At 43.4% G+C, this 72089-nt stretch overlaps 1 protein-coding gene and 1 non-coding gene across 2 annotated transcripts; one reads left to right on the top strand and one right to left on the bottom strand.

The window, feature by feature from the left end:
• Nucleotides 1–17010: 17010 nt before the first annotated feature.
• On the bottom strand, nucleotides 17011–62010 carry FBXO16 (F-box protein 16). Its single transcript, XM_052645329.1, has 7 exons — nucleotides 61912–62010; nucleotides 54757–54792; nucleotides 43846–44052; nucleotides 38505–38669; nucleotides 31720–31952; nucleotides 29784–29886; nucleotides 17011–17190 (listed from the first exon to the last, which is right to left on the bottom strand). The coding sequence occupies exons 1-7, from the start codon at nucleotides 62008–62010 to the stop codon at nucleotides 17011–17013; spliced, it is 1023 nt and encodes a 340-aa protein (XP_052501289.1).
• Nucleotides 23357–23463, top strand: LOC128052938 (U6 spliceosomal RNA). Its single transcript, XR_008199889.1, has one exon. It is a non-coding gene; the product is annotated as a U6 spliceosomal RNA (small nuclear RNA).
• Nucleotides 62011–72089: the final 10079 nt, after the last annotated feature.

The following is a 72089-nucleotide window of genomic DNA, read 5'->3' as shown; positions in this document are numbered from 1 at the left end:
TCATTCAGTGCGACTGGAAATATAAATTAGTACAGTCTTTGTGGAGAACAATTTAATATTAAGAATCAGGAACTTCAAAAACATTTTCATCCTTTGAATCTTTAAAAAATACGGTTACATTTTGCTTCAGCTGGACGTTAGCACAGAACCATACAAACGACGTGTTCATGGATATGGGAAATATTTTCAAGCTATTAAACACAAAAATCAAGATACCCCAAACAATTTACACAGAATTATCAATTATGCAAAAAAGAAAAAAATACATAAGCTCATATGAAGAAATATCCCCAAATGTCAATTATTTTCTTGTGGTTAGTGGAATGATGGGTACTTTTTCTTTTTCCCTCTTTCTTTTTGGTCTGATTACTTACACTTCTGTGCTGGGCCCAGTTTATACAGTAAGAACATTTTACTTTGATTATGTGGTGGCAGGCGGAGGTTGAAGCCGACCTCAAATCTCCCTGGGTTCCTTCCCAATTCTTTGAATCAGGTTAATTTCCTCCTGGTTAATTTCCCCGTTAAAAGTGTGGAAGCCTCCGCAGGGCCCTTCAGACAAGCTCAGGGAGGCTGGAAAGAAGATTCGAAAGGCTGAGGCGCAGCGAGGAAGGCGTGCTTCCGCGCGTTCCTGCCCCGCGCGTCCCGACTCGTTTGCACCCCGGACGCCCCCTGACCGCGCAGGGCCACGGCTGCCAAGGCCCTGGGCGGCCCGACGGCCCCGCTCCGCCTCGCCCCAGGCCCGGCGCCCAAGCCCCGGCCACGGCCGGCGGAAGCGCCTGGGCCCAGAGGCAGCGCGAGGCCCCTCCCCGCCAGCTCAGCTTCCAGGCGCGCGGGGCGGCGAGGGCGGCGGCGCGGACGTGCCCGGCCCCACGGAAGCCTCCCTGCGCCGCCCCAGGCGCGCGGCCCGCGGGCGGGGAGAGCGGAGGAGACGCGGGGAGGGAACGCGAGGCCAGGCAGCCCCGCAGCCCGGACGCGCTGCCTTCCCCGCGGCCTGCGAGGCCTCTTTGTTCCCGAGTCGTGCTCGGCCGGCAGATGGGACTGGGCGTCTCCGGGCTGTGGGTGCGCTTCTGCGCCCGGGTGGCAGGCCTCTCCCGGTGTGCGCCCTCGCGTCCAGTCCTGCCGACTCTACCAACCAGATCGATCGTTAAGGTCCGCTAAGCTCTAGACTCCAGACAAGAATTTCAGTGGGCACTTGGCTTGTCCTCAGCCAGTCCCCTCACCTTCGTGGCCTTAGCTGTCTTTTCATCGACTGCTCCTGTCCCACTGTCTGTCCAAGGCTAATTCTACCTCCCCAAGGGCCTTGAGTTCACTTTGACCCTGTCTGTAAATCCATCCTCCCTCCCCAGCTTCGGTAATCTCCTTTCACCATACACCACCCTCTGCCAACACACGTGTCCAAGGCTAAGTGAAATTTCACCTGTGCTTTGCTCCTGGGACAAGGTACCGCTCTATGCCTGCTACTTACAAATATTCCCAAAGGAAAGAACAGTTTACACTTGGGGGTCACTCAGAAGCAGCTACATAAATTTGCAGGGTCCTATGAGGGACCTCATGCTTAGAAAGAATTTCAGATGGGAGGGAAGTTCAAGAGGGAGAAAACATAGGTATACCTGTGGCTGATTCATGTTGATGTTTGGCAGCCTTAGTTGGACTCTTATCCAACTCCTTGCGACCCCATGAACTGTAGCCCACCAGGCTCCTCTGTCCATTGGATTTTCCAGGCAAGAATACTGGAGTGGGTTGCCATGCCCTCCTACAAGTTTGGCAGAAACCAAACCAATATGGTAAAGGCAAGTATCCTTCAATTAAAAATAAATGAAATTAAAAAAAAAAAGAATTTCAACAGCATTAAACCAAGCCCTTGACTCTTCTAAAGGGCTTCCCAGGTGGCTCAGTGGCAAAGAATCTGCCTTTTAATTCAGGAGATGCAGAAAACATGGGTTTCATCCTTGGTTTGGGAAGATCCCCTGGAGTAGGAAATGGCACCCCACTCCAGTATTCTTGCCTGGGAAATCCCATGGACAGAGGAGCCTGCCTGCTACAGTCCATGGGGTCACAAGCAGTCGGGCATGACAGAGCTTGCACTCACGCACACAGGCTATATACCCAGGATGCTGGTCTTGGCAGTACCCTTTCCATCCTCAAGACTATGCCCTAACCACTCCCCACCCCCATCCTCACCATCCTAACTACCCCTCCCCTCCATGTTTGTCCAATGCATACAAGAAAGAACAGAGAATGTCTTCATTGTGGCTAGCTATCAGAACTAGGGTTCCTTCCTTGGTCAGACATCTCCTTCAACTTCTTTGCAGCACTCATGTGGCTGATGTCTCTTTTCCTTATGAAACCCCCTTTCCTTTGGTTGCTGTGATGCCGCACCGTTGGGTTTCCCTCCCTCTCTAATGCATTCCTTTAGGTGCTTTGCAGGCTCCCCTTCTCCTTCTATACTGCATCTGTGCATGTTCCTAAAGGTTCGTTCCTCAGTTCCTCTTTTCTGATTCCCTTGGAGAGATTACCATTTCAATCATCACCTTTGTGCATGCAACTCCCCAGCCTTGATCTCCAGCCCAGATTTCCCTCCCAAGCCCTAGTCTCGCTCTTCTAACTCTTAGGTGTCCTGGCAACGCAAATGTGACAAGTCAAAACTTGAATGTTGGGAATTCCCTATCTGTCAGGTGGTTAGAGGGCTTCCCAGGTGTCGCTAGTGGTAAAGAACCTGCCTGCCAATAGAGGAGGCCTAAGAGACTCAGGTTCAATCCCTGGGTTGAGAAGATCCCCTGGAGGAGGGCATGGCAACCCACTTCAGGATTCTTGCCTGGAGAATCTCATGGACAGAGGAGCCTGGCAGGCTCAGTCCATAGGCTCAAAAAGAACTGGACAAGACTGAAGGGACTTAGCATGCACACATGCCCTCACCCAACAGGACTCTGAGCTCTCACTGCCAAGGGCAGTGGGTTTAATTTCTGGCTGGGGAAATAAGATCTCCAAGCAGCGCAGCAGGGTCAATAAATAAATAATAAAATATTGGGAGGGACTTCCCTAGTAGTCCAGTGGCTAAGACGCCATGCTCCCCATGCAGGGGTCCGGGTCACCTGGTCAGGGAACTGGATCCCACATGCCACAGCTAAGAGTTCTAGTGCTGCCAGACTGAAGACCATGCATACTTCAATTAAGACCCAGTGAAGCCAAGTACATAGCTATTTTTTAAAATAATAATTTAAGAAAATTTTAAAGTTGAGTATATTCTTCTTTGTCCCTTCTTTCTCTCCCTCTTTCTTTGTAAGAAATGAACAAAAATAAACCAAACCTGGGACCTGTCTAAATGCAGGGCCCAATACAACCACACAAGTGGTACTTTCAAAGAATCTCTTCACAATGTATTTTAGCCATTAGATAGGAACCTGGCAGATACAGATTAAGATCAAACCAGGAAGTTAACATGACAAGTAATGAGATAAATCACTTTGTTGATGCAGTGAGAACACAGTCACTTCTGTCACAGTCCGATCAGAGATGTATCGCCGGGGTCTAATACGGAGGAAACCATGCACAAACCCAAACGGGGGACAAGCCTACAGAATGGCCTGTAATATTAAAAAATGTCACAGCCGTGAAAGTAAAGGAAAATCACAGAGCTTTTCTAGATGGAAGGAGATTTGAAAGATGTAATAGCTGAGTGCACTGCGTGGCCCTATGTTGTGGCCTTTTCTTAAGAAGGGCATTATTGAGACAAGGGTGAAAGTCTTATCTCAAGTATCTTATAGGATTCATTCCATGTAAATTTTTTTAATCTTTTTTTCGGCGGGGGAGGGCTGCATTGGATCTTCATTGCTGTGCTGTAGGTTCTCTAGTTGCAGTGCTCACACTCAGTAGTTGCAGTGCATGGGCTTAGTTGCTCCGCAGCACATGGGATCTTAGTTCCCAGACCAGGGGTCAGGATCGAACCCGTGTCCCCTGCATTGGAAGGTAGATTCTTAGCCACTGGACCAGCAGGGAAGTCCCTCTTTTGGTATAACTTTTCTCTAACTTTGAAATTATTGCAAAAGATAAAGAAAACTTGCCATTACACATCCCCCTCCAAATTAGCTTTTCCTCTAGGCATCTGTTAATAGTAGCAACTGTCTCCCAAGTGCCCAAGTTCAAAAACTTTGAGATCACCATGGATTCCTCTCCCCTGCTGCTCTTTACCCCACCAACCAAAGTGCTGTCAATTTAAAAAAAAATATTGCTCACAAGGACTTCCCTGGTTGTCTAGTGGCTAAGAATCCGTGCTCCCAATGTAGGGTGCCAGGGTTCCATCCTTGGTCAGGGGACTAGATCCCACATGTTGCAACTAAGAGTTTGCATGACACAACTTAAAAAAAAACAACCCGTTTGTAGCAACTAATAGACTGAAAATCGTGAGTAGTATAACTATGATTTGGTGCAGTCAAATAGATAAATAAAAATGAAAACAAAAAAATATTGCTCACATAGCCACCTTTTAAATTAAACTTCCATTTTTGTTTGTTTGTTTGAGTGACATTTCTTCCCTCACATAATTGTTTTAGGGAGTGCCTGTGAAAAGAATGCGTATAACGTAAAGCAGGGTAGATTAGATAGAAGGTCCTATTTCTCCATCTTCAGTCTGGATTACTGCTGTTTACTGCTGTAATCTCCTAACTGGTCTTCTTGTCTTTGGTTGCTCCCTTCAACAACCCTGCGTGTATATGGTTACCAAAGTAATCTGCCTAAAAGCACACCTTTATCCTTTCCGGGCCTTGCTTCCCACAGTTGACAGTGGGCCTTAATCCATTTTCTCTGCGAAGTCTGATGTTCCATGAGCTGAACCAAGGTGGTCTGCCCTTGTGACCCTTCCCCAATTCATAGAGAAAAGAACATTTAATGGGTAGAATTTCCTCAACTTGTAAGTCCCCCCTGCCCCATTTGTTTTTCTATAGTAAGGATCCAAACTTTTATCTCTAGCATTGAAGTGTTAGTCGCTCAGTCATGCCTGACTGTTCGCGGCCCCATGGACTGTAGCCCGCCTGGCCCCTCTGCAATTCTGCAGGCAAGAGTACTGGAGTGAGTAGCCATTCCCTTCTCGGGGGGGGGGGGGGGGGGGGGGGGGTCTTCCCCCTGAAGAAGACCCAGGGATCGAACTGGTGTCTCCTGCATTGGCAGGCGGATTCTTTACTGTCTGAGGCCCATCTGCTCGCATTTACTGATGACAAACTGGACGAACAAGCAGCAAGTAAATAATAAAAGATTTGGCAATTGCAGGCCGTATTTATTTCAACAGCTTGATTTTCTCCCAGGCACTCAGGCTGGTAGTTGCGATCATTACAATGTTAAAGATATGGTCTTTTTCTTTCTTAAAAATTGTTTCTCTTTGGGATGATGGAATGAAATATATCAAAATTTCATCATAGCACATTAGAGAAAACACCGCCCTCCAAGTAGATACTTTGGCCTCTTCTTCAGAGTTTATTCAACCTTATCACTACTACTCCCCTTCATGAATCCTTGACTTCAAAAAAAGTTTTCTAATCTCTGTTCACATTTGCTTTTTTTTTTTTCCCTTTTGCATAAACAATTTTATCTCCCTGGAACTCTGTCCTGGCCCACGCCTTGCATACAAATCCCATCCAGCCTTAAAGGAACAAATCAACTCTCTACTTGGTGAAAACCTCTAAAATCATAACAATCTCTTGTTCTAACTCACAATTGTATGTTGCTATGAAAAGTGCATGGGAAAAAACCAGAATGGTATACAACAGTGTTCTTCAAACATAAAAGAACATAAGAAATATCCGGGAATCTTTTTAATTAAAATTATTTATCTATTTGGCTACACTGGGTCTTAGTTGCTGCATGTGGGATTTTTTTTTTTTTTTTAAGATGCAGCATCTTAAAAAGGGATCCCTGTAAAGGGATCTTTAGTTGTGGCATGTGGGATCTACTTCCCTGACCTGGGATCTAACTCGGGCCCCCGGCATTGGGAGCAGGGAGTCTTAGCCACTGGACCACCAGGGAAATCCCTCCAATTGTTTCTTTTCTATAAGAAACCTTCCTGTTACATTATAGTTCCCTTAACTGCAAGGATCCTGTTCGCCTTTAGAATCCTTTATGGAGTCTCAAAGAGAAACAACTTTTTTAAGTACAAAAGGATGGTATCTTTGTTAAATACCCTGATGACAAGTGGATGTGGGCTCATGAAAAACTCAGTTATTAGTGTTTCAATGATTTAGCAAGGGAGTAAATAAATAAATAAATAAAGTTGGGCTTTTCCACAACACTGTCTTGTAATAGAGCTATCATTCTCAACTGGGGGTGTGCATGCCCTCCCAAATTCTAGATCACGTTATGCACCCCGATTTTTATGCACTCTCCCAGAATCACCAGCACAGAGTCATAGGAGCGTCATATTCCTCGAGTAGATTGGGGTTGAGAACCATCATAACAGGAATTGAAGGTGTTGGTGGTATTTGTTAAGATAAGGTTCTTTCAGTCCTACTGGGCTAGAACTATGCCTTTCTGAGAGTATATAACTTCTTAGTTTTCTGACAATTGATGAGTAAGGGAGTCTGCTAGACAAAGTGGGGTAGAATATGCCAGGTCTAGGACTTAACCTGTGTCTCCACACCAGCAGGGAGGGCAGACCACCCTGACAGCTCACCTGCTCTTGCCACAGGCATTTCTAGACCACCTGAGCTTCCACTTGTGTGCGATGGTACACTCAGGAGAAGGCAAAGCCTCTCATTCCCAGCTTCTGCCACTCATTGGCACCTGTGTATTTTTCCTTACAGTACACACACATACACATATATATATATATTTTTGGCCATACCACTCAGCATGTGGGATTTTATTTATTCATTTATTTGGCTGCACTGGGTCTCAGTTCCAGCACTCAGGATCCTAGTTCCCTCATCAGTGAACCCGCGCCCCCTTCATTAGAAGCGCAGAGTCTTAACCATGGGCTCCCAGGGCAGTCCCAGATTACTTTTTTTCTTATTCCTCACAAGTAGGATTTTTGGGGAAGTAAATCTCTTCCTCTGTAAGGACACTGAGAAATTAAATGATCCTCCCCCACCCAACCATGAAGCCGAGTGGAGCAACCCTTCAGAAGTGCCTAAGACCCCTCCCGCCCCATCTCGTGTTCAGGAAATAAACAAGACAGCCTCAGTGGCTGAGTGTGAGGTGCTGGCAGAACACCCAAAGCACAAACACCCTAGAAATCGGGGGAAAGAGGGGATGATGTGAGGGAGGGTGGCTGTCCTCGAGGACAGAGATTTGGGAGTCATCACAATCGGGTGAAGCTGACAGAGCTGAGCACCTCTCAGGCAAGACCGCGAGAATAAACAGGAGTAAACAGGAGGTCGCTGCAGAGTCAAGGAACAGACCACAGTTAAGGCACGGACCCCATGAACTGTAGCCTGCCAGGCTCCTCTGTCCACGGGATTCTCCAGGCAAGGATACTCGAGGGGGTTGCCAAGCCCTCCTACAAGGGATCTTCCCAACTCAGGGATCAGACCCAAGCCTCCTGCTTTTCCTGCACTGGCAGGCGAATACTTTACCGCTGAGCCACCCGGGAAGCCCCATGAGTGGAATGAGCACCCTTATAAAGGAGACCCCAGAGGTGAGGATGCAGGAAGGAGGTATGGGGTCTGACCAGACACGGAATCTGCGGCACCTTGATCTTGAACTCCAGCCACCAGAACTGTGAGGAATAAACGTCTGCGGTTTTTAAGCCCCTTGATCCACAGTATTTTGCTTTGGCAGCCCAGACTGGACTGACGCACCATGAGAGTAAATTCGCCACGAGGTGAGGGCTGAGACCCGGTTTCCTGGTTTAAGGAGTGGAGAGAGATATTAAAGAACAAAAGACAGACACACAGGGAACTTGAGGGACGTGTTTAGTGAGACGAAGGAGAGGAATAGGGCTGAGTCCAATGATAACGGTGTAAAGACGAGTGGTTACGTGTGGGGTGAAGCACGTAAGGCACCTGAAAGACGCTAAACTCAGATAGTGCGGTCCCAGCACCAAAGTGGACGGAACCAGGAGCCCAGATGGGTGGGACACTGGTCATCCCAGGGGCCACGCTCGGAGACTTTGGCTCTCTCCCTCACCAACATGCACGATGCAGGGTCACAAGGGTCTTCACTACTCCAAGGCACCTTGGCAAGAGATAAGGCTGTCCGTGAAAGTGGGCTTAAAGACACATCTTTCTCTGTCCTTTTTTTTTTTTAATTAATTCTTCCAATTTTAAATGTTATGTTTTAGTAGAATTAAGTAGATTCATATTGCTGTGCAACCTGCCAACATCACCCATCTCCAGAAGTTTTTCATCTTCCCAAAGCTAAATTCTGTATCTGTTAAGTGCTTGGTGGGACTTCCCTGGTGGCTCAGCCATAAAGAACCTGCCTTGCAATGCAAGGGATGCAGGTTCAATCCCTGGTTGGGGAACTAAGGTTCCACATGCTGCGGAGCAACTAAGCCCACACACTGCAGCTAGAGTCTGTGCACCAAATGGAAAGATGCTGCGTGGCACCACGCAGATCACACACGTCGCAGCTCAGACCCAACACAGCCAAATAAACAAATAGCTTAGAAGAGACAGTCTTGCTTTTGAAAGTAAAATAAATGCTTGGTACCCCTGGTAACCCCCATTCTACTTTCTGTCCTTATGAATCTGACTACTCTAGGGACCTCCAATAAGTGGAACCACACGCTGCCCTTCGCCATCCACACTACAGGATGTGTCAGAAGTGCTTTTGTTTCTAAGGCTTGATACTGTTCCCTCGTATGTTACGGGCTTCTCCGGCGGCTCAGTGGTAAAGAATCTGCTTGCCAATGCGGGAGACTCAGGTTCAATTGCTGGGTCCGGAAGATCCCCCAGGGAGGGAAATGGCAACCCAGTCCAGTATTCTTGGACGGAAGAGCCTGGCGGGCTAGTCCATGGGGCCGCAGAGTTGGACATGGCTGTGCGTTTGCTGCCCTGCCTTTTGTTTATCCATTCATCCGTCAGTGGATGCTTGGGTTGCTTCCACCCTTTGGTTATTGCAAATAATACTGCAATGAACATGGGTGTACAAACAGCTCTTTGAGTTGCCACTTTCAATTCTTTTGGGAATACACCCAGAAGTGAAATTGCTTGCATCGTATGGTAATTCTAGGTTTGATTTTTTTTGAGGAACCACCATACTGTTTTCCATAGCAGTGGTCATTTTACCTTCCCCCCAGCAACACAGAAAGCTTCCAATTTCTCCACATCCTTGCCAACACTTGCTATTTTGCGCTTTCAATAAGAACCATACTAATGGATATAAAGTGGTTGGTTGGTTTTTTAAATAGATGCTTCTCCTTAGATTATAAATTCTTCAAAAATTATATGAATATTAGTTTGATTCAAATGGAATCGAAGGCTTGAGCTGAAAAAGATTTTCCTAAGTGTGGCGGTGTAAATATTCAAAACTCCCCCAAATTAGTTTAAAAACATGTTTCTGTTAATGTCTGTCCTGTCTGTTTCCAAGGCCTGAACTCAGATCAGTGGGGAAGGAGCGCCCTCTTGTGTCCTTTCTCTGCCAGTGTCAGTGACTAAAGAAGCCGAAAAACAACCCTTTCACTCCAAGGACAACAAATGCCAGTCACGTGTCTACTGGGTAAAAAAACCTGTGAAAACTTGGACAGAGAGAAACTAGAGTCTTTTAAAGAAATCCCAATCTAGAAGGGGTAGAGGAACAAAATACATGCAGAAATAACAATAGAAGACTATGCTAAATGGATGAATTATCTATTAAGACTCTACAGGAATTAGCTCAAGAGTCACATCAAAATACAAGTGTGGCTGGTTACAAAGGAGCTCGGGTTGGCTCTCGGGTTTCTTTCAAGGCTCCAGTTCTAGAAGGTCCCTGACCTATGAGGGCAGCCTCCCTGTCGGGACTCCTTTCATGACAAGCTCGCTGTACACTCCCATCTTTGGGAGGGAGGCCCTGGAGACTCCTCCTGTGGTCCTTTCTTCCGTGTAGTATCCTGCTCATGCCTACCTGTCTCTTGAGTTTCATCTCCTTCCCCCAACCCTCTGGGCTTCCCTGGTGGTTCAGATGGTAAAGAATCTGCCTGCAATGCAAGAGACCCAGGTTCGATCCCTGGGTGGGGAAGATCCTCTGGAGAAGGAAATGGCAACCCGCTCCAGTATTCTTGCCTAGAGAATTCCATGGACAGAGGAGCCTGGTGGGCTCGAAAAGAGTCAGACACGACTTAGCGACTAACACACACCTCCCCACCTCCCTAAACAGGCTGTCGATGGGCACACAGTCTCCATAGCCTTGTTGCTCACCAAGATAATTATACAGAAAGTACGGCTTTCAGAGTTTTGCAGGTTTCATCAGCGTGGGGACCAGTTACAGAAGATGAAGATGCTCTCTTGCAAACCGTGCTCCATCAGGCAAGCAGCCTTCAGCTGGCCTCTTAGGGCCCTGAAGGAGACAGTCCTTACCTCGTCCGCATCCTGCTGGACTGCTGAATGAAGACAGAATCAAGGCATGGCGGTACACCGACCACATATCCAGCTGGGTAGAAACTAGGGAGCTCACTGGTGGAAAGAGCCATTCTTCAGAGTCAGACACAGGTGGGTTTTTTATTTTTTTTAATATATCTTTAAAACAATTTACTCATTTAATAATTTTGGGCCACACACTGTAGCATGTGTGATCTTAGTTTCCTGACCAGGGGTCGAGCCCGCACCTCCTACATTGGGAGGTGGAGCCTTTTTTATTTATGTGTTTTGGTTGCGCTGGGTTTTCACAACTGCGTACGCTCTTCTCTAGCTGTGGTGAGTGGGGGCTCCTCGCTAGTTGTGGCGCACATGCTTCTCACTGCGGTGGGTTTCCCAGTTGCGAAGCACAGGCTGTAGGGTGCACGGGCCTCGGTAGCTGTGTTCTGTGGACTCTTTCCCGACCAAGGATCGAACCCACGTCCCCTGCATTGGCAGGCGGACTCTTAGCCACTGGACCACCAGGGAAGTCCCCGCAGCTGGGCTTAAAGCTCAGCTCTGCTGCTCTGTGCCCGTGGCCCCCCAGAGCATGTTACTTTACCGCCATTCAGCAGCTCTGAGATGGGAAGAACAGTCCCCACCTCCCTCTCTGGTAAGATTCTCATGAAGCTTAAACAAGACAGAGTACACAGACCTTGAGGAAGTATCTAGCATCATACATGCCCCTCTGCTTCCCCCTCTCACTGCAAACCTCCTCTCCAATCTGAGCGTGCCGTAAGTCTCCTGGCTGCATGGGCCCGAGACCTCTGGGGCAGTTGCACAATAACTGAGATTTTAGGTCACCGAGAGCTGTCCGGGAAGCAGAAGAAAGGCTGCTTTGTTTCGTATTCTTATGCAGGGTGCAGTGGGGAAGGTATTTCCAAACCGTCTTAATTTCTTCCTAAGACTTTTTCCAGTTGCCCAAGCCAGCAACCTGGGAGTCATCCTTGACTGCTCCTTCTCTCTCACCTCCCATACGTGTATTTCTAAAGCCTGTTACTCCTCCTTGCTGCTGCTGCTGCTGCTAAGTCGCTTCAGTTGTGTTCGACTCTGTGCGACCCCATAGACGGCAGCCCACCAGGCTCCCCCGTCCCTGGGATTCTCCAGGCAAGAACACTGGAGTGGGTTGCCATTTCCTTCTCCAATGCAGGAAAGTGAAAAGTGAAAGTGAAGTCGCTCAGTCGTGTCCGACCCTTAGCAACCCCATGGACTGCAGCCCACCAGGCTCCCCTGTCCTCCTCCTTAAGACATTCCAAATCCTCTGGGCCTCTCCATCTCCCTCCATTGTTTTACTTTCACTCTCCATCGCTGTTCCCTGGAAAACCACCACAGCTTCCTGAATGGCCCTCAATATCATCCCTCTTCCTCATCACCCAGCAGATAGAGCTCTTTCTAAATGCAAGTCTCTGGGGATGATGGGAGGAGTTGGGAGCCTGGGACTGACACATATACACTACTGATTTGCACGCATGCCTGCTAAGCCCCTTCAGTTGTGTCCGGCTCTTTGCGACCCGATGAGCTGTAGCCCACCAGGCTCGTCTGTCCGTGGGATTCTCCAGGCAAGAATACGAGAGTGCATTGTCATGCCCTCCTTCAGGGGATCTTCCTGAACCAGGGATTGAACCTGTGTCTCTTAGTCACCTGCATGGGCAGGCAGGCTCTTTACCACCAGCACCACCTGGGAAGCCCCACACTATTGATACTATATATAAAATAGATAGCTAATGAGAATCTGCTACAGAGCACAGGGAACTCTGCTCGGTGCCCTGTGGTGACCTAGATGGGAAGGACATCCGGAAAAAGACAGCAAGGAGAGCCAAACCAGTTAATCCTAAAGGACATCAACCCTGCATATTCATTGGAAGGACTGATGCTGAAGCTCCAATCCTTTGGCTACCTGAAAAGCCAGACTCACTGAAAAAGACCCTGATCCTGGGAAAGATTAAAGGCAGGAGGCGAAGGGGACGACAGAGGATGAGATGGTTGGATGGCATCACCGACTCAATGGACATGAGTTTCAGCAAACTCCAGGAGGTGATGAAAGACTAGGAAGCCTGGTGTGCTTCAGTCCATGGGGTCGCAAGGAGTCAGACACGACTGAGCAATAATATGTACAGCGAAGTATATAGCAGAAACTAACACAACATTGTAAAGCAGCTATACTCTGAAAAAAATTCAAAGATAAATAAAGTCACACTGCAGATTATAGAAAATAAATAAATATTCAAATAATTTGCTGTAGAAAAAAAAAGAAATCTGGTCTCAGCAAGTTGCTCCCCCACTTAAGATCACTTACTGATTACTTGCTTCCCTGGCAGCTCACTTGGTAATGAATCCGCCTGCAATGCAGGAGACCCTGGTTGGATTCCTGGGAGGGGAAGATCCCCTGGAGAACGGTTAGGCCACCCACTCCAGTATTCTTGGGCTTCCCTGGTGGCTCGGGTGGTGAAGAATCCACCTGCAATGCAGGAGACCTGGGTTCAGTCCCTGGGTTGGGAAGATTCCCCTGGAGGAGGGCACGGCAACCCACTCAAGTATTCCTGCCTGGAGAATCCCCGTGGACTGTATAGTCCACGGGGTCCAAAGAGTCAGACACGACTAATTGAGGAAGCACAGCACAGTGGCACTGAGTACTCAGCTAGCTCCAAAAGAAAGCCTTACCTCCTGAGCATGGCTCAGTTCCTGTTTGGGCTCCTGCCTACCTTCCAGCTTTTTTCGCATCAACCCTGCTGCAACCCTCCTCCTCTGTGCACCAGCTCTGTGCATATAAGGCTCAGTGATGCTGAACTTTCCTGGATGTGGGATTTTTAGTGCTAAAACCAGGACAGCCCCGGGCAAACCAGGATCCCGGTCACCCTAGTTCTGTGTATCGTCTTCCTCAATCCTGAATGCTCCCCCTTGTCTGTCCCACCCCGTGTTTACTATCCAACTCCTCACCTCTGTTTCTGCTTGCACATCACTTCTGCAGCCCCCAGGGAGTGGTTTATTCGTTGTATCTAGGCACTCTGGGGCTTCCCAGGAGGCACTGAACAGAAAGTGAAAGTGTTAGTCGCTCAGTCGTGTCCTGACTGTTTTGCGACCTCATGGACTATAGCCCGCCAGCCTCTTCTGTGCATGGAATTCCCAGGCAAGAATACTGGAGTGGGTACCCATGCCCTCCTCCAGGAGATCTTCCTGACCTGGGGATAGAATCCAGGCCTCCTGCATTGTAGGTGAAATCTCTACCATCTGAACAACCAGGGGTGCTAGCAGTAAAGAACCGCTGCCAATTCAGGAGACCCAAGAGACGTGGGTTCGATCCCTGGGTCTGGAAGAGGAAATGGCAACCCACTCCAGCATTCTAGCCTGGAGAATCCCATGGATAGAGGAGCCTAGTGGGCTCCAGTCCATGTGGTCTCAAAGAGCTGAACATGCCGGAGTGACTTAGCACAAATGCTCAAGTTCTCTTGGCAGCGACCAATGTGTTCTAAGAGCCACTCTGTCTCTCTTCAAGTTATAAACTCATTAAACACTGAGGCTTTTTTTTTCCTTCTACCTATAATCTCAGAGCCTAGTGGAGATTCTGGCGCACAGTAGGTGTGCAATGAAGTTTTATTGATTTAATGACTATCAGTATCAAGGTATCAAATGTCATCTATTTCATATCACTATGCGGGATGTTATGGACTGAATGTCTGGGTCCCCTCCAAAACTCATATGTTGAAGTCTTAACCCCCAGAGGGGCTGTATTTGGACGTGGGGCTTTTAAGGAAATGCATGAGTGTGTGTTAAGTTGCTCATCATCTCCAACTCTCTGTGACCCCACGGACTGCAGCCTCCCAGGCTCCTCTGTCCATGGGATTTTCCAGGCAAGAATAATGGAGTGGGTTGCCATTTCCTCCTCCAGGGGATCTTCCTGACCCAGGGATCAAGCCTGTGTCCCAGTGCAGGGGGCCTGGGTTTGATCCGGGTTCAGCAAACTAGATCCTACATGCTGCAACTAAAGATCTCACATGCCGCAACTAAGCCCTGGTGTGGTCAAATAAGTTTTTTTAAAAAATCCAAGTAACACTAAATTCAACACTATACTTTAAAAACAGCATGTGCAGATTGAGCCTATTCCTGTTAGTCATTCTATCTATGTAGCCCTCTATCCATCCCTCTATCTGTATTTGTTATAATGGTGTTCACCAATTGTGGATATTTGTAGTATTTCTGTGATCATAAAATCAGGATGATTTGAACTTAGGAAAAAAAAGAAGAGACGCCAAGAGATCACTCTCTCTCCCCCTCCCTCCATCCCCTTGCTTTTTCACCCTGCAAAGTCACCTAGGAAAGACCATGTGAGCACACTCTGAAAAGGCAACCCAAAGGGAGCTCTCAGCAGACATCCACCCTGTCGACACTGGGTCTCAGGCTTCCAGCCTCCAGAGTGGTGAGAAAACAAATTTCTGTTGTCGAAGCCACCAGCCTATGGTATTTTGTTATGGCAGCCCCAGCGCGATAACACAGAGGACGTACCCAGTTCATATAACCATGCTGTGACCATTGATGGGTGCGGTCACACAGGCACCCTCGTGAGGCAGAGAGCTGCTTTCTATTCCAAAACAGTTCCAGTAATACTTCCCATCCCATTTTAAGAACATAAGTGTTCAACATGACAAGATTGACAAACTTATTTTTCTCTCATTCTGCTTTACTTCTGCAAACAAGTATCTTAGAATAGTAACTTCTGGGACTGGAAATGGCTGCATAAATACGTGATTCAGTTTCAAATGTATGACTAATATTTTTTGCAGCTAAGTAGCATTTTCTGTTTTCCGATGACATTTTAAAGCCGATTTATGTTACCTGAGTATGCATAATTAATTCCTCCTTTGGAAATGTCTTGTTTTCTCCACTGAGCTGGTGGTTCTTCATCATCCCACTCAAATTCCACTGCTCCCCTCCCACCCCTGGCCACACTTGGCAGCCCGTTCCCTGCCTCAAAGCCTGACACCTACAAGCTGCAGCCCCCAGGCTTCGCTGTTCTCAGCGCCTCTTTCTCGGCTCTTGACCAAAAGGAAGCACCATCAGAGTGTGAAGGGAGGAGTGTGAAGGATGAGGTCAGAAGGGTGGGTCTTCTCCCTCCCTCCCTGCCAGAGCCTGGTCTCCGCCATGGGTGGCTTCCTCTGTCACACAGCACCCACGCTGGGCGGCCCTTCTCCTATGACCACCGCTCTGGATGGGTTCTAGGAATAACACGCCCTTTCTCTTTTGTTTCTCCAGGCCCAAGGATGATAGAGGCTTCTGCCGTTAATAGTTCCCAGTGGCTTCTCCATGTCGTCCTGATTCTCTTTACCTTGCCCACAGTGTGAGTTAAGGGTTGAGTTGTAACTCCTGTCCCCCATTCCTATGTTGAGGTTCTAACCCCCAAGACCTCAGAATGTGACTGTCTTAGGAGAGTATCTTCAAAAAGGTAATTAAAGTTAAACAAAGTCATACAGGTGGATCTTAATCCAACCTGACTTGTGTCCTTGTAATAAGAGGCCCAGGTGGCACTAGGGGTAAAGAACCCGCCTACCAATGCAGGAGACGTAAGAGACGTGGGTTCGATCCCTGTGTCCGGAAGATCACCTTGGAGGAGGGCATGGCAACCCACTCCTGCATTCTTGTCTGGAGAATCCCATGGACAGAGGAGGCTGGCGGGCTACAGTCCATGGGGTGGCAAAGAGTCCGACACAGTAAGAGAAGCTTAGGACATCAACATGCAGAGAAATAAGACAGTCTGTGGGGAAGGCAGCCATCTGCAAGCCAAGGAGAGAGGCCTCAGAAGAAACCAACCCTGCCCACATCTTAATCTTGGACTTCTCAGCCTCCAGAAAATAAATGTCTGTTGGTTTTGAGCCACTCATCAATGGTGGTGGTGGTTTAGTCACTCAGTCGTGTCCAACTCTTTGTGACCCTGTGGGCTATAGCCCACCAGGCTCCTCTGTCCATGGGATTTCCCAGGCAAGAATACTGGAGTGGGTTGCCATTTCCTTCTCCAGGGCATCTTCCCCACCCAGGGATCAAACCCAAGTCTCCTGCATTGCATGCTGTTTCTTTACCTCTGAGCCATCAGGGAAGCCAGGAAGTATCAGTGGTACTTTTGTTAAAAAGCAGCCTAAATGGACTAAGACTTTGTTGCAGCAGCCCCAGCAAACTATGACACCATGGTCCATCATCCCATCTCTAAACCGCTTGTGGAGCCTCGGGGATGTGCTGGTTATATCCTTCTCGGACCTGGCCTCACACAGCCAACCTCACCAAGGACACTATCATATATCCCTTTATCCACTCCACGGTATCTATCATCACATTCCCAAGTTTATAAATCTGTCAACGTTTGTGCGGTGAATACCTGTTCCTGAAATACTGCAGGACTCGCTTTCCCAATAAGGTTCCTAAGCCATTTCTAAGCGAGGATCCAAGTGACAGCCAAGTCTCTGTGTAGAGCATCTTGTCGTTTTTGGAAAAGTCTTTTCACATTCTTTCACATCAGCTGCTGCTGGAAGGCCTGGGGTGATGACTGAAGTCCAGAGAGCCTCTGGAGATGCTGTGTGAGAGTTTTTGTTGCTGCTTCAGTGGCTGGGAGGCCCAGTGGCTGGTGAGGAAGCCAAGCAAGGTGAGCTGGAACGTGCAGGGAGGCACTGGGTTCTGCATTTAAGGAACTCTGGGGAGGAAAAAAGATACCGCTAGAGTGAGCATTGTTAGAACAGCAGAAAAAGCAATCTAATTCAACTTATTTAAGGAATATAAAAGGCTTCCCTAGCGGCTCAGTGGTAAAAGTATCCACCTGCCAAGGAGGAGATGTGGGTTTAATTCCTGGGTCGGGAAGATCCCCAGGAGAAAGGAATGGCAACCCACTCCCGTGTTCTTGCCTGGAGAATTCCATGGACAGAGAGAGCCTGGTGGGCTACAGTCCACAGTATTGCAAAAGGGTCGGACACAACCTAGTTCTAAACAATGACAAAGTAGTATAAAACAATTTTATAAAATCATAGGACGGGAAGGGATTTATTTAGACGTGCCAGTTTCACCAGCTTCCCCCTCATGCAACCCCTCAAGTACTGAGTTACTCCTAATAAATACATTTCTTTGTCTCCAAAGCACTTTCACAGCCACATTTCATTTGAGCCTCAAGGAAATTGTGTGAGGTAGATAGGGAGGTATTAATGTCTCCATTTTACAAATAAATGAAACCGAAGAGCAGGTAGTTGAAATGCCAGCGTTCGAGGAGCTAAAAGGTGTTGGAGCTGGGTCTGGAGACTCGTGATCCTGAGACCAGGCGGGTATTGATAGAGTTCCCATCGTTTACCCTCCCTGCTAATCTGGGCATGCGCACAAAAGACTGATGTCACAGGTGGACATTCCATCCAAAACTCACGGCGAGGAGGGACTTCTCAACATCTGGCCGCGAGCAGAAAAGGCAGAGGAAGGGAGAGAGCGAGAGAAAGACACAATATGAGCTGAGTCTACAGGGAGCAGGAGGGGGCACATGCACCCTTATCTCGGCCCCAACTGGGCAGAGCAACACCGGAGAGCAAGCAGATGTACAGAGGCTGAGCCTCTCCGAACACGGCCCCCTCCCGCCTCCATATTCAGCTGGCAGGTCCCAGGAGTCAGGTCATCCGTTACCTCCCTCTAATGCTCTGGTGGATATGTTTGCAACACACAGGGTTTCCATTAATCTGGGGGAAATCCTACTTCAGGCTTTCACTGAATCAGAAATTGCTCCAGCCTTGACTGCTCTCTCCAGTGAACTGGGTCCCTCTTCCTCCACAGAGATGCCCCACACAGGCTGATCTCGCCTGCACCCTCCACCTGCCGTCTCTCTCTATATATTTTTAAATTGGAGGATGATTGCCTTACAATGTTGTGGTGGTCTCTGCCATTCATCAGTGTTAACCAGTCATAATGAGATACACACACACACACACACACATATATATATATATATCTCCCTACCCTCTTGAGCCTCCCTGCCCCCTCATCCCACCCTTCTAGATCATCACAGAGCTCTAGGTTGGTTTCCTTGTGCTATATAGCAGCCTCCCACAAGTTATGAACATACATGGGGCTTCCTTGGTGGTTCAAATGGTAAAGAATCTGCCTGTATTGCAGGAGACTCAGGTTTGATCCCTGGGTTGGGAAGATCTCCTGGAGAAGGGAATGGCAACCCACTCCAGTATTTTTGCCTGGGAAATCCCATGGACAGAGGAGCCTGGCAGTCTGCAGTCCATGGGGTCTCAAAGAGTCGGACACGACTGAGTGACTTTGAGAGTGAGTGTATATACATCAGCGCTACTTTCTCAGTTTGTCCTAGCCGCTCCTTCCCCTGCCATGTCCACAAGTCCACTCCCTACATCTGCATCTCCATCGGTTCATCAGTACTGGTTTCCTAGATTCTGTATATATGTGTGGTGCGTGCATGCTGAGTCGCTTTGGTCGTGACTTTGGTCATACAGGCTCCACGGACTGTAGCCTGCCATAACGCATATCATACATGCGTTAATATATAATATTTGTTTTTCTCTTTCTGACTTACTCACCTGCTCTCTTTACTCCTTCTCTACATCTATCCTTGGAGGCCCACCTTCTCCAAGAAGCTTGAGTGTTTCAGGCCTCAGGGATTTATGTCTCAGCTGCATTCCTGAAGCCATTATCATCCAGACCCCCAAACTTAGCACTGAACACGTGCTCTTCAGGACTAGTTCTCTGATGAGACGTCAGCCCCTGGAGAATCAGGCTGGAATCCCACACCCTACTGAATCTACGCTCCTGCCTTTAGTAGATCCATGCATGTTAGCTGTGACTTTTCTGAGAAACAGTAGCCAAAATTGGGGTTAAACACAGCCAGTCGTTGGAATCCAAGAGGAAAGGGGGAAGGCGTGGGAATTAATTGTCTTCCCGTGTTAGAAGTTTTCGGTGTTGTTTCAAGATCTGCATACAGTCAGCATTTTCATGTTGCTCTAAGATTAGCACAAGGTAAGAGAACAAACAGAAGCCTTCCTTTGTGCTATTTTAGGAACAAGGAAAATAGAATAATACCTTCCAAATGGAGGAACAGCCTAGCTTTCTGTGACACAAGAATGGGCTCGTAACACCTCGGCTGTAACAGTTTCAAATGGAATCCTATTACAGTGCAAAGTATATTTATCACTGTATTTGAGGAACGCTTTCTCCTAAGTCCCCCCGGGGGAAATCCACAGGCCCAGGCAGGCTCCTCTCAAGCTCTCCTTTTCCACCCTGGCAGGTCCCAGGGACTCCCCCGCCCCACGACTTCTCCTCTTGGTAATTGTCATCACCTACCCAAACTGTTACTTCTCATCACTTCCTGAGGGGCTCTGGAAGCTGGTCTCTTTATGCCCACCTGTTGGACTGCACCTCAGAGGTTTACAAAGCCTGCATTTGCCCAGCTTCAAGACTGAAGAAAGCCTGGAATGGGCAACAGAGGGCTTCCCCGGCGGCTCAGGGGTGAAGAATCCACTAGCAATGCAGGAGACACAGGAGATGGGGGTTCGATCCCTGGGCCAGGAAGATCCCCTGGAGAAGGGAATGGCAACCCATCCCAGTGTTCTTGACCGGAGAATCCCATGCGCAGAGGAGCCTGCCGGGCTACAGCTCATAAGGCTGCAAAGAGTCAGACGTGACTGAAGTGACTTGGCACACACAGATGCATCAGGCAACAGAGACATCAGTGGTTTGACAGATGGGGAGCTTCTGTGTCTGAAGCAAAGTCCTAGAGCGACCCCCCACCCTGTGCAGCAGCACCTTCAGGACGTGGCAGCAGGCTCTGCTCCTGGTGGAGGGGGAGACTGCCAGTTACATAGAGCGACCCCCTACCCTGTGCAGCAGCACCTTCAGGACGTGGCAGCAGGCTCTGCTCCTGGTGGAGGGGAGACTGCCAGTTACAGGGGAGTCGATGTCAGATGGGCTCATCGATTACCAGGGAAACCAAAAGAAGGGCACACCCCTCACCACCCCTTTGATAAGATCACTAGCTGGGGCCCAGGGCAAGTATGTAGGAAGGCCAGAGTCAGTGTAAGTGAAGCAGGCACTGGTTGGGCAGGGGATGGACAGAGAGCAAGAGAACAGCCATCTTGAGTGGGCTGGTCATCCACCACCCTTCCTGGTTGTCCCTGAAAACAAGTTTGTAGACCCTCTTCATTTTAAGACTTTAATGCCCATCATGACAAGAGGAAAGAGAAACTATAAGGAGGAAAGACAAAATATGGGGAATTCTATGTGTGTGTGTGTCCAGTGGCTAAGTTGTGTCTGACTCTTTGCAACCCCGTGGGTTGTAGCCCACCAGGCTCCTCTGTCCACGGAACTTTCCAGATAAGAATACTGGAGTGGGTTGTCATTTCCTCCTCCAGGGGATTTTCCTGACCCAGGGATCAAATCTGTATCTCCTGCCTGCATCTCCTGCGTTGGTAGGTGGATTTTTACCACTTGAGCCACCTGGGAAGCCTGAGGAAATATACAAAAGGTACAAATCTGACAGTCTTGAGTTTGGTCCAGAGCATCTGATGATCTGGTCGAACTAACTTGAAATTTCTTTTATGTCAACATTGGGTGTTGTAAGCAGATAGGGGAGGGGGTCCCTGGAGAAAGAGAATCAGGCATGAGCTCTTTGACATAAAAGAACCCATTTTGGTCCAAGACATTTTGTGATCTAAGCCTGGCTCCAATGCTTGCCCTTAAACAGGTCTCAGTAATTAATGATCTTAAGGGAAGAAAGGACTGCAGGAATGAAAGGAAAGCAGTCAAGATTGGGTCTGTGATTCCCCTGGTGGTCCAGTGGCTAAGAGTCCGAGCTCCCAATGCAAAGGGGCTGGGGTTCCATCCCTGGTCAGGGAACTAGATCCCGCATGCCACAACTAAGAGTTTGCATGCCCCAACTAAAGATCCTGCATGCTGTATGATGTGGCCATTAAAAAAAAAATTGGTCCACATTAAAAAATATATACCTTAAAATTTTTTTTTAAAATAGAGAAATAGAGGTGAGCGAGAAATAATCAACACAGCAACAGGTCTGTTTTTGTTCTTCATTTGTCTTTAGCTCTGGGGTAAAACCGTCAGTTGTGGGGGGAAAGGCTAAGCAGAAAATTCTAGCCAGGGTTTTGAAATTCAAGTCCAAGATTATATGATGCCACCATTCAGCCTCCCAAGTAGGTGACATAAAGTCAGGATGTGCCGCCAAATGTGTACAGGACATAAAATTCCTATGGTTGTTTGTTAGTACGGACTACGAATTTACATTTCAAAATATCCATGTCTGAAAAAATTGGCTTCTAATGTAGTTTTCTGTAAAAACCCAAACTATTTAATACAAAGGGTTATACACGCGCACATACATATAGACTGCATACACACACATATATATTTTAAAGATTTTTTTTGATGTGGACCATTTTTAAAGTTGTTTATTGAATTTGTTACAATATTGCTTCTGTTTTTTTGTTTTGATTTTTGATCAGTGAGGCATGTGGGATCTTGGTCCCCCCATCAGGGATTGAACCTGCAGCCCCTGCATTGGAAGGCATAGTCTTAATCACAGCACCACCAGGGAAGTCCCTTTTGTTTAACTCATAAGTAAAAACAAGAAGGCATTTGGCCCCAGTCTAAATATTCAGGGAAAGAAGCGAGTAGAATTACTCCTGTTGGAAATGCCACGTTAATTTATTATGCATAGCATGATCAAACAAGAGGCCACAAGACAGAACAAGCAGACTACACTCTTTCAGAGGCAAAGGAGAAATGCAAAGATGCTAAGTCGTGGTCCTCCCTGAGAATTAATTTTGCCCCCAGGATTCTTAGCAATTAGGTCTTTTCATCTTGGAGGTATCAGAGGCAGAGGAAGGCGCACAGCACCCAGCACCAAGTCCATGGCACAGAGTTCAACACACAGTATTCTGCCTGGGGGTGTGGAATCAAAAACCCAGCACTGAGGAGTCATGCACAGACACAAGATGTATGGAGGACATGCAGGGAAAGAAAATATATGGGTTACACGTCATACCGCTCTGGATGCAACCATTTTTCACACAGCAGAAACTGTGAGAGAGAAGACGAAGGAGAAAGACAAAGAAAAGTGGGGAAGGGCTGTCCCTGGTGGTCCAGTGGTTAAGAATCTGCCTTCCAATGCAGAGGACCAGGGTTTGATCCCTGGTGGGGGAACTAAGATCCCACAAGCCACAGGGCAATTAAGTTTGCAAGTCATGACTACTGAGCCCGGGAGCCACATTTAGAGAGAAGCCCGCGCCCCACAATGAAAGATCCCACATGCTGCAATTAAGACCCACCAATAACAGCCCAAAAATAATCAATTAAAAATATTTTAAAAAAGAAAAATGGGGAAAGTAAAGGTAAAATCGAGAAAGAGAAGGTTGGAGCCTCATACTGGCCACCTGGCTGACCCCTTGTCAGCAACTCAGCAGCCACTCAGCATCAGCACTCTCTCAGCATCCCTGCTGTCTCCATGGTGATCTGATGTGATTCTGATGGATGTGACTAGTTCATGAATGCTTCCTGGAGCTGGGCCCTGTTGTTGCTAACTCCGTTTTCCAGATGAGAAAACAGTGCTTCCGAGATTGTCAACAATTTGTGCCAAATCACTGAGTTGCTGGAATTGTGGGATCAGGCGTTGAACCTAGGCTGTTTCAGGCCCAAGTGTGTGCTCTTGGTCAGCAAAGTGAAAAATAAGATGGTGTTTAATGGAGGAGAACGTGAACATGTATTGAGTACTTAATATATACCTTGCATGTGATCCTCACAACAGTCCTGCAAGGGAGGTATCATTATTCCCATTTTATAGATGAAGAAATTGAGGCTCAGTGCTCACTTCGACAGCACATATACCTCAATTGGAGTGATACAAAGAAGATTAGCATGGCCCATGCTCAAGGATGACATGCAAACTGGTGAAGCATTTCACGTTTTTACAGCAGAAACCTTCACAACACTGTAAAGCGATTTTCCTCCAATTAAAAAATAAAGTTTAACAAGTATGAATAAAACAGGGAAAATTTTTTTAAACTGGGGCTCAGAGAGGTTAAGTAACTTATCTAAAGTTGCAGTGCTTAGTAAAAAAGCCCCGGTCTGGGGCACGTCACCCCCTCTCAGCGTCTATGCTGAGAGTTTTATACTTTCTCTCTGAAATAAATCCTGTTTGCTTGCTACCATGAAAAAAAAAAAAAAAAAGACCAGGTCTCTCAGACTGCAAAGCCCATATTCCATTAAAAAAAAAAAATACATTGTTGTTTTGCTCCTAAATTTTATTTATTTATTTGGCTGCTTCAGGTCTTCACTGTGGCACGTGGAATCTAGTTCCATGACCAGGGATCAAACCCAGGCCCCCTACATTGGGAGAAGAGTGTCTTAGCCACTGGACCACCAGGGAAGTCCCCCATATTCTTTCTTATTCTTTCTTCCAGATGGAATTCTCAGGAATTTCACAGATTGGACTACGTAAGTAAAAATCTCTCCTATAGATATTTTTAGCTCTGCACATCCAAACCAAACACCTAGGGTATCTGTCAGAATTTGAAAGAAGTCTATTGAAGACTGCTTGCAAGAAAACCACTGTATAAACTATGTTTTATAAATTCTTCTGTTTTAATTAATCAGGTTTTCTAAAGTTCAAAGGAAAAAAAAAAGGAGACAGAAACCAGTTTTTAATGATTGAGAATTAGGATTCATGAATACACTGGGTTCTTTTTGGTATTAGGGGAAAGCAGAGAGTAAATGTGGTGGGAAACTATGAGGGTCCGGAGATGCAGACTTTAGCCTGGAAGAGACATTAAAGAGGTATTTCAGGGGCTTCCCTGGTGGTCCAGTGGCCAAGACTCTGTGCCCCAATGCAGTGGGTGTGGGTTCGATCCCTGATCAGGAAACTAGATCCCACATGCCACAGGGAATACTGAAGATTCTATGTGCTGCAACTAAGACCCGGTGCAGTGAAATAAACACTTGATAAATGAGATAAATATTTAAAAGAAACCTCAGTTATTAAAAAAAAAAAAAAAGATGCAATTCTAACTTGTTTTAGAAATAGCTTGAGTGTCTGCTAGTCAACAGCAGAGCTAAGGCCAGAACCTGGGGTTTCCCAATGCTTAAACCATTGTTCTTTCTTAAATGTGAGCCATGAATCCCTTTAGAGAATACTCCTTTCTCCTCCTCTCTTAATCCAGATAGGGGGAAAAAATAGTGAGAAAGCTTAAAGACTATTAAAAAACAATCAGGACATTAAGAATCAAGTTATCCTGGAAGGAGGTCAAGACAGTAACCACAGAGGCTGGAGTTAAGGGGAGGAGCACCAGGCAAGAGAAGGTCTTATCTAGAGCAATTAGAGTAAGCAGGCAATTAGAAGCTTTTGTTACTTGTATTTAGCTGAACACTGAACAGAAAGCTTTTTGAAATCCTTGGCTAAATCAAAACCTGGAAAGTGAGGACTTTTAACCTTCAAGAAAAAAAGTTCAGCATGAGACAAAAAGGTATTTGTTTTTATACTTAAGTTGGTAGGAAAAAGGGAAAACAAAAAACAGACAAAAAACAAGATGTCAGCTCAGCTGGGTCCCAATTCCAGCCCTGGGGAGCCCAAAGCCACCCTTCTTGGTTTTATTTTTAGGGATAGCATTTTTTCCTCCCTCCTTGGCCAAGCTCAGTGTGTGGGATCTTAGTTCTCTTACCAAGGATCAAACCCTCACCCCCTGGAAGCGTGAAGTCTTAACCACTGGACTGCCAGGGAAGTCCTGCCCTCCCCACCTTGGTTTTTGTAAATAGTCCCGAGGGGCTTTCTTGGTTTCTAGACTACTGAGATCTTGCTTCCATGTGTAAATTGAGTATAATTTCCTAAAGAGATGGAAGGCAGGCTTTACATCCCAGTAATAGGGAACAAATTTGATTGGGAATGGCTGGGTTACCATCTAACACTGTCATTTTCCCCTGCCCGGGCTTAGCTTCCCTCCAACCGGCCGGCTTTTCTTTCCTGGTCTTACTTCTTTCCTCTCCGCCCTCTGCCCCACCTCCCCTCTAATCTCCAGCCGGGCAGGTTGTCCCTCCCCTGGAGTCCAGGTGCTTGTAGCATTTGCTCCTTAGTGGCTTTCCCCCAAGGAGACAGCTCCCTCCTTCTTCTTCCCAAAAAGGAATCGTGGGGCCAGCTGTTAAGATTTTTTAAAAGTATTTTTTTTTAATGTCTTTACTCAAGATGGGAAAATCTCTGAAGTTTAAGATGACACCTGGCTGTCCCGTGGTGCTTATATTTGTTCATGGCTTTGTTCTGTCTGGAATTTTATTATAACTAATGATGGGACTTCCTTAATGGTCCAGTGGTTAAGATTCTGGACCTTCAATGCAAGGGGTCACAGGTTCAATCCCTGGTCAGGGAATTAAGATCCCACATGCCACATGGTGTGGCCAAAACGCAAAACAAGCAAACAACCACCACAACGAAAAACTAATGGTAATGAACATACTTTGATGTTTATATAATTTTAATAAATCACCTTCAAAATGATAAAGCATTAGTGATCAAATAGACAGAGATTCGCTCAGTCATATCCAACTCTTTGGGACCCCACAGACTGTAGCCTGCGAGGCTCCTCTGTCCATAGGATTTTCCCAGACAGGAATATTGGAGTGGATTGTTGTTTCCTCTCCCAGGGGAATCTTCCCGACCCAGGGATCAAACCCGTGTCTCCAGTATTGGCAGGTGGATTCTTAACCACTGAGCCACATGGGAAGGCTAGCTTCTATCAATGATTCACACCAAAAGGTGGTTCAGTGAAGCAGCTATAGTGAGGCAGTGCTGGAATTCAAAGGGGAATCAGGTACCCTTGAAATTCAAACCTAATAATAGTGGAAAATATCACCAACTCACAGCAATATACACAGATTTGAAACTGTTTCCTTGAGAATGTTTCTGTTTGGAGGGAGAACTCTAATGACTCATTCTAAGTAATGACAGGCAAACAGTGAAGATGCCTCAGTGACCTGATAGCCATGCCCCAGAGCGAGAGCCGAGAGAGGGGTCCCCAGCCTCCGGGATCTAATGCCTGATGATCTGAGGTGGAGCTGATGTATCAATAATAGAAATAAAGTGAACAATAAATGTAATGCACTTGAATCATCCTGAAACCATCCCCTCTTCCCCAATTCATGGAAAAAATTCTCTTTAATGAAACTGGTCCCTGGTGCCAAAAAGTTTGGGGATATTCAAAGGAATGTTCTTTGTCCTTCACACCCGCGCTGTTTTTCTTCTAACCACCCCATCTCACAAAAGCTTGAACCTCTCCTAGCATCACACGCCCTTCCCACTTGAGGGGCAGGGTGCACACCAGTGCTCAGGCCTCAGGTCCTCCCTGGGTGTTGGTGATCTGTCCTTCTCATTCTGGCTTTGTAAGGCGCTCCCGTAAGTTCTTCCTGCTCGCCTGTTTCTCTAGTTCCTCCTGAATCTTCCTAGATAAACCTGTCTAAATGATGCAGGAACTTTCTATCTAATGAATCTGTGATTTTCTCCACTTTAATCCCACCCGGGCTGTGTCTACCACACTCTCTCCACAGCTGCACTTGTCATTTCTGTTTCGTTCTCAGCTTTCTATTTTACCCCGGAGTACAGCCGATTAACCATGTTGTGATGGCTTCAGGTGGACAGCAAAGGGACTCAGACATATGTATTCATGTATACACTCTCCCCCAAACCCCCAGGCTGCCACACAACATTAAGCAGACTTCCCTGTGCTGTACAGTTGGTCCTTCATTATCCATTTTATTGTCAGATTTTATTTACTCCTGACTTTCTTTGTGCCCCCTAAATGAATTTCCTCAAAACCCAGTTCCTCTCATCTCAGGCCCCATAGCTAGTATTTCATTTTCACAATCACCTTGCCTCATGCAGGAGGTTGCTCCTTTCCTCCGAGGGAGGGGTGTGGTGGATGGTGGGGCAAAGTGGCGCAGGGGAGGGAGGGGGCCTTAGCCACCTGCAGCCTGCGGCCTAACAGCCACAAGGCTCCCCAGGGGCAGAGTGGTACAGGCTCTGCCTGCCAAGGCAGGAGATGCAGGAGACTCGGGTTCGATCCCTGGGCCTGAAAGATCTCCTGGAGAGGGAAATGGCAACCCACTGCAGTATTCTTGCCTGGAAAATTCCATGGAGAGGAGGAGCCTGGCAGGCTACGGTCCATGGGGTCGCAAAGAGTCAGACAAGCCTGAGTATGCATGCACATCACAGACACCAATGTGGAGTCCAACATCCCAGCTCACTTTTGGAGGGTTTAATTATGTCTTAATGCTCCCTATCATAATTAAGCAGAAATAGTGATTCTAATTAGCATATTTACAGAAACCACACAAGTATGCTTCCCTGGTGGCTCAGGTTTTAAAGAACCCACCTGCAATGCAGGAGACCCAGGTTCGATCCCTGAGTTGGGAAGATCCCCTGGAGGAGGAAATGGCAACCCACTCCAGTATTCTTGCCTGGAGAATTCCATGGACAGAGAAGCCTGGCGCGCTACAGTCCATGGGGTCGCAAAGAGTCAGATACGACTGAGCAAATAACACACACAAGTAGATCCATACAGTCGCACACTTCACCTACTCATCGCTTAATGGTGTTCCATCCTTGTTTACTTTGCCCTGGTTTCCCTTTCAGCTTAAATGAGCACAACTTTTGAAGTCTTATTTCAACTTAAGCAAGCCCTGCTAGAGGGTGACAGATGGTGAATGTCAAAAACCCAGAGGGAGGATTTCTGTTTAGCCTTTGATTTTTGTTTTGTTTTTTTAAGCCAGAGAAACGTCCGACTGTGCTCATAGTTTGTAAGCATACGTCACCAACTTTTACCTTCCTGCAAATTCCCTGTGCTCCCCCAGATCTCTCCTCTACTTCTGGCTAAGGAGGGGCTGGCAAGTAGGCGGCCGCATGCCTGAGTGGCTCGGGTGATAAACCTCATAGTTATTTTTCCCAATTAATGGTTTTCACTGACAATTTTACTGCTCTATTTTAAGCTTCCTCATTCCCTTGGGCCTCCATACATATGTCTGTGATAAGTCTCATCCCGTCCAACCAGATTGTCTCCTCAGAATACAGACTAACCTATTTCAAAAAGCTCATCTCTCTCTCTCTCTTTTTGGAACATAACACTTGAAAATGCATTGAAACAGAAAGTAATTAAGCTTTAAAGGAGAGCTATAAAAGTGATTTATTCATGAGTACACACTTATCCTTCTCCCAACTGACACCCATTTGATATTAATTTTCCTTTAGTGTGTATCTGCAGCCTTTTTCTAAATCTTTAGTACTAATAGAAACTTTTTATTCCACCCTTATTCCCTTCTACTTGGCTCCAAAGACTCATATGTGCTGAAAGGGATCCACTAGGGGTACAGAACCACAATTTGGGAAATTCTGCTCTGAAATAATAATGCTCCCTAGTTACAACCACTGACTTTTATTAGGTTGTCAATTAGCTATTTTTTAATTAGGGGAAGAAAAGTTCTTAATTCATTTTTTTTCCCTGAAGTTATTTAGAATGCACTTTTATCATCATTCTCCACTGGTGACAGAAGAGCTATGGAACGCGTATCAGGCTGGCCAAAAAGTTTGGGTTTTTCCATAACATGTTAAGGAAAAACCAGAATCAAGTTTTTGGTCAACTCAATATCTTTTTCTTGGGCTTGCCAGGTGGTGCCAGTGGTAAAGAATTCTCCTGCCAATGCAGGAGATGCAAGAGAAGGTGGGCATGATCCCTGGGTCAGGAAGATCCCCTGGAATAGAAAAAGGCAATCCATTCCAGTATTCTAGCCTGGAAAATTCTGTGGACAGAGGAGTCTGGTGGGCTACAGTCCATGGGACCGCAGAGAGTTGGACACAACTGAGCGACTAAGCACAGCACAATACCTTTTTCTTAGGTCAGTGGAACTTGCATTCTACAGATAAGTAATTTCTACAGAGAAATTTCTATAGGCTCCCCTCTCTGACCCCAAAGGACTCACAGAAAAAGAAAGAAACAATGATAATAATACTTCCTTTATATTGTATAGTTTTCAAAGCAGATTCACACACATCAATCCATCCAAGCTTTTAAAAAAACCGAGGCTCAGAGAGATTAAATAAAGGGCATCTTCAAGGTCCCACAGCTAGCCAGTCAGTGTCAGAGACCAGAATTTAGACCGTTACTTGATGATTCCCATAAAAAAAAATCAATAGGATTATAGAGATCCTGCATTTTTCGTTAACATGGGGGGGAATGTTTTGTAAGCAATACTTACCAGCGACTGTGCTTTTCTTAGTTTAGATCTCTCCTGTGATTTATTTTTCTTATCACGTGACTGTCGGTTGAAAGCTGGAGTCATTTCCTGTCTTTTCCTTCTCCTGTTAATTGGAGAGCATTGGGAAAATTATAAAAATCATTTTAAAGCTTTGGTGGTTGGCAGAGCTGTTTGTCTATTTGATTTTGTTGTTCCTGCGGTTTAAAAGATTATCTTCACTCAGCTGGAAACAAGCCAAGTGTCTATCAATAGAGAAGGGGTTGAATAAACTCTGACACATCCACACAATGGAGGACTGTGGGCTGTAAAAAGGAGGCCAGAGTATTTCTTCATATACCTGTGGAGTGAGCTCCAGGATATATTGTTACAGGAAGAAAGAAAGCGGGATAAAGTGGTATGTATTGTGTGACACCATTTCTTTCAGAAAGGGGTGCATGTGTCTGTATTTGTTTTTTTTTTTATCCGCCCCACTCCCCTCCTTTATGATTTTTTAAATGTAAGGACATATTAAAAAATAGTTACCTATCCATAGGATTCCCCTGTGATCCAATTAGGAACACAAAACAGTATTGGAGACTTCTCCAGCTACACTTTGTTTTGTATATTTGACTTTGGAACCATCTCAAAATTATGAAATAAAAGAAAAAAAATTCCGAAAATCTAAAAACAGCTGGTGGTGTTACCCCACACAAAGGAATAACTTCATGGGACTTTAACATAGTCATTTGTCTGAATAGCCTTAGTAGAACATATCCTAAGGACAAAAACATAGGCCAAGACATCTTAAACTGTTTTCAGTAATCTTATTGTTTGTATTAACATTAATATTTGTTTTTTTTAAATGCTTGCATATAATAGGGTAAAGTATGGATCCACATTATTATTATTATGAGTATATACCCCCCGGCTAAAGGCAAAATGAACCAGAAACAAACATTGAATTCTAGTTAGCAAATTTGTTTTGACAGTGACAGGAGTTAGCAATTCAGAAATTACGTCCAGAATTTGTTAAGTAAACATATCCTCTGTGTGTATACTTCATATATTTTTTATACAAAATTATGCTGTACGATGCTTAGTCGCTCAGTCATCTCCAACTCTTTGCGACCCCATGGACTGTAGCCCGCCAGCCGCCTCTGTCCGTGAGGATTCTCCAGGCGAGAATACTGGAGTGGGTCACCGCGCCCTCCTGCAGGGGATCTTCTCAACCCAGGGATGGAACCCAGGTCTCCCACATTGTAGGTGGGTTCTGAGCGACCAGTAAAGCCCATACAAAATTATGTATGTACGTATATAGTCAAATGTATATATAATATAATCATATATATAATCATAATCATCTATATAATATAATCATGTATTATATATAATCATATAATATATAATCAATCAAATATATATATGTATATCAATGTCACAGAAGGGAGGCGCAAATACGGAAAAGGAAAAGATTATAATGAACCCTATGGTGCTGGATTGGAATCTGAGGTATTAAAATATTAAAAGAAGCTGTAAGGAAAGCATTACAGCTACAAAATGCAAACAAATCCTAAAGAAAAGATCAAATTTACCAATAAAGGTTCATTGACTTTCAATCACTTTTTGCTTCTTGGGGCTTCCCTGGTGGCTCAGCAGTAAAGAATCCACCTGCAATGCAGCAGAGGCAGTTTTGATCCCTGGGTTGGGAAGATCCCCTGGAGAAGAGAATGGCTACCCACTCCAGTGTTCTTGCCTGGAGAGTCCCCATGGACAGAGGAGCCTGGCGGGCTACAGTCCATGGGGTTGCACAGAATCTGACGTGACTCAGCGACTAAACCACCACCACCAGTGAAAAGCATTTGTATTTCACAGTAGCTTCTGTTTTCATCTTTCGTAGACCAAAGAGCCAGTAAATTGTTTCTAAAAGGAAAGAACTGGAGAAAGGCACAGTTCTTACCCTTGCCAGCTGTGTTCAATAGGGTCACAGTTGTCCAGGTAATTGAAGCGAATGATATCAGTTGGATGCTTGTCAGAAGACCTCCAGGGTGGGAGTTCTTTCTCCCCTGGGTGGTTCTTCTTTCTTAAAGAGGAAGAGGATCGGAAAGCAGATGAAGGAGACAGCTTTCCCCCTGGAGAACTGCTTCTAATGGGTTGAACATCCGCGATCACAAACCCATCTTTTGGAGGTGTCTAGAAGGAGAAAATTATTTCTGTTCTCAAAACACTATAACAAAAACAAAAGTAAAACAAAGAACGTGGACTTCCCTGGTGGTCTAGTGATTAAGAATCTGCCTGCCAACGCAGGGGACACTGATTCAATCCCTGGTCCAGGAAGATTCCACCTGCCCGTGTACCACAACCACTGAGCCATGCTCTGCCACAAGAGAAGCCATCGCAGTAAGGATCCTGAGCATGGAAGGTAGAGAACAGCCCCTGCTCTCTGCAACTAGTGAATGCCCAAAGGCGATAACGAAGACCCTTTGCAACCAAAACTGAATAAATAAACAAATGCTTTAAGAAAATCATCATTATCATCCTTACCATGATGGCATTGATATGGCAGCAGTGATTACAGCAGCCACCAAACCAGAGGTACTTGTATATACCAGGCACTCTCTCAGGAAGTATTCCTGCATTATTATTACTTTTTGAGGGGGGTTATACACTGAGGCATGTGTGATCTTAGTTCCCCCTACCAGGAATCGAACCTGCACCCCTTATGTTGGAAGCATGGAGTCTTAACCACTGGACCACCAGGAAATTCCCCTTCTTACATTACTTTATTTAACCTTCATTAATAACTTTAAAAGGTAATCATAACTACTTCCATTTTATAGAAGAGAAAACTGAAGGTAGGATAAACTGATTAATTTTTCCACTACTGCTATTAAGACATAAGCAGTAAGACACAGTCAGAATTTGAATCCAGGACTCTCCAGCTTCAAGCTCACACAATGAACTTCTCTATCCTGTATTGACACCTCTCCTACCATATCATTATACAGTTATTCCACAACTGCAGTTAATTTGTCCATAAAAATATACATTCTTAAAAACAGTACCCTATCCTACCTATCTCAAACACAGAGACAATTTCCATTATGCAGGTGTAAACTATAGATTTTATCAGTTATCAAACCTTCAGCCATTTCCATAGAATTGGGAAATGAAAGTCTATTTTTTTTGAAAGTCTATTTTTTAATTGCCCAAAATGAAAGTTTGTTTTTTTGTGTGTATAAAATTTGTAAGGGTTTTTATGCAGTTGCAGCCTAAGGGAAGAGGTACTGCTATGTTGAGAAGCCATTAAAGCCTTAATTTTTGTTATTTAAGAGATTAGGGAAGCTTTGCTCGGTAAATTGGTTTGCTTAAATTGTTTGTGAAAATTTAAAAATTCCCCAAGTTCCTGCAAGCAGAATCAGTTTCTTATCCTTGTTTCAACTGCTCTTTGTACATATTTCTATTACAGGATAGTACTTTGTATTCAATGTGGTAACTATCTGTCTGTGTCCTTGGCCATAGACTGCTGCTAAGTCGCTTCAGTCGTGTCCGACTCTGTGCGACCCCATAGGCGGCAGCCCACCAGCTCCCCGCTCCCTGGGATTCTCCAGGCAAGAACACTGGAGTGGGTTGCCATCTCCTTCTCCATAGACTAGGCTCCCAGAAAGTGGGGTTCAGACCATTGTACTCTTAGCACCTGGCACATAACAGTATTTAATAAATATTTATTGATTTAGTGAGTTGTTGTAAGTAGTAGAGTAAAAAGACATTTTACGTTTATAGAATTGATGGCTCATTACTAGATTAGTATTTAATGTTTTGCGCAAGTCCTGGAGGAGGGCATAGCAACCCATTCCAGTATTCTTGCCAGGAGAATCCCCACAGACAGAGGAGCCTGGTGAGCTACAGTCCCTGGGGTTGAAAAGAGTCGGACACGACTGAGCAACTAAGGACAGCACAGTGCAGATCTCACTTAAAATGGACATTCAAGGAGTTCCCTGGTGGTCCAGTGGTTAGGATTCTACACTTTCACTACCGAGAGCAGGAGTTCAATCCCTGGTCAGGGAACTAAGATCCCAAGTCACATGCGGTGGCCAAAAAATAAAACAAATAAGATGGACATTCATTTCATTTTTCTGAGTTTATATTGAATGAAATCTATTTTTGCTGGAAGAGTCTTGTTTAACACCACTAGTAATAAAGAATACATGATAATAAAAGAGCAATTTCAGGGAATAAAATTTAGTCATGAATGCTAGTAACTATATATATAAATAAACATCATTAATTTTGAAAAGTACAAAATATTGACCCATTAACAAAATAGATAATAATGAAAACTGATGACTTTTCTGTTAAGTAAACAAAAAATGTGTTACCTTTACTCAAAGCCTTTTGAGACTTTTTAAAATTGCAAATGTTGAAAAAATTTTAAATGCTTTTGTTTGCATATATATTGAAATGACCATATATCTTTTCCCCTTTATTCTGTGAATTACATGGACTGATTTTTGAATATTATGCCAACCTTACTCTCCTTGGATACATCCCACTTGGTCATCATGTATTGTTCTTTTTTTATATATTACTGGGTTTAATTTGCCAATTTTTTCTTTGACAGAAAAACTGAAATTTACTATAACAAGTTCAGTTCAGTTCAGTCACTCAGTTGTGTCCGACTCTTCACGACCCCATGAATCGCAGCACGCCAGGCCTCCCTATCCATCACCAACTCCTGGAGTTCAGTCAGACTCACGTCCATCGAGTCCATGATGCCATCCATCCATCTCATCCTCTGTCGTCCCCTTCTCCTCCTGCCCTCAATCCCTCCCAGCATCAGAGTCTTTTCCACTGAGTCAACTCTTCGCATGAGGTGGCCAAAGTACTGGAGTTTCAGCTTTAGCATCATTCCTTCCAAAGAAATCCCAGGGCTGATCTCCTTCAGAATGGACTGGTTGGATCTCCTTGCAGTCCAAGGGACTCTCAAGAGTCTTCCTCAACACCACTGTTCAAAAGCATCAATTCTTCGACGCTCAGCTTTCTTCACAGTCCAACTCTCACATCCATACATGACCACTGGAAAAACCATAGCCTTGACTAGATGGACCTTAGTCGGCAAAGTAATGTCTCTGCTTTTGAATATGCTATTTAGGTTGGTCATAACTTGTCTTCCAAAGAGTAGACGTCTTTTAATTTCATGGCGGCAGTCATCATCTGCAGTGATTTTGGAGCCCCCAAAAATAAAGTCTGACACTGTTTCCACTGGTTCCCCATCTATTTCCCATGAAGTGATGGGACCAGATGCCATGATCTTCATTTTCTGAATGTTGAGCTTTAAGCCAACTTTTTCACTCTCCTCTTTCACTTTCATCAAGAGGCTTTTTAGTTCCTCTTCACTTTCTGCCATAAAGGTGGTGTCATCTGCATATCTGAGGTTATTGATATTTCTCCCGGCAATCTTGATTCCAGCTTGTGCTTCTTCCGGTCCAGCGTTTCTCATGATGTACTCTGCATATAAGTTAAATAAGCAGGATGACAATATACAGCCTTGACATACTTCTTTTCCTATTTGGAACCAGTCTGTTGTTCCATGTCCAGTTCTAACTGTTGCTTCCTGACCTGCATACAGATTTCTCAAGAGGCAGGTCAGGTGGTCTGGTATTCCCATCTCTTTCAGAATTTTCCATAGTTTATTGTGATCCACACAGTCAAAGGCTTTGGCATAGTCAATAAAGCAGAAATAGATGTTTTTCTGGAACTCTCTTGCTTTTTCCATGATCGAGCGGATGTTGGCAATTTGATCTCTGGTTCCTCTGCCTTTTCTAAAACCAGCTTGAACATCTGGAAGTTCACGGTTCACGTATTACTGAAGCCTGGCTTGGAGAATTCCGAGCATTACTTTACTAGCATGTGAGATGAGTGCAATTGTGCGGTAGTTTGAGCATTCTTTGGCATTGCCTTTCTTTGGAATTGGAATGAAAACTGACCTTTTCCAGTCCTGTGGCCACTGCTGAGTTTTCCAAATTTGCTGGCATATTGAGTGCAGCACTTTCACAGCATCATCTTTCAGGATTTGAAACAGCTCCACTGGAATGCCATCACCTCCACTAGCTTTGTTCGTAGGGATGCTTTCTAAGGCCCACTTGACTTCACATTCTAGGATGTCTGGCTCTAGATGGGTGATCACACCATCATGCTTATCTGGGTCGTGAAGATCTATTTTGTACAGTTATTCTGTGTATTCTTGCCACCTCTTCTTAATATCTTCTGCTTCTGTTAGGTCCATACCATTTCTGTCCTTTATTAAGCCCATCTTTGCATGAAATGTTCCCTTGGTATCTCTAATTTTCTTGAAGAGATCTCTAGTCTTTCCCATTCTGTTCTTTTCCTGTATTTCTTTGCACTGATCGCTGAAGAAGGCTTTCTTATCTCTTCTTGCTATTCTCTGGAACTCTGCATTCAGATGCTTATATCTTTCCTTTTCTCCTTTGCTTTTCACCTTTCTTCTTTTCACAGCTATTTGTAAGCCTCCCCAGACAGCCATTTTGCTTTTTTGCATTTCTTTTCCATGGGGATGGTCTTGATCCCTGTCTCCTGCACAATGTCACGAACCTCATTCCATAGTTCATCAGGCACTCTATCTTTCAGATCTGGTCCCTTAAATCTATTTCTCACTTCCACTGTATAATCATAAGGGATTTGATTGAGGTCATACCTGAATGGTCTAGCGGTTTTCCCTACTTTGTTCAATTTGAGTCTGAATTTGGCAATAAGGAGTTCACGATCTGAGCCACAGTCAGCTCCTGGTCTTGTTTTTGTTCACTGTATAGAGCTTCTCCATCTTTGGCTGCAAAGAATATAATCAGTCTGATTTCGGTGTTGACCATCTGGTGATGTCCATGTGTAGAGTCTTCTCTTGTGTTGTTGGAAGAGGGTGTTTGCTATGACCAGTGCATTTTCTTAGCAAAACTCTATTAGTCTTTGCCCTGCTTCATTCCTCATTCCAAGGCCAAATTTGCCTGTTACTCCAGCTGTTTCTTAACTTCCTACTTTTGCATTCTAGTCCCCTATAGTGAAAAGGACATCTTTTTTGGGTGTTAGTTCTAAAAGGTCTTGTAGGTCTTCATAGAACCGTTCAACTTCAGGTTCTTCAGCATTACCGGTTGGGGCATAGACTTGGATTACTGTGATATTGAATGGTTTGCCTTGGACACAAACAGAGATCATTAAGTACTTCCTAAAGAAACTAAAGACTAAGCAACAATGTGTCAATTTTCTTATATCAGAACTATTCATTATTTTAAAATATGTGTGTGTTAGTTGCTCAGTCATGCCTGACTCTTTATGATCCCATGGACTGTGGCCCACCAGGCTCCTCCAACCATGGAGATCCTCCAGGCAAGAATACTGGAGTGGGTTGCCATTCTCTTCTCCACGGGATCTTCCTGACCTGGGGCTCAAACCTGCATCTCCTACATTGCAGGTGGATTCCTTACCATCTGAGCCACCAGAGAAGTGCATAAATAGTTTCTGGAAAAAAGAGTTATTGTTGAAGACCAAGTATTAAAATCAGTATTACATACAGTACTCAAAACCATTTTTCATTCTACAACTTGGTGACTCACTTTTCTCTCCTCTGCCCCAGAACAGCCCACGCTTCAGCTATGAAGCCTATGAGTGACGTTGAATGAGAGTTAAGGAAAGCCTTATGATAAAAGGAGTCATAGCTTTTGTAATTTTTAAAATAACTCTTCCACCACTGCACTTAAAATTTTTCTTTTTAAAAGAAATTCTCATGAAGAACAGCCATCATTGAAATCAGAAAGACCACTTTCATCATTGTAATTATAACAGTATTAATTATGCAGTTCATTACTGTATGAAATGTAGAGGGTTTCTACTTCAAGTAAACACAATAAAATGAAACGTAAATGAGCATGTTAAGAACGAACTATTCGTATTTCAAAAGCATTCTTCAATTCAAAAAGGACTCACTGCAGCTTTTCTATGTAAAAACAATCCCTGTGGTTTCAAAAATAATTAATTATTTTAATTTACACATAATTTTCAGGAACTCTTCTATTATACAAAATGATGCACAACTCTGCATGTATATAGATCATGCTATAAAGAAAAAGCTCATTAAAATTTCCCATAAGTTATCTAATTAACTGTGACTGTAAGAATGAACATAAACATTGGTTATAATGTGTAGAAAACCACTAGAAAAATTTATGCTCATATTATTTACTGTTTACGATTCTATGTAAGGACTTTACATTGCTAGTTTCTAAAGTAAAAAGAATTTTAATATGCCCATTATGCCCTTTCCTAATTACTAATTTATTACAAAACTTTTCTTTATAAATGATAGAAACATAAACTTCAGTTTGCCTGGTAGAATCACAGAAAACTTGAATTAGTTAAGCAAAATTTGATGACCCATAGGTAATAAATACTGCACATTACCCACAGAATCCCAGTGTCAGAATTGTGTACTGTAGGCGTCAGAGACACAGAAATCCAGGAATCCGGAGAGAATGAGGAGCTCCAAGTCCTAACCTAGGTGGAACTGTGGTTTGTGTCAGACGACTTTCAACTAACATGGATATCTTGAAAAAGAGCTGTCAAGTTCTTTGAACAAGGGAATTTTGTAGTCTTGAACCAAAGGCCTTCCCCAGCTTAGTTCCAGAATTCCTAAGTAGCTGATGTTAGTAATTCTGTTGCTTCTTTTCTGAAACTTACCTTGGGCTTGGTAACATGGAGTTCTTTCACCATTTGAATATAATGCTTCTTCCATACACCCTGCTCATAGGGGGTTGGGGAGAAATTGATGTACCAGTTAAACCGTAAACATTTTAGCATCCAGAGCTGATCCAGTTCAGTTAAATTCTTCCAATGCCAGCTCACCTGGAAAAACAACGTTAAAAAACTATTCAGTTTACATGTCCACTTTCTCTAGGTTTTGAGCCGTCACCCTGGTACTGAGAGAACTTTTTTTTTTTTTTCTGGAGTGGGTTGCCGTGCCCTCCTCCAGGGGGATCCTCCTGACCCAGGGATCGAACCCACTTCTCTGTGTTTCCTGCACTGCAGGCGGGTTCTTTACCGCTGAACCACTGGGGAAGCCCATGAATGAATCAAAACAAACATAATTTTAACTAGATAAACCAGGGCTGCAATTCACAGCTAGTCTCTTTTTGGTCCTTCTCCAAATCACAGCTAAGTTACCTCCTACCTGAAGTGCTTCCTAACCAGGCAGGAGGATTTTTTTTTTAATTTTTTATTTATTTATTTTAATTGGAGGATAATTACTTTACAACATTATGATGGTTTTGCCATACATTGGCCATAGGTATACATGTGTCCCCTCCAACCTGAACAGCACTTCCACCTCCCTCCCCATCCCATCCCTCCAGGTTCTCACAGAGCACTGGCTTTGGGTACCCCTTTTTCTTTTTTTTTTTTAAATGTTAATTCAGACAGAATCCAGTCAACTAATATTTATCGAGCATCTATTAACCATCCTCATCACAACCTGAAGGGCAGTATAATTAATATCGTCCCCTTGCAAATGGGGAAACTAAGCTTTAGCTAAGCCTTTGGAACTTCCTAAAGATCTCTGGAAGTCTGTATGAAAGTTATATGAAGGCTACAGAAACTCCGGTTGGTACATTGCTAATTTTTTTCATGATATGCTTCTGTTTTCCCTCCATTTTTATGATTTAACTAAATATAAATTTTATAAAGGGAACACAATGACTAATACTATATTGGTGTGTCCTAAATAGCCTTCAAGATTCAATAGAACATTAAATATTTATCCTGGGGACTTCCCTGGTGGTCTAGTGGCTAAGATTCTATGCTTTCAGTGCAGGGGGCCAGGGTTTGATCCCTGGTTAGGGAACTGGATCCCACGTGCTGCAACTGACACCTGGTGCAGCCAAATAAATTTTTTCTTAAAGTATTCTGTACATTCCATTTTCATAGGATTATGGTTAATCCTACACATCCAGCAAATGGTGGAGGTGACCCTAGTATGTGTCAGTTCAGTTCAGTTCAGTCGCTCAGTCGTGTCCGACTCTTCGCTAGTATGTTGTAGTAGTGATTAAAATAATTTATTCCAGGTTTTAAATAAGTCTTAGTATAAACTAGAGTCAAGTCCATATATAAAGTTGAGACTAGGCATTCCATGTCTCTTATCAGGAATTGCAGAGATGACAGCTAATCTTCACATTCATTTCATCCTTGGAAAACTGGCCTCTTTTTCAAGGTTAACTCAATAATAAATAATGTTTCAGTGCCCCCCAAAGGAGCAGAACACTCTGTAATGGAACTCGCTACCCATCCATCTGTTTATCTGTTGCTCTTCCTCCCTCCTTCCATCCATTGTGTATGGAGTTCTGATTACATCCAGGATTAGTTTATGGGCTGAAGATAAGACATGCAGGGGAGAGAGAAGCAGAAAGAGGCACAATTAGGAGAAACAGTAGGTTCAGGATATAGATGGAGGAAAAGGCTTAAAGGATCTGATACTGCAGGCAGAAACAGAGATCATAACCACTTCGTGCAACCCAGAATGAAACTACACCGCCCTTAGTCCTTATATGGTTAGTTAATTCAATCAAGATGTGGAGTTTGGGAGGGAGGGGATGGGGAGAAAGTTTTTCTCAATTCTCACCCTTTTTCTCTTTTGACTTAGATCTGGTTTAGACCTGGGTAGTTAAGTTGGGGTTCTCCCCCTGCGCTGGGAGTACATAAATTTTTGCTTTGTTTTTGATTTTTGCTGCTTTTTGTTTGTTTAAAACTAAACAGGAATGAGGAAAGTTGAGGGTAGGTAAGAGCTTTCAAAACTGTAGACAACCCCCACCATATTTGTAAACAGCTGAAAGCTCATCTTGGTGCAATGACTTTATTGTTTACTTTAAATCTAGCTAAAAAATAATTTGGAGAAGGAAATGGCAATCCATTCCAGTGTTCTTGCCTGGAGAATCCCAGGGACAGGGGAGCCTGGTGGGCTGCCGTCTATGGGGTCGCACAGAGTCAGACACGACTGAAGCGACTTAGCAGCAAAGAACAATTGCTTCACAGTCAGTTCTGGGAATAAAATACGATGCTGAAATCTACCAAGATTGACATATGGTACACAAAGATGATAAGATTATCTATTTCATATCACATCTCCCTGGAATGATAACATTCTCATTGTGAAAAACATGGACAATTCTGAGAAACTTGAAGAAAAACAATACCCAGAACCCTGTAAATCAGAGACGACCAAACATTATTAACAAGTTCGTAGAGTTATTTTCCTTTCTGTTTTTCAGGCATATATGAAAGCAAAATTGGAAAACTGCATGCGATTTAAAATCATGCTTTCTTCATTTTACACATAATAAGCATCTCTGTTCTTCCAAAACATGCTTCCTAATTACTACCTAATAATTCATTATATGGCTGAATGATACTCTATTACTGGGCATTTAAAACACTATGCTTTTTTTTAAAAACAAGTTATTTCATTTTTAGAATAAGTAATATGTGTACATCAACACTAAATACAAAGATACCAAGGGGCACATGGTAAAAAAAAAAAAGTTAAAAAAAAAATCTCTCTCATCCTTGTCATCTAGCCACTCATTTCCCTCCCTGAATGTAACCATTGTGACTGGCTTCTTGTGTGCCATTCCAGATGGTTAACAAATATGGGTACATTCTTTTATTCTTTCCAAAATGGTAGGCCAATTCTGCACCTTTGTTTTTTTATTGATGATATATTGTGGAGATGGTTGCAACCAGTCTGCTATTAGCAGACATTTCCATTGTTCCCAACCTTTTGCTACTACAAACAATGATGCAGTATTCTCATATAGACATAAATTTTGCATGTGTTCAAGTACAGGCATCTGACAAATTCCAAGAAGTGGAACTACTGGCCAAGGTAATCTTATTTTTTTTTAATTAAATTTTTTTTTAAAGTTTTTAGCCATGTCTCATGGTATGCTGGAGAAGGCAATGGCAATCCACTCCAGTACTCTTGCCTGGAAAATCCCATGGACGGAAGAGCCTGGTGGGCTGCCGTCTATGGGGTCGCACAGAGTCGGACACGACTGAAGCGACGCAGCAGCAGCAGCAGCAGCAGCAGCATGGCGTGCAGGATCTCAGTTCCCAGACTAGGGATCAAACTCACACCCTTGGTAGTGAAAGCACAGAGTCCCAACCACTGGATCGCCAGGGAATGCCCAGGAATCTTTATTTAAAAACTGAACACTACCAAATTGCTCTCCTTGGTGTTTGCATCAATTTATCTTCCAACAACATATGAAGGTGCTTGTTTCCCCACACCCCCAACAATATAAAATATTATCATTAAAAGAGAAACTAAAAGAAGAAAAAAAGAAACTCAATCCCTCCGAGTCACAAAAGATGGCATGAAAACGAGGCTAAGCATTTTACCTATTTTAGAAAGATCTGCTTTTCATTTTGTGAACTATGTGTTCACTTCCTTTGTGCATTTTTCTGCTAGGCTTTCATTTCTTTTTCTTCTTAATGTAGATTTATAGTCATTCTTTAAAAAATAAGAAAATTACCCCTTTGCTGGCAATATGTTTTTTCCCCTGTTTATCTTAAATTTTTTTTTTTGGCCAAACTGCAGCAGCTTGTGGGTTCTTAGTCTCCCGGCCAGGGGTTGAACCTGAGCCCTCATCAGTGAAAGCACTGAATCCTAACCACTGCCAGGGAATTCCCTCCTGTTTACTGTTTCTATTTATTTACAGTTTTCTTCTCTATGGAGAAAATTTTAATTTTCATAATCACAACTTAACATCTTGCTTTCTCTATTTATAAAGCATATATAATATATATACAAAATATATAAAATAAATAAAGCAAGATTTTAAGTTTTACATTTTCTTTTGAGGCTCTGAATATTATGGGTTACTCACAAAGGCTTCCTTCCCTGCTGCTGCTGCTAAGTCGCTTCAGTCGTGTCTGACTCTGTGCAACCCCATAGATAGCAGCCCACCAGGCTCCCCTGTCCCTGGGATTCTCCAGGCAAGAATACTGGAGTGGGCTGCCATTTCCTTTTCCAATGCATGAAAGTGAAAAGTGAAAGTGAAGTCGTTCAGTCGTGTCCGACTCTTAGCGACCCCATGGACCGCAGCCTACCAGGCTCCTCCGTCTGTGGGATTTGCCAGGCAAGAGTACTGGAGTGGGGTGCCATTGCCTTCTCCGCTTCTTTCCCTAGGTTTCCTTTAATTACATTTTTTTCCGCTTTAGTCATGCCTGGTGGCTTACAGGATCTTAGTTCCCCAAACAGGGATTGAACTTCTGCCCTCAGCAGTGAAAGAGCAGAGACTTAACCAATGGACCATCAGGGAATTCCCTCTTTTGAGTACGAAATGGTTTCCTATAATTTCATATCAATCTTTTACCCTTCTATAATTTTTTTCCAGCTAATTTGCCTGATTGTCCTAACACCAATTATTAAATAAGTCATCTATCTTACTTCATTCATTAAAATTTTTTTTCATTTTATTAATTTTAAGAACTAAAATTACCATGTGAATGCACAGTAACAGATAACTTCTGGTCTTCCTAGACTATGAAAAGAAATCAACAAAATGACTATCAATTTTATATCTTAAAAAATATACTTGAATACACCACGGAATTACTTGTAAGAAAATAATGGTCAGATGCTTTTTCAACCTGTGAGCGTATCTGCCCACTCTGAACTCCTTCAGTCTCACAAGCTTTCGTATTTATCACATTAGCACCTTATGTCGCGCTTTTCTATTTATGAATGGCCTGCACGCTACACTTTAAGGTTGTACTATGGTCCTCTGCTGATGAACCATTATATACAAGTGTATACATTTCCCCAACTGGCTAATACTGTCTTACAGACACTTAGTGATGGCTTACTTTTTCTCCCCTTTGAGCACTAAATGCACTGCCAGACACAAAGAGATGGGGGCTAATTCAAACTGCACAAACTGAACGTAGTGAGCGTCTTGTCAGTGCTTGGTTTTGTATACGTGCTTTCTTTTTTTCCCTCAAGTTTCAGTGTTTTCTAGGCTATCTGTACCTGTGCACAACGACAAAGGCTTCGGGGGTCCAGGAAAGAAAAGATATATAAAGATAACACCCTTGGGAGCTTAGTAGTAAAATCCAGAGCTTCTGCTGGAATTTTCTCCTGAAGCTTTCGACAGCAGAACTTTTGCTGTGACAGGGAGCAGCGTTCTAACAGGCTTGTCAGGATTCTTCTCCTCTGAGTGTCCGTCCATTTGTCAAACTGGAAAAAAAAGAGCAAAGCAGAACAAAAAAAAAGCTCCAGGTTTAGTCTGACACCAGAGACACATTATGAAAGAGATAAAGAACTGCATAGAAAGTGAGTTTAGTAACTTATTCCTAACGAATTGCATGCATTTCTTTCCCTAACAAGTATACCCCACGTTTTGCCACCTACCTGTTCTTTCTCACATGTGTGTGTGAGCTCAAGCAAGGCTGGTGTGGACATAGACGTGCACTTGACCTCAAAACTTGGAGTTATAGAAGAATTTCGGAGCTGGTCATAGTCATAAACTGAGAATATATATAGACTTGTAAAATATAGCTCTTCTTTAACTTCTGATGGGGCTATATCCCAATTAATCCATCATAAGTTGAACATATCATAAATTAAAAACGCATGTAATACACTTAACCTACCGAACATCCTAGCTTAGCCCAGTCTACCTTAATGTGCTCAGAACACTTACATGAACCTTGCTGCTTGTTGCTGTTGTTAAGCTGCTCAGTCATATTCAACTGTTTTGCGACCCTATGAACTGTTGCCCACCAGACTCCTGTCTCCATGGAATTCTCCAGGCAAGAATACTGGAGTGGGTTGCCATGCCCTCCTCCATGGGATCTTCCTGACCCAGGGATCAAACCTGAGTCTCCTGCATTGACAGGGGTATTCTTTATCACTGAGTCACCAGGAAAGCCCTCACATGAACCTACAGTTGGGCAAAATCATCTACCACAAAGCCTATTTTATAATAAAGTGTTGACTAGTTCATGTAATTTATTAACTACTACACCTGGTTTTTCCAGTGGTCATCTATGGATGTGAGAGTTGGACTGTGAAGAAAGCTGAGCGCTGAAGAACTGATGCTTTTGAACTGTGGTGTTGGAGAAGACTCTTGAGAGTCCCTTGGACTGCAAGGAGACCCAACCAGTCCATCCTAAAGGACATCAGCCCTGGGATTTCTTTGGAAGGAATGATGCTAAAGCTGAAACTCCAGTACTTTGGCCACCTCATGTGAAGAGTTGACTCACTGGAAAAGACTCTGACGCTGGGAGGGATTGGGGGCAGGAGGAGAAGGGGATGACAGAGGATGAGATGGCTGGATGGCATCACTGACTCGATGGACGTGAGTCTGAGTGAACTCCGGGAGATGGTGATGGACAGGGAGGCCTGGCGTTCTGCGATTCATGGGGTCACAAAGAGTCGGACATGACTGAGCGACTGAACTGAACTGAACTGACACCTGGAGAAGGGAATGTCAACCTACTCCAGTATTCTTGCCTGGAGATTTCCATGGACAGAGGAGCCTGGTGGGCTACAGTCCATGGGGTTGCACAGAGTCAGACACGACTGATGCAACTTAGCATGTACGCAAGCACACTGAACGTGAAAACCAGGATGGCTGTCTGGGTACTGATGATTTTAAGTGTATTTGGCTTGTACTCTTGTGACCGAGTGGCTGACTGGGAGCTGTGGCTCATTGGCTGCCCAGCACCATAAGACAGTATCCTACTGCACATGGCTAGCCACCCCTCCCAAAAAACCCGAAAACAAAATTTTAAATATGTTTACCACTGAACGTCTATCACTTTTGCATCACTGTAAAGCCAAAACGTTGCTAAGCCAAAGCATCTTAAACCAGTACAACCTTAAGAGAAGACACTTGGGCAGTCAGTCTCCCCCAACAGTTTCTATATCAGCTCATTAGTGATTAAAACTCCAGGACCAGAAACAAACCTTTGCATTCACAATTAGAGATAAGGCAATACGAGCAAATATCTCTGAGAAGGGGGAGTATATAGGGTTAAAGTCCTGTGTGTGTGTGTGTGTGTGTGTGTGTGTGTGTGTGTTCTCAGTCACTCTCTCTTGTCTGAGTCTTTCCTGAGCCAGCTGGGGTCCTCTGTCCATGGAATTTTCCAGGCAAGAATACTGGGATGGGGTGCCATTTCCTATTCCAAGGGATCTTCCCAACCCAGGGATCGAACCTGCATCTTCTGGGTCTCCTGCATTGGAAGGCGGATTCTTTACCACTAGCACCACCTGGGAAGCCCCAGTTAAAGTCCTACTAATATGCAAATGATTGATATGATTGGAGAGGAAAAGTTGATAGCAGGACCTGGAAAAAATAAAAGAATGCCAAAGACAGGAAGTACATGCCAAAGCAATCTGGGGCATGCCAAACAAATGCTAGGGTTACTTCACAATTTTCCCCAGTGATGACCCCAAGCCATCCCCAAGATTAGTGACTGATCAAAGATGAGAATGTGAGAGCTGGCCAAAATCAAAAGAAGGGTTCTTATGGGAACAGCTACCAGCTGAAGGAGCTGTTATCAGAGTCTAAATCTCTGTTTTTCTTCTTTAGTCCATTAGAGAAGAGAAAACAGGGACGTTTGGGGCTACTTGTATTTTATATGATATTCGCTAGTGATTATAAAGTAATTAGAATTTTATAATACTTTAGTTGTAATCATAAAATACATTGACCACCTAAAAAGGCATATAAAGTAAAAATGTATTTTTGACACGCCCTATGACAAGTCAACTTCTTTATAATTATAGGATCTATTTTTTTAAATTAGTTGGAGTACCTCTTGATTAAAACCATTCACTGTGGGGCTTCCTTGGTAGTCCAGTGGTTAAGAATCTGCCAGTGCAGGGGACATGGGTTCCATCCCTGGTCTGGGATGATTCCACGTGGTGCAGGGCAAGTAAGCCTGAGGATCACAACTGCTGAGCACACACGCCACAGCGACTGAAGCCCAAGCAACCTAGAGCCTGTGCTCTGAACAAGAGAAGCCACTGAAGCAGGAAGACCGCGTACTGCAAGGAGAGAGGGGTGGTCCCATGCTCACGGCAACCAGAGAAAGCCCGCACACAGCAGCGAAGACCACCTCAGCCATGAACAAATCAATAAAAAGGATCTGCCTTCCAGTGCAAGGGGCTAGGGTTGACACCTGCTCGGGGAATTAAGCTCCCACATGCCACAACTAGAGAAAGCCCGCACACAGCAGCAAAGACCAGCTCAGCCATGAACAAATCAATAAAAAGGATCTGCCTTCCAGTGCAAGGGGCTAGGGTTGATACCTGCTCGGGGAACTAAGCTCCCACACGCCACAGCTAGAGAAAGCCCACACACAGCAGCAAAGACCCAGTGCAGCCAAACCAAAGAATTTTAAATAAAACAAAAACTGTTCGCTGTTAACAGATCTGTTCAGTGCTCATGAATCTCACTTTGGACACTATCATTCAAGGGGGAGAGGGGACTCTAAAAAGAAAACAAAAAAACACAACATCAGAAACCTTAACTTATAAGTAAGTGAATAAAATGTATTCATGTATGAATGTTCCCAGATTTCCCCTCGGCCTGTTTCTGCACAGTCCATATTTCCAACTAACATAAAATGAGACTTCTTTCCTTTGGGGATGGGTTATTAGAATGACAGAGAAGCCAGACCAGAGTGGTGAGGGCCAGGGGAAGGGCCAGCCCACGATGCTGCGGTGATCTCTAAAACAAGGAGTCAGTGGGGGGCACATGGAGACAGGAGGGCTGCAGGGTCTTGGCTTGTAGGCAGCTTGTGGTGGTTCAGACTGGAACTGCCTTTCCAGCAGTTTTACAGTGTGAGAGAACTGGGGAATGAAGAAAGGGGGTCTGGTAAGTAGTGTTATGAGCTCTGAATTGGATCCCCTGTGATTTCTCTTTGAGAGACAACATGAAAATTGGTATTCATCTTTAAAATTACTTTGGGCAGTGCTACGTGCTACTCTGTAGAAACTGAGCTACGTGGGGACCCAGGATGATTAGGGTTACGAAAAAATTTTATGGGATATAATTAGCACTAGAGTAAATCAGAAATAACCCCAAATGCCTCACAATAGTGGATCAGCTGAGCAACATGATAAGAGAAAATATGGCATTAAGGATGCATGGGGGCTTTGGGAATGAGGCCATTCAGATTCTCACTAAGAACCTCTTAATTGCTTCATTTATACATTGAGAATAATTATATCTAAATTTAGAGTTACTGGGAAGATTAAATAAATGAAAATATGTACAAAATTCTTAATAGAGTGTATGACTCATTGTAGTCATGGTAGTTAATATTATAAACAGTGGTCCCCAACCTTTTTGGCACCAGGGACCAGTTTCATAGAAGAGAATTTTTCCACGGACTGGGGGAACAGGCAGAGAGGGATGGCTGCGGGGTGATTCAAGCGCATTACATTTTGTTGTAGTTCAGGTGCTCAGTCATGTCCGACTCTGCAACTCCATGGGCTGCAGAATGCCAGACTTCCCTGCCCTTTGCCATCTCCTGGAGCTGGCTCAAACTCATGTCCTGAGTCAGTGATGTTTTCCTACCATGTGGTCCTCTGTCGTCCCCTTCTCCTCCTGCTTTCAGTCTTTCCCAGCATCAGGGTGTTTTCAAACGAGTCAGTTCTTCGCATCAGGTGGCCCAAGTATTGGAGTTTCAGCTTCAGCATCAGTCCTTCCAATGAATATTCAGGACTGACTTCCTTTAGGACTGACTGGTTTGATCTCCTTGCAGTCCAAGGGATTCTCAAGAGTCTTCTCCAACACCACAGTTCAAAAGCATCAATACTTCATTGCTCAGCCTTCTTTATGGTTCAACTCTCACATCCATACATGACTACTGGAAAAACCATAGCATTACATTTATTGTGCACTTTATTTCTAATGCAATGCCACTGCTGATCTGATGGGAGGTACCAACGGGTCTGTGGTCCAGAGGTTGGGGACCCCTGTTACAAAATATCATAGCGATGTTAAAAATAATAAGCATGAGGGGTAAATCACTAGATATGCAAATAATTAAATTGCAAAGCATAAAGTTACCATGTTTGTACATTAACAAGGACAGGAAGCACATTTGGAAGGATTGAGTTCAGCTCAATTATTTTCACAGATGCCCACAAGAAGAGAACAGGCTCAGATTGAAGAACAGTGATTTAGAATGAATATAAAAGAAAATTAGGATTATAAAGTGCTGAAGAAATCTATAAAAGAAAACATTCAAACCTTTCCCTCTAGAGATTAAAAAGATAATTACATTGGTTTCTCATTTATTTCCCTGATTATAACAGTCAAAGATAATTTATATTTGGCTTTGATAGGTGTTCTTTGCCTCGGGGGTTTCTCCTTTCTAATTGTGTTTATTTAGGCTAATAGAAAATGAATTTGCATTCCTTGAACTTCTACCAGTTGAAGGTGAGTAGATGACTGAGAAGAATGCTTAACAGCTGGGGAAAATCCCCTTGGAATTTAAAAGGTGCTGGGAATAATCCAAAAAGTAGATAATCCGTGGAAGAATTAACTGTACATGAATTTGGTAATTGCCCAGTATCTTTCTCTTTTTTTAAAAAATTTCTAAATTGAAGGATTGTTAATTTACAATGTTTCAGGTATATAATTCAGTGATTCAGATATATATATATGCACACACACACACACATATATTGTTTTAGATTCTTTTCCACTGTAGGATATTATAAGATATTGGATATAGTTCCTTGAGCTATACACTAGGTTCTTGGCTTTTTTTTTTTTTCAAATCTATTTTATATATAGTAGTATATATATATATCTATCCCACATCTCTTGCTTCAGCTCTTCAAGAAAAAAGAGCCATGACATCATAGCCAGGGATCTAATGCGTGAGACAGGGGAGCAGCTAGGACCATTTTCTTATCCTGGTACCATGTATGATACCTCATCTTACAGTTAGTTCCTTTTTAATATTAATATCATATATAATTAATATATGACATTGTGCTATATTATTTTATGCTATACTATCTTATATGGCCATCACTGGTGACTCGGTGGAAAAGAATACGCCTGCCAAGCAGGAGACAGAGGGTCAATGCCTGGGTCAAGAAGATCCCTTGAAGAAGGAAATGGCAATGGGCTCCAGTATTCTTGCCTGGGAAATCACATGGACAGAGGAGCCTGATGGGCTTATAGTCCACGGGGTTTTAGTGACTAAACAGCAACAATACTATCTTACATCATATCATAATTATATTTTATAGTTACTTTTAATGCCTTTGTACAGGGATTTCTTGACAATAATATTGTGAAAATCCCATTTTCAGAGTAGTTGTTACAAGGATTCTTGCTGCACTTTCAAGATGTGAGGACCATTGCTAGGGCATCAGCGCCACTCATCTCACACCAAATGGCAAGGGAAGGAAAGTTCTCAGGCAGTGAGGTCAAGATGAAGGAAGAGGCTTGTTAGCTTTTGCTTTTTGGTTATAATATCTTGGGCTTCCCTGGTGGCTCAGCTGGTAAAGAATCTGTCTGCAATGTGGGAGACCTGGGTTTGATCCCCGGGTTGAGAAGATCCCCTGGAGAAGGAAATGGCAACCCACTCCAATATGCTTGCTTGGAAAATCCCATGGACAGAGGAACTTGGTGGGCTACAGTTCATGGGGTCGCAAAAGAGTCAGACACGACTGAGCATGCACACATGGCTAAATATAAAATACTTTTTGGACTGTCTATCATTGAATAGGTTTCACAGCACATCTTGCCCCTTACTATCCAGGTTGTTTTAAAAAGTGACTTGACTTCTAATATGAGATTGAGCTTTAAAGCCAATACTTGAGTCCTACAATGAAAATCCCAAGTAATGCTAAGTTTAAAAATCAGTATCCTCAGGCTTCCCTGGTGGCTCAGTGGTAAAGAGTCTGCCTGCCAACGCAGGTGACATGGGTTTGATCCCTGATCTGGGAAGATCTACATGCAGCGGAGCAACTAAGCCCGTGTGCCACAACTACTGAGCCTGTGTTGATCCCACATGCCACAACTTAAACGAGAAGGCTCTAGAGCCCAGTCTCTGCAACAAGAGAAGCCATGGCCATGAGAAGCTTGCACACCACAACTAGAGAAAAGCCTGTGCAGCGAGGAAGACCCAGCAGAGCCATAAATAAAGCCATAAAATAAATTTAAAAAAACCTGTATCCTTCTCTCCTTTCCTCTTTATTGAAAATGCATTCCTTATGCTATCAATCTGTTATGTTGTTCATAAAACACACAGACCAAAAAAGCCTAAAACCTAAAATGGAGAGAGAAAACTGAATAAAAATAAACTGAAAATATCCCCTTCAAACTTAATCCATGTGGCTTTCATGGAGGTATAAAGATTACCATATGGTGTAGCGAATTTATGGAACAAATTTGTTGTTGGGCAAAAGAGAAAAACCAGTGAGTATCATTTATTCATTTAGAAAATATTTATTAAATTCCTGATAGCATCAAGCAATGTACAACTAGGAGCATGGTAAAACCATGCCTGACCCTGTAGTTTGGCTGATTGGAGTAGAGAGAGAATTAATCATCTTTGCAAATATCAGTGACCTTTGCAAATATATGCTTCTATTAGTTATGGTAAAAGAAAAGAATTAACAAGATCTTCTAAAAAGTTTGAAGACCTTGAATTTTATCCAGGATGATATTAAAAATGTTTAACAACTGGCAATGCTACCAACCAATCAAAATAGACAGAGGCTAGTCAGCCATACCAATGAATTCTGCCTGAACATTAGCCCTAGTTATATTAATTTAGGGATTTCCACTCATAGTAAGTAGAATGAAAATGCAAATATAATCATTTTAAATATGTCTCTTTTTACTTTATCTATTTGCTTTTTTATAAGTCTCTTTTTTAAGTTGTTGGTAACAAAGTTAGTTTAAAAACACAAATACAATATGAGAAAAACTTAGCTAGATTTTAAATTTTGGGTATTTTTCATTTTGCCATTTTTAGTGAATTTATTTTATAAAATTTTATTATTATTTTGAATAGGTATTACCTTCACATGATTAAAAACATTAACAAGATTAAAAATTCAAAAGACACAAACGGCTCTCCAGGTTAAGAGTCTCTTCCACCCTTTAGACAGTTTTCCTGTCTGAAGGAAATCAATATTGCCCTTTTTCTTGTAAAAGTAAAAGTAAAGTGAAGTCAACCAGTTGTGTCCAACTCTTTGTGACCCCACGGACTATAACCTGCCAGGCTCCTCTGTCCATGGGGTTTTCCAGGCAAGAATACTGGGATGGGTTGCCATTTCCTTCTCCAGGGGATATGTAAAGTCTTCCAGAAACACTGTGTACGTGACTTTTTTTTTTTTTAGGTTAGTAAATCTCCTTAGACTGGAGCCTGTAGACCAGCACAGAAAAGAAGTGGTGACTAAATCAGACAGACAAGAACAGTAAGATACAATGCTTTATCTTAGTTTTAGTGGGATGGATTGAATGTTTATTCCTAAATTGAAACCCTAACCCTATGGTAATGACACAGGGAGGTGGGTGGGGCCTTTGCGAGGATTAGGTCATGAGGGAGAGCATTCATACATGGGACTGGGAGCATCCATGCTCAGTCGCTCAGTTGTGTCCGGCCCTTTGCGACCCCGTGGCCTGTAGCCCGCCAGGCTCCTCTGTCGATGGGATTTCCCAGGCAAAATACTGGAGTGGGCTGCCACTTCCTACTCCAGGGGCTCTTCCTGACCCAGAGAGCGAACCAGCATTTCCTGATTGGCAGGCAGATTCTTTACCACTGAGCCACTAGGGAAGCCCTCATGAATGGGTTTAGTGTCCTTTATTAAAGAGACTACAGAGGGACCTGTTAGCCCTTTTGTCATGTGAAGACACACGGAGAGTCTCTGAGCCAGAAAGCAGGTTCCCACCAGACACTGAGTTTGCTAGCACCTTGATCTGGGACTTTCCAGCCTCTAGAACTATAAGAAATAAATCTTCTGCTCTTTATAAGCACCCACCCCCACCAGTGTTTTGTTATAGCACCTGGGATGGACTAAGACATACGGGAAAATGAATCTCAGTAACTCACAGGGTAGGATATTCTGTCTACTGCCATATTCTGGGGCAAAGATGCTCCCTTCAAAGGAAAGAAGGCTTTGACTGTACGCTTTAAAGATGGACTATTTCAAGTTCATTATATACACCTAGAGTTAAAGAAATCCAAGTATAATTTTTTTAAAGGGATCCTGATTTGTTTTTTTAAAATTAAGGTACAATTCATACACCACACCACCCAGCATTTTAGTATATTCGCAAGGCTGTAAAGCCATCACTACTGTCTAATTTCAGAACGTTTTCATTACCCCCGAAATAAATTGCATACCCATTACAGTCAGTCACTCCTCCCCTGCTCCCTGGCCCCTAAAAACCACTCATCTATTTTCTGTCTGTATGGATTTGTCTATTTTGAATATTTCATATAAATGGAATCATATACTAGGTGGCTTCGGTGTCTGGTTTCTTTCACTCAGCACACTAAGTTCAAAGTTTATCTATGTTGTAGCATATATCAGTACTTCATTCTTTTTTCTTGCCCTTGCTTTTTAAAATTTATGGCAAAATTTATATGCTACAAAATTTATCATTTTAACCATTTTTAAGTGTACAGTTCAGTGACATGAAGCACACACATTGTTGTACAACATCCCCGCCATCCGTCTGAAGAACCGTTTTTAAAACTCAAGCTGAAACTCTACCCGTTATATAACGTCCCTTCTTCGTAACCTCTGTTTTACTTTCTTTCTCTGTGAATTTGCCTATTCTAAGAACTTCATAAAAGCAGAATCAACAATATTGGTCCTTTTGTGTCTGGTTTATTTCACATAGCACAATGTCTTCAAAGTTCATTCATGTGACTACCTTGAAACAGAACTGCCTTTCATTTTAAGGCTGAATACTATTCCATTGTTTGGATAGACCCCATCTTGTTTATCCATTTTTCACCAAGTGGACATTTGGGTGTTTACATTTTTGACGATTATGAATAACGCTACTATGAACGTTAGTGTACACGTTTTTGTATGACCATGTTTCCAGGTCTCTTGGGTGGAAGAGACTCTCAATGAGACTGTAGAGGAACTTGATGAGTAATACACATTGGCTAGAGATGGATAGAGTAAGCCCCCTCATATAAACATTTGAGTTTTGAACTTTCAAAGATGCGAATGTGTGTTCGCATGTCCAATCACATTAGTTCACATGTCTGGCGTGCTCGGTCATGTGTGTCCATCCTCTACAAGTGGCTGTGCTTTTGTGTACTTTTCAGTACTGTGTAGAGTACAGTAGAACAGGTTTTTAATTTCAAGCCCAGGATGTCTGCAAGCTTACAAATAGCAGGATGTAGCCACTTGTGTTAGTTGGGGACCAAGGCTAACTTTGTTGGATTTATGATGAAATTGGACCTATGAATTCACTTTTGGACCGGAACTCATTCATACATCGTGGACTTACTGTACTTTGATCATGGACAATGGCCATTGAGACTGTGTTTCCTTTGAGGAAGTGTGAAAGTAACTTAGATATGGATATACAGATACATAGATTTATATACATTCCTTTGTTAATGTTCTTTTTCATTATGGCTTATTCCAAGATAGTAGATATAGTTCCCTGTGCTATACAGTAGGACCTTGTTGCTTAGCCATTCTAAATGTAATAGCTTGCATCTACCAACCCCAAACCCCCAGTCCACCCCGCTCCCTCCTCTCCTCCCACTTGGCAACCACAAGTCTGATCTCTACGTCTGTGAGTCTGTTTCTGTTTTGAGGGTAGGTTCATTGGTGCCACAGTTTAGATTCCACATATAAGTGATATTCATATGGTGTTTGTCTTTCTCTTTCTGACTTAGAATCAAGTATACTTTAAATAGTTACCCATTTTCCAAGCAGAGCTCTTCTTTCTTCAAATACCTACAATTAAAAAAAAAATGTAATGATTTCATATTTCAGGGTTCAAAATACCCATTAAAAAGACATCATTAGGACTTCCCTGGTGGTCCAGTGGTTAAGAATCTGCCTGCCAATGCAGGGGACATGGGCTCAATCCCTGGTTTCAAAGGATTCCACACCCCTCGGTGCAACTAAGCACAAGTGCTACAAGTACTGAAGCCTGCCTGCCCTGGAGCCCCTGCTCCCCAACAAGAGAAGCCACCGTAATGAGAAGCCTGCTCACTGCAGCCAGAGAGTGGCCCCTGCTTGCCAAAACCAAAGCAAGCCTGTGCACAGCAATGAAAACCCAGCACAGTCAAAAATAAATAAAATTTTTAAAAAGACATCATTAAAGGATCAATCACTAAATATTGCCAGTCTTTTCCATTTTATCAACTGAGTATAAAGAGAGAGGTTTTGTACCTGAAAGGGTAACTTTATTTATAACTTGGGCAAACTTTCTTTTTTCTCAGTTTCTCCATCTGAATCAATTCATCTTTGAGAAGGAAGAGTTTTTTAAAGGCAAGAAATAAGAAAAGAAAGGAACTATAAAGTAGAATCATTTTTGGAATTTGAAAGGCGATGACAAAACTGACAAAGGAAAAATAGGAAAACGGAGAACCTCCCTCCAAATATTTCAGCATTACTAGTATTGGAACTTGTGAAATTTATGAGTGAGCAACTCTGTTTTTCTATTTCTTGAGTTCACATATCAGTGGGTGTACATTACATATATGTTTGCATATGTGCGCCTCTGGGCTTATAGCTCAGTGTTTATCTGTATAGGTTTGTTATTATATACCATTGAGGACAGAAATTATGTCTTATTCACCTTGACTTCTCCACTGCAGAGTGCTGTACGTGGCATATTACAGGTGCTCAAGCTTGCTGGAAGGAATGAATATGCTTGTGACAAATGAATATCCTTTGGATGTATCGCTGCCATGTGAGTGTATTTACATATTAGTGGAGAGGTGTTTTCCTGAGTTTCAGTCATTGTGTATCTGTCTGAATGGGTGAGGAAGGGACAACTCGAGTGAGAAGGTTTGGCAGAGGAGGGCGAGCTGGAGCCAGGAAGCAAGAGACAGCAGGTAACAGGTGTGACTGTCTCTCTCACGCCCACCCTGCACTCTGTCGGCTTTCAAAATTGGGCTCCATGTTTTTCCCTTCCTCTTGGCACTTTCTAAATTCTCTCGCACTGTCAGAACATTCCTATTTAGAAACTAGCTCAGGCCTATTTCTTCCCTTTTGTGGAGGAGGATGAGGAGCTGGTTTCATGCTTCCAACAGATCTGTTTTCCTTCCTTTTTTTAGACTCTCAAATTCTGCTTTCAAAGGGCAGGCGAAATGGAGACTGAAATAATTGATTCAACAACAACCTAAAGGCCTGTAAAATGCCAATCACAGGTAGACACTTTTTATACTTTAGAAAAGAAGAAAAAGAATACCATTTTCTCCTCCCTCCTAATTAACTGCCCCCGGTCTACTAGGACCCTCAAATAACAGTGACAGATAATCTCAGAATTTCTAGATGAAAATAGAACAGGGGAGTTCCCTGGTGGTCCAGTGGTTAAGACTCTGTGTTTCCACTGCAGAAAGCGAGGGTTCGATCCCTGGTTGGGCAATTAAGGTTCCATAGGCCAATGTTGTGGTCACAACAAGCAAACAAAGAAAAAGAAAATAGAAGAGAACCTATATATATATATAAAAAAAAAACCTATAGAATTTTCAGAAGACTGAAAAATAAGGATTCAGGGCTTTCACGGTGGTCCAGGGGTTAAGAACCTGCCTGCCAGTGCAGGACATATGGGTTCCATTCCTGGTCGGGGAAGACTCCACATGCCTCAGGGCAGCTAAGCCAGTGTTCCACAACTATTGATCCTGCATGTCCTAGAGTCCACGTACTGCAGCTAGAGAGTAGCCCCCGCTTGCTGCAACTAGAGAAAGCCCTCGTGCACCAATGAAGACTCAGTGCAGCCAAGAAAAAATAAAGAATAACCAAAAAAAGAGAGAAAAGTCGGGATTCACACATTTCCTGAACCCTTCCCTTGTGTCTAACAAAGTCCTATCAAGCATCTAATTCCCCTCCCAAGTCTCGGGCACCAGCAATTCTCTGGCACCCAGTGGTCTCACTCTTCCCAGCTCCTCCTCCACTTGCAGCCCATGCTCCACCTGGCCTTTCTAGGATTCGCTATTGCCCGCCAGGTGATTCTGTTCATTTTCTCTTCCCGGGTAGATTACAGCTACTTTCCCTTATATGATCCACAGGTTCCAGGGGAGGCTCACAATAAAACACCTGCTGACTGAACAACAAGAGATTCAGATGTCATAGAATTTTAGGGCTGAAAGGAATCTTAGGATCTTTTTGTTCAATTTTTCTGTTTTAGAGAGGATAAGCAGAGGCCCAAAGAGTTACCTTTATAGATTTTAAAAAAATCATTGGTTCCAGACTGTATGTTCAGCTGAATAATATACTTGGTTCCTCACTAGAAAGCCATGCAGTGCAAGCTTGCTTAGTCATGTCCGACTCTTGGAGACCCCATGGACTGTAGTCTGCCAGGCTCCTCTATCCATGGGATTTCCCAGGCAAGAATACTGGACTGGGTTGCCATTTCCCACTCTAGGGGAATCTTCCTGACCCAGGGATCAAACCCATGTCTCTTGCATCTCCTGCATTGACAGGCAGATTCTTTATCACTAATGCCTGGGAAACCCTGCTAGAACCATGGTCTTTCTATTCTGACCTCCAACCTTGATCTTCCCTATTCTGACTTCAAGCCCTACATTCTCAATGAATTGCTGCCCATGGTTTGACCTGACAGTGGGGGGGAAAAACCAATTAGGTCCCAGGATGACAACTTCCTTTCAAAAGGAGGTTGGGAGGACCATTGTGGTGTTCAATGGCAACAGAAGGCATCAGAAAGAAAGGGGCACTGACTTGAAGGGGTGTGGAGAGTCAGCAAGAATGTGGCAGGGGGACTTCCCTGGTGGTCTAGTGGCTAAGACTCCAAACTCCCTATGTAGGGGCCCGAGTTCCATCTCTGGTCAGGGAACTGGATTCCACTTGCTGCAACGAAAAAGATTCCACACGCCACATCTAGAGATCCTGAATGCCGTAATGAAGACCCAGTGCAGCCAAATAGATAAAGAAAATAAATATTTAAAGAAATAAATAATAAATAAAGTCAGTCATTGATAATAAAATCAAATAAACAGGGTGGGAGGTAGGGTCTTTAGAGGGCCAATGACCAAGTCTAAGCAGAGTCCAAGCAAATGCAGTTCTTCACCGAAAGGCGATTAGAGTCAGGTAGGAACCGACAGACGTGAGGGGCGAGAACAGAAACACTAGACAAACTCAGATCTGGTTCTGACTCTACCCTTGACAAGAACTATAATTTGGAACAAATTATTTAACGATCAGGTCCTCAGGCAGACTCAGAATCTTATAGTCTCTGGTTGGGAGCAAGTCTTCATTCCAAGGATTTGCAATCAGATTTTTGATCTTCAAAAGCTGGAAGAGGGTTGAAGGGATAAATTGGGAGTTTGGGATTAACATATACAAACTGCTATATACAAAATAAATATCCAACAAGGACCTACTTATAGTATATACACTACTCAATGCTGTGTAATCACCCATAAGGGAAAGAATCTGAAAAAGAATAGATATATATATGTGTAACTGAATCACTTTGCTGCACACTTGAAACTAACACAACGTTGTAAATCAGCCATATTTCAATTAAAATAAAAGAAGAGCCCAGAAACAGTATCACTTCAAGTGGGAAACATTAGAGAGAATCGTCTTTCCTTGCAGAATGCTGCAGTTTGTTTACATCACAGTTTACTCAGAGCCTGCTGTTAAGTCAAAATCCCATGGTTGTTATTTTAGTCTGTTGACACTGTGGCTGCATATTTCACCAAGTGACATCATTACCATGGAGGAGTAAGACATTTGGGGGCTCCTAAATGATGACTGATGGATGGTGGTTAGATGCTTTTTCTCAGAACACCCTTTTAACTACATGTATACTGTACTACGTGTGTGAACCATATTACAAAAAAAAATGTTGATCACTTTCAATTAAAACACTAGATGGAAAAAAAAACCTACACTAGACAGCAAAGAAATACATACTTATAAAACATTACTACTCTCAAAGTTTTTACAAGCCCTGAATTATTCTATAATCTGATGATGCTATAATTTTGGCATCTACATTTGAATTCAATCTCTCTGCTTAAAGCCTCTTGTGAAGTTAAACTCCTATGAGGTTTATTTTAGACTGAAACAGTTTCATATTTCTCATTTTACTACAGAATAGAAAAAAAGGCAAAATTAAAACAAAAACCAGGGACTTCCCTAGTGGTACAGTGTTTAAGACTCCATGCTTGCAATGCGGGGTGCATGGGTTCTATCCGTGGCCAGCAAACTAAAATCCCATATGCTGTGCAGTGTGGCCAAAACAAAAAAAGAGGACCTCAAAATTGCTGATCATTGGCAAATGCCCTGCTGTAGAAGTGTAGAAAAGCCCTTGAAGTTATCGTATGGACATGGTCTGCCCAGCTGTAAACTTGAGCATCTATTTTTAACCCCTTTCACACAGTCAGAATGTTAGACCTGGAAGGGACCTTTGAGGTCATCTGATCCAAGCCACTCAATTTCCAAAGGCAGGTAGTAGAGATCAGAGGCATAAAAGACTCGCTGAAGTCCAGCAGGAGATTATTTACTGCAGCTGATCTGGAACCTGTGTGTTTCAATTCTCAGCATTACTGTTCTTTGCTCGCTTTTACTTACATTTGTTTTTTAAATTGTTAAATATCATTGCACTGTATACAGTAAAAAACAAAAACTCTCTCTTCCAACAGACTTCCCTCCCACTCTTCCATGTCGTCCAACTTTTTAGGGGAAACCACTATTGATAGTTGGGCTTCCCTGGTGGCTCAACCAGTAAAGAACCCACCTGCCAATGCAGGAGACATAAAAAGACGTGGGTTTAATCCCTGGGATGGGAAGATTCCCTGGAGGACGGCCTGGCAACCCACTCTAATATTCTTGCCTGGAAAATTCCATGGACAGAGGAGCCTGGAGGGCTACAGTCTATGGAGTTGCAAACAGTTGGACAAGACTGAGCACGTGTGCACACATTAACAGTTTGCTGTATACATATGCAAATTCCACGTGTGTGTCTAAGCACTGATACATTCATTCACATATATATGGGTATATACACAGGCCAAGATTTTTTTGGTATTATATTTAATTTTTATTGAATTATAATTGACATATAACATAATTTTAGTTTCAGGTGTACAACATAGTGATCTGACAATTTTTAAAATTTTAATTATTTTTTTATTGAAGGATTTTGCTTTACAGAATTTTGTTGCTTTCTGTCAAATTTCAACATGAATCAGCCATAGGTATACATATATCCCCTCCCTTTTGAACCTCCCTCCTATCTCCCTCCCCATCCCACCCCTCTAGGTTGATACAGTGTGCCCCTGTTTGAGTTTCCTGAGCCATAAAGCAAATTCCCATTGCCTATCTATTTTATATATGGCAGGCTAAGATTTTTGAAAATACTTTTACTCCAAACTAGAACCTAACTAAACCAAAATAAAAATGAGGGAGGGAATAAAATGGGAGTTCTGAACCACAAAATAAATATCATTTCTAATAGAAATGTTTATTTCTCTTATCATTGCTCACCTAGAAATTAACATGAAATTTTTAAACATTTTTATTTATTTGACTGCACTGGGTCTTAGTTGTGCCATATGGGTTCTTTAGCTGCAGCATGCAAACGCTTACAGCTTGTGGGATCTAGTTTCCTGAACACAGATGGAACACAGGCCCCCTGCATCAGGAGCACAGACTCTGAGCCACTGGGCCACCAGGGAATTCCCTAGAAATTCTCATAAAATTTGACAAAAGCTATTCAGGCTTCCCAGGTGGCACCAGTGTTAAAGAACTCATCTGCTGGGACTTCCTGGTGGTCCAGGGGCTAAGACTCCATGCTCCCAATGCAGGGGGCCTGGGTTTGATTTCTGGTCTGGGAACTAGATCCCACATGCTGCAACTAAGGGTTCACATGCTTCAACAAAAATTGCAGCCAAATAAATTTAGAAAAGAAAACTCACCTTCTAATGCAGGTGATATAAAGGACACTGGGTTTGATCCGTGGGTCATGAAGATCCCTTGGAGGAGGTCATGGCAACCTACTCCAGTATTCTTGCCTGGAGAATCCCACAGACAGAGGAGCCTGGCCAGCTACAGTCCGTGGGGTCTCCAAGAGTCGGACACGACTCAGTGACTAACACACACGTAGGGTCCTCAGTGATGTGCGCGGTGGGTAGGGTGGAATTTATCCTTGGGAGCAGTCTGTTATCGGTTTTGCTTCATAGGATTAGTTTGGTAATTTAGAAAGATCATTCTGGGACCAGAATAGAGGATGGATTAGAGACAGTGAAACCAGCTGAGGGGTTACTGCAATGTGCCAGGCGAAGGCGGGGGTGAGTGTGTGAACTGAGAACGTAGAACTGGATGTGCACAAGTCAAAGGAGAAGAGGGGTCTGGATGAAGAGACCCAGGAGGAAGACTCAGAACCTGAAAACCAGTTGGAAACGGAGGTGAAGGGGAGCTGGTAGACACTCCACCTTCTCATCTCCTAAATCTTTTAAAAAATATTTATTAATTTATTTGGCTGCCCTGGGTCTTAGTTGCAGCACACAAGGTCTTTAGTTGCAATATGTGGGACTGAATTCCCTGGCCAGTGATTGAACCTGGGCCCCAGCCTTGAGAGCAGAGGGTCTTAGCCACTGGACCACCAGGAAAGTCCCAAAGATCTTTCTTTCTAAGCAGGAACTCTGTATCTCTTGCCAACTCTGGCCATGTAACTGGGGCTCAATTAAAGTTTTCTTTTTGTTCTAAATTCATTTCAATTTTTTTCAATTAAAAATTTTGAAGAAACCTTTCATTTTTTTTTATCCTCTACACAGTCCTAAGCAATTCTTGTTCATGTTTCGATTACCTAATTTTTAATGCTTTTTTTTCCTTTAAAGCATGATTTCAACTAATAAAATAGTTCTTATTACTCACCTTGTCATTCAAAAGCTGATGGTTTAGGGGTGTCCAGGTACTCATCTTTGTCTGCATTTTGGGACCATCTCTGTTTTTTGGAGGTGCAAATGCCATCATGAAATAGCTGGATATTCTTCGGTAAGAAAAACTACACCTGCAGAAGAAATGAATCACACAATCTTCAGAATACTAAAAATACTAATACCATATAATCTTTTTTAGTACACTGGGGCAGGGACGAGGGGGAGAGTAACATTTACTGGGAGCATTTTATATGTCAGGCACTTAACAGGTTTGCTCAATTAAAACCCATAACAATACGGTAAGGTGGTGGGTTTTAGGTTATTGTACAGATGAAGAAAATGAGGCTCACTGAAGATACATGCTTTGCCCAGAGTTATAGAGACAGTAGGTGGTGAAACAGGGAATCAGACCCTGGTCTGTTTAACTCTGATGATTTTCACTGGATCAAGGGGGAAAAATCAGAATCACTCTTAGCTAAGAACATACCATGTTGGTCAGAGAGAAGTATTTATAAAATCACCGTGCAATCTGAACTACTCCATCTTTTGCCCCTTGTGACCTCCTTCTTCCTCTCTTAACTTTCTGACATCTAGCTAACAAGGGCTCTAGCTTGCTACCATATTTAAGAAGTAGAATGGTACAACGGACAAGGCCAAGAATTTACATATGGACAGATTTGGGTTTATTGGGGAACATACACTGGTTTTGGATGCCCAGTACTGTATATATCTGCCTTCATTTTTGTGGTCTCACGGCATGTGGGATCTTAGTTCCCCAACCAGAGATGGAACTCACATCCCTTGTACTGGGAACATTGAGTCTTAACCATGACTGTTGCTGTTCAGTCACTAAGTTTGTCCAGCTCTTTGCACTCCATGGACTGAAGTACACCAGGCTTCCCTGTCTTTCACTATCTCCCAGAGTTTGCTCAATTCATGTCCATTGAGTTGGTGATGCCATCCAACCATCTCATCCTCTGTTGCCTCCCTTCCCCTCTTGCCCTCAATCTTTCCCAGCATCAGGGTCTTTTCCAAGGAGTCATCTCTTTGCATCAGGTGGCCAAAGTAGTGGAGCTTCAGCTGCAGCATCAGTCCTTTCAATAAATATTCAGGGTTGATTTCCTTTAGGATTGACTCATTTGATCTCCTTGCTGTCCAAGGGAGTCTCAAAGGTCTTCTCCAGTACCACAATTAAAAAGCATCAATTCTTTAATACTCAACCTGCTTTATGATCCAATTCTAACCATTGGACAGCCAGGGAAGTCCCTATGTTTGCCTTCATTGGATTAAAGCACTCTAATTTCCATGAGGGATTATTTTTCCCTCAGTGTTTAGGGTCTGCTGTGTGGGTTAATCAAGGTGGCCTCCTCTTGCCCAGTCATGAGACTAAGCTAGGCCAGGTAACTGATGCTGGCTTATCCTTGCTTTACAGCCAAGGTGATCATTCAGAGTACCATAGATGCTCTGAGTAGTAGACTGTTAAACTGTTCTTAGACTCTTCTTATAGGGGCTTCCTAGGTGGCGCTAGTGGTAAAGAACCCGCCTGCCAATGCTGGAGACCTAAGATGCAGGTTTGATCCCTGGGTCAGGAAGATCCCCTGGAGGAGGCCATGGCAGCCCACTCAAGTATTCTTGCCTGGAGAATCCCTTGGACAGAGGACCCTGGTGGGCTATAGTCCACAGGGTCACAAAGAATCAGACACGACTGAAGCAACTTGGCACAGCACGCATGTCCTTTTTTATCCATTTTGTGTGCCACCTGATAGCCTTGCAATAAATTTCACCTACATTAGCTAGAAGACTCTTCTTGTAGGGGCTTCCCTGGTGGCTCAGATGGTAAGGAATCTGCCTGCAATGCAGGAGACCTGGATTCGATTGCTGGGTTGGGAAGATTCCCTGGAGGAGGGCATGGCAACCCACTCCAGTATTCTTGCCTGGAGAATCCCCATGGACAGAGGAGCCTGGTGGGCTGCAAAGAGTTGCACACAACTGAGCAACTAAGCACACAGCACGCACACATTAGCTAGAATCTATTTATATTGTTTGCAACCAAAACTTTTGACATTACACAGCTTGGATCGTGGCTCTAAAACTTACTAGCTTTGTAACTTTTTGCAAGTAGTCACTCAGTCGTGTCCAACTCTGCAACCCTATGGACTGCAGAGATGGCCAGGCTTCCCTGTCCTTTACCATCTCCCGGAGGTTACTCAAACTCATGTCCATTGAGTCAGTGATGCCATCCAACCATCTCATCCTCTGTCATCCCTTTCTCCTCCTGCGTTCAATCTTTCCCAGCATCAGGGTCTTTTCTAATGCGTCGGCTCTTTGCATCAAGTGGCCAAAGGATTGGAGCTTCAGCTTCAGCATCGGTCCTTCCAATGAATATTAAGGACTGATTTCCTTTAGGATTGACTTGGACAGGTACACACTGCTATATTTAAAATGGATAAGCAACAAGGACCCACGATATAGTACAGGGAACTGTGTTCAATGGCAGCCTGGCTGGGAGGGGAGTCTGAGAGAGAACGGATACATGTATATGTATGGGTGAGACCCTTCACTGTTCATGTGAAATGACCACAACACTGTTAATTGGTTATACTCCAATACAAAATTAAAAGTAAAAAAAAAAAAGTATTACCACAGACTTTCTTAGAACTTCCTGTTATTTACAGAATTCTTCAAAGCCTGTCCTTGAAGGGGGCCCAACAAAATATTTTAAGGTGAAAAACATTTAAAGCAGATTAATGGCATTTTCAGTATATATCCTCAGTGTTTCTGTTTGTTTGTGCCTTCTTCCTCTCTGAAGGTATGTTTCATATCCAAAGCAGTGGTGCTGAGTTAGGGACTGCACAGGATTTGCCTGACGACCCAGGGCTCCAAAAATTACAGCAGCAAATATAAGACAACTTTTAAAAAATATTTATTTTTATTTATCTGGCTGAGCCAGGTCTTCGTTAGGGCATGTGGGATCTAGTTCCCTGACCAGGGATAGAACCCAGGTCTCCTGGACGACCAGAGAATTCACTTGGACAATTTTTTGATCCCACATGCCACAATTAAGACCTGGCACAGCCAAATAAATAAATAAAAACAAATTTTTAAAATTAAAAAACCATTAGTTTTTGACTTACAGAGGATTCCCCCAGATGCTAGATCTGAAATTTTGTGACTCTCTCTTGACATGTAATATTCCCTCTCAGGTTTAAATCAGAGCTGAAGATAAAGTCAATGTTTTAAAACCTCAGGGTTTTAAACCATAGATAATATTTCCTGCAGTTGCCTGCTGATACCACTCCACTGGAATAAGGGGGAATTAAGGAGGTTCAGTGGAGAAGGCAATGGCACCCCACTCCAGTACTCTTGCCTGGAAAATCCCATGGACGGAGGAGCCTGGAAGGCTGCAGTCCATGGGGTCGCTGAGGGTCGGACATGACTGAGCGACTTCACTTTCACTTTTCACTTTCATGCATTGGAGAAGGACATGGCAACCCACTCCAGTGTTCTTGCCTGGAGAATCCCAGGGACGGGGAAGCCTGGTGGGCTGCCGTTTATGGGGTCGCACAGAGTCGGACACGACTGAAGTGACTTAGCAGCAAGGAGGTTCAGATGAGCCCTCACATTCTTAGCTCCTAACAGCTAAGTTGCAAAGGTGTAAGAAATTATTTCATTACACTATTATTAATTGGCTGCTACAGAAATACACATGAGCAGGTGAATACATAAAGCACAGTCACTGAGTCTAGATCTGCACAGTTAAACATCACATATTTCCTTTTTTATTGCTATTTATGCATGTTTGATCTTTCTTCTATTTAAACTGATTGAAATTTTGTGTTTTTACTTTTTAAAATTTTATTTATTTGTTTAGGTGAGCCACTCGGCTTCCAGAATCTTAGTTCCCCAACCAGGGATTGACCCTGGCCTTCGGCAATGAATGTACAGAGTCCTAACCACTGGACGGCCAGGGAATTCCTTAAACCAGTTGTTTTTAATCTTTTATTTATTTTTATTCAGGGCCATAAAACTCTTTCAGGATATGATGAAAACTATGAATCTTCTCCCTAGAAAAATGCATATTAGCATTACATTTTGCTTACATCAGGTTAAAAACTTCTGTTGTAAGCTGCTACTGCTGCTGCTAAGTCGCTTCAGTCGTGTCCGATCCTGTGTGACCCCATAGATGGCAACCCACCAGGCTCCTCCATCCCTGGGATTCTCTAGGCAAGAACGCTGGAGAGGGTTGCCATGTCCTTCTCCAATGCATGAAAGTGAAAAGTGAAAGTGAAGTCGCTCAGTCGTGTCCAACTCTTCGAGACCCCATGGACTGCAGCCCACCAGGCTCCTCCATCCATGTGAGTTTCCAGGCAAGAGTACTGACTGGAGTGGGTTGCCATTGCCTTCTCCAGTTGTAAGCTGAGAAATTCTCTTCTCCCAGTTTGAGTAGAAAACAATCTGACTGATTCTAAGCACGATTTCTGATTAGGACAAAGTAGCTTTTCCAGGGCCTGTCTAAGGTTTTGCATTGTTTTGGTTTTTTTTTTTTCTTCTTGGTTCCTCAGAGCTAGAAATTATTTGAATTAGACTTTTTTCAAATCAACTTGAATAAAGTTTGGTTTTCAGGAGATGGGCCTGGCTGAGAAAAAGAGCCCTCTTGGTAACAGTCTTTCTGAAGCAGGTAAATGGAAGTATTCTGCCCTGGTTTTTGTCATTATCCTTTTACGGTTTTTTCCTCTGTCCATTCTAGAAGACGGGCAGTGTGCATATCTGCATGCCCACAGTGGTTCACAGAATAGACCACTCACTTTCATACAACATACAAAATAATAACAAGACAAAGCAAGTTGCCTTCCCTCCTTCTACATACAAAGCTTGCTGTTGTTTTTTCATGACCTCTTCCCCCTTAATGGCTGTCCTTGCATGTTCCCCTTTAATTTTTCTTTGGATAAAAGGGCTTATGGCCCTTACCCCCAATGTGTGCTTCTAGTGTCATGTTTAAAGGCAAGGATAGGTCCTCTGGTAAAGTTCCAGTGGTTACACACCTCCAATCCCATCTTCAAAGCTATTCTTCACACTGTCACCATTGCACAACTTCACTAAAGACTTATTAGGTCTGTATTAGAGGTATAAAGACAAGTCTTGACTATAATGGAGGTTACAGTCTACTGCAAGAGGGGTTTTTTTGGTAACAAACAAAAATGTATATATTTAAGGTGATGTTTTAATACATGTACACCTTGTGGAATGCTTACCACAATCAAACTATGTAACATATCCATCACCTCCCGTAGTCACTGTGTGTGTGTGTGCATGTGGGCATGTGTGCATGTGTGTGCTTGTGTGTGTGTGATTACCCTTGAGATCTACTCTTCTAGAAAATTTCAAGTATATAATATATTATTCTTAACTATAGTTGCCATGATCCCTGGGCAGGAAGATCCTCTGGAGAAGGAAATGGCAACCCACTCCAGTATTCTTGCCTGGAGACTCCCATGGACAGAAGAACCTGGTGGGTTACAGTCCATGGGGGTGCAAGTGTGGGACACAACTTAGCGACTTAACTACCACCATCACCACCACATGGTCACTGTGCTGTGCATAAGGTCTCTAGAACTTATTCATTTTATAACTGAAGGTTTGTACCCTTTGATCAATATCTCCACACTTCCCTGCTCCCCAGCTTTGGCTAACCACTACTCTACTCAGGGAAGTATTTTCAAAAAGGTCTGTTAATCATTTTTCAGCTCGAAAACCTTCAGAGACTCGATAATGGCTACAGAATCCTTAGCAGGCTAATCTAGGTACACCGTGAGTTTACCCCCCCCCCCCCCCCCACCTTTTCGGCTCATCCTCCTCTCTCTCCCTTCATGCGCTATCTGTACAGACACACTGAACTTCAGATCAGAGAATGTGGTACAAAAATTAGTGCGTCTTTGCTCATGCGGTTTTCTGAATGTGCTCATCTGAATCCTAAACTCAGTAGTACACAGTAGGTGCTCAATAAATACTTGTCTAAATCAGCCGAATGAATGAACACAATAGTGGAGGTGAGGTGGTTTAAGGATTAAAGCTAGTGGCAAAGAAGGTAAAAGTCAGCGTTAGGAACTGAGCTTTGGGGTTGCTGCTGCTGCTGCTGCTAAGTCACTTCAATCGTGTCTGACTCTGTGCGACCCCATAGATGGCAGCCCACCAGGCTCCGCCGTCCCTGGGATTCTCCAGGCAAGAACACTGGAGTGGGTCGCCATTTCCTTCTCCAATGCATGAAAGTGAAAAGTGGAAGTGAAGTCACTGAGTCGTGTCCAACACTCAGCAACCCCATGGACTGCAGCCTTCCAGGCTCCTCCGTCCATGGGAGCTTCCAGGCAAGAGTACTGGAGTGGGGTGCCTTCTCCGGAGCTTTGGGGTTAGACTCAGGATAATCGGTTTTTTATTTGGCGTTTACAGAGCAGAACAGGGTTGCGTTTCTCCACTAACACACAGCTCACCCATCGTACACTGCAGTATCATCAGAGGAGGAAATAAGAGATTACCAGGAAATGATCAGGAAATAGGGTACGGTTAGATTTAAATATGAATTCATCTTATATTCAACTAGATGGAAACAAAGAGAAACTATAAGACAATGCAAAGAGCTAGTGCTTTGATAGGCATAGAAATAATTATTTGTTGGTTGTTAATTTCACATATATGATGCACCTGGTAATTTAACTGCTAACACAGAGCAAAATGTAATTCCCGGGGCCACTGCCAAGGCTCGTGAGAAGCCCAAGAGGACCTGAGAGAAGTGCTCTCAAGAGTCCCCATCTTTCTCATGCAGTGATCACTGCTCTCACCTCTTCAAGTCTTTCTCTTCAGGTCTTCCTCCTCAAGCCTCTAGCGCTGGTGTTGCCATAGCTCCTGTTTCTGTGACTCCGTCTAGCACCCCCCTTCCAGTAGTCCAATCACTACCTATAAATCTTTCCGCTGGCATCCGGGGTCTCTTAGGCAACAATGTGTGGTCTCTTGATTGGCCGGGAGATCCTAGAGGGCTGGTTCCAAAATTGGGCACACGGACAAAATGGAAAAGTGGGAGCGCCAAGAGGGTGGGAAAGGCTGCCATCTCTCAATATAATGCTAGGACGAAGATGCAGTCAATCCTGAAACAAACAGCATTAAATGCCCCCATTCAAGCCATAAGTGTGTTCCAAATCAGGCCAACCTACTGAGCATGCCCAGTTACATCGTTCTGGTCACTCCAGGGTAAACTCCGTTTCTCCGGGTTTTAAGAGTGGCCAACAGGTAAAAGAAGGTTTCAGGAAAAACAATTCTGGAGAGGTTCAATGAAAGAATAGCACCTGCACACAGGAAGTGGAAGAACGTGGGAAAATTGCCCAACACACAAACTCAGCAATGCTTCAACATGATTTTTAATTTATTGGATTAAGGAATTCAGGCCGACCAACAGATACACCAGGGAACCAGCAGATGGCATGCCTGAATAAGGATAACTCCAAATTTGGGATATTTTACGATCTGGTCTAATTTAATTAATTAAATTTATGGAGCATCTACCAGGTAATGAGAGGCAGAGTGAGAATGCAAGAATAAAAAAAGAAATCTAATGAGGAGGATTTGAAAATGCAATGTAGAAATAACTACTGTGATAGAACTATAATGCTGGAGAAAAACAACATTTCAAAAGGGACCTCTGGGAAGTGTAAAACAGTTCTTATGGGCAGCAGCTAACCAAATTAAAAAAAAGAAGACTTTTCTCATTATCTCATGTTTCCTAAAATAAATAAAAATGTACTCTCTTCCAAGGTAAATAAATGTAAACCCTATGTTTATATTGTCTCATTGTTTTGAAATAGGCAGCATTCGTATATCTCCCATTTAAAAAGAAAATGAAAAGTAAAGCTCACAGAGGTTGCTGCTTTCTTTCGAGCTGACAAAGGATCATTAACTGGCCAAACTGAAATTAGAACTTACGTTGTCTAAATTCCAGCCTAGTGGTTTTATGTATGGCTGTATGTTTCATGATCAGGTTGTATGTAAGATGAATAAACAAAGACTTTTGCAGGGGTGGAGGCCTGGGGGAGGTAAGTAGATGCAATACTAAATTACCATGTATTACCAGTTAAACATTGATGGTTTCAAAACGGGTTCATCCAGAAAGAGACCAGTTTTAACAACTCGCTGGGAGAGTGTTGGGTCTCGGTGAAGTTCCTGCTCATGAAAGACTTTCTATTGGTGGTTATAACACTGAATGAAAGAAAGATGGGATTAAAGAGAGCCTGACACTTTATCCCTCTTAGATCTGAATATTTTTATCCCTGAAAATAAGGTCCCTTTCATTGATCCTCTCAACTAGCATCCTCTGGACCTCTCCTTGTTCAGCCCTTCATCAGTCTGACTGCTGATCCCCCAAGTCTGAACACCACCATTCACATTGTGTTCACAGTGAGCACACTGGCTCAGTGTACTTGAAAATTTAACATTGCTTTTATCTAAAATTTTTAAAAATTCCTTTTAAAAATATTTACTTATTTGGCTGCATGGGATCTTAGTTGCAGCACACAGGATCTTTGATCTTTAGTTGCAGTATATGGGACCTAGTTCCCAGTTGTTCTTCAGTTGCTAAGTCGTGTTTGACTCTGCAACCCCATCAACTGCAGCACGCCAGGCTTCCCTGTCTTTCACTAGTTCCCAGAGCAGGGATTAAACCTAGGTCCTCTGCATTATGAGGGTGGAATCTTAGTTACTGGACCACCAGGGAAGTCCCTCAACATTATTTTTAAAGGAAACATTTCAACCATAAAGAAACGTTTACAGACTTGCCTAAGAAACACCCTTTTCTCCCTGCAGAAATTTTTAAAAATGTTAACATTTTGCTTCCTGTGTGTGGTTAACAGTTGAAGCCTCTTTTACATGCTGCCCAGATCTCATTTTCCACCCTGCCTGTCTAGAGGCATCCACTGTCATGAAATTAGTGTGCTGCCCACTTGTCCACTTTGTATGCTTATTATATATACATGTTTGGCCTCATATAGTGTGACTGTTTTAAAGAGCTATCATAATTTACATCTTTGCAGTTCGCTTCTTTCAGTCAGTGGTCTATTTCTGAGATGTGATCATGTTGATACATTCAGTGATAATTTCTACACCATTCCCACCTCCCACTAGGAGCCAAGATATGTTCTATGCCTGACAGTTTTCACAAGACCATGTGTAAATTGCATAAAAATGTGACAGCAGCACATCTCTAGAGGATCTGAAGGTACAAGGGATCTAGAAGTACCTGAAGCAGGTCCACAATGATTTTCATAAACGCTCTTAGATGCTCACTCACCTTCAGGAGAGTCAGTGTTGGCTCCATAGGACACAATGACTTGATAAGAATCAGCTTAAGGATCAACATTACTTTTAAAAAAAAAAGTAGTACTGCATTAGTATTTATTAATGAAATTGAAAATGTCCATTTCATATCTCTTTTACAATGCATTTCCCATAGTTCATCTTCTGATGTTAAACTGTATTTATGACTGTCTAAGCTCAGTATTTATTATCATTTAACTAAAGAGCCTCTTGATGGAAGTGAAAGAGGAGAGTGAAAAAGTTGGCTTAAAGCTCAACATTCAGAAAACTAATATCATGGCATCCGGTCCCATCACTTCATGGGAAATCGATGGGGAAACAGTGGAAACAGTGGCTTACTTTATTTTCTGGGCTCCAAAATCACCGCAGATGGTGACTGCAGCCAGGAAATTAAAAGACACTCCTTGGAAGGAAAGTTATGACCAATCTAGACAGCATATTATAAATCAGAGACATCATTTTGGCAACAAAGGTCCATCTAGTCAAGGCTATGGTTTTTCCAGTGGTCATGTATGGCCGTGAAGAGTTGGACTATAAAGAAAGCTGAGCGCCGAAGAACTGATGCTTTTGAACTGTGGTGTTGGAGAAGACTCTTGAGAGTCCCTTGGACTGCAAAGAGATCCAACCAGACTATCCTAAAGGAGATCAGTCCTGGGTGTTCATTGGAAGGACTGATGTTGAAGCTGAAACTCCAATACTTTGGCCACCTGATATGAAGAACTGACTCACTTGAAAACACCCTGATGCTGGGAAAGATTGAGAGCAGGAGAAGGGGACGACAGAGGATGAGATGGTTGGATGGCATCAGACTCAATGGAC

Source organism: Budorcas taxicolor, chromosome 8 (assembly GCF_023091745.1).
Source record: "Budorcas taxicolor isolate Tak-1 chromosome 8, Takin1.1, whole genome shotgun sequence".
Classification (NCBI taxonomy): Eukaryota; Metazoa; Chordata; class Mammalia; order Artiodactyla; family Bovidae; genus Budorcas; species Budorcas taxicolor.
Note: the sequence above shows the minus strand (reverse complement) of the source record. Positions and strands in the feature narration are given on the sequence as shown.

Excerpts from the sequence above, each read along its gene's own strand:
- FBXO16 (XM_052645329.1), bottom strand. The coding sequence starts at position 62,010 with ATGATGGCATTTGCACCTCCAAAAAACAGAGATGGTCCCAAAATGCAG. Across the intron at positions 31,953-38,504 it reads TCCATGTTACCAAGCCCAAG|ACACCTCCAAAAGATGGGTT; the intron begins GTAAGTTTCAGA and ends TTCTCCTTCTAG. Across the intron at positions 29,887-31,719 it reads ATTGAACACAGCTGGCAAGG|GAGAAGGAAAAGACAGGAAA; the intron begins GTAAGAACTGTG and ends TCCAATTAACAG.